Source organism: Lactuca sativa, chromosome 1, assembly GCF_002870075.4.
Source record: "Lactuca sativa cultivar Salinas chromosome 1, Lsat_Salinas_v11, whole genome shotgun sequence".
Classification (NCBI taxonomy): domain Eukaryota; kingdom Viridiplantae; phylum Streptophyta; class Magnoliopsida; order Asterales; family Asteraceae; genus Lactuca; species Lactuca sativa.
In genome coordinates this window covers 118382124-118454212 of record NC_056623.2, presented here as the reverse complement: position 1 = coordinate 118454212, position 72089 = coordinate 118382124, and the positions used below count along the sequence as shown (strand labels likewise).

The 72089-nt window shown below is 34.9% G+C and overlaps 3 protein-coding genes and 2 pseudogenes across 3 annotated transcripts; 3 read left to right on the top strand and 2 right to left on the bottom strand.

The window, feature by feature from the left end:
- Positions 1 to 33987: 33987 nt before the first annotated feature.
- LOC111898241 (flotillin-like protein 4) lies at positions 33988 to 38588 on the bottom strand (annotated as a pseudogene).
- Positions 38589 to 38732: 144 nt separating this feature from the next.
- LOC111898233 (probable receptor-like protein kinase At2g39360) lies at positions 38733 to 39916 on the top strand. The gene is made up of 2 exons (XM_023894165.2): positions 38733 to 39659; positions 39893 to 39916. Exons 1-2 carry the CDS (start codon positions 38733 to 38735, stop codon positions 39914 to 39916), a joined length of 951 nt encoding a protein of 316 aa, XP_023749933.1.
- A 3795-nt stretch (positions 39917 to 43711) lies between these two features.
- On the bottom strand, positions 43712 to 45783 carry LOC111898222 (187-kDa microtubule-associated protein AIR9-like; annotated as a pseudogene).
- Positions 45784 to 46524: 741 nt separating this feature from the next.
- On the top strand, positions 46525 to 47403 carry LOC111898213 (U-box domain-containing protein 12-like). Its single transcript, XM_023894143.1, has one exon. It carries the CDS (start codon positions 46525 to 46527, stop codon positions 47401 to 47403), a length of 879 nt encoding a protein of 292 aa, XP_023749911.1.
- Positions 47404 to 52875: 5472 nt separating this feature from the next.
- Positions 52876 to 58365, top strand: LOC111898126 (probable serine/threonine-protein kinase PBL2). The gene is made up of 2 exons (XM_023894055.3): positions 52876 to 54249; positions 57041 to 58365. The coding sequence occupies exons 1-2, from the start codon at positions 53323 to 53325 to the stop codon at positions 57947 to 57949; spliced, it is 1836 nt and encodes a 611-aa protein (XP_023749823.1). The 5' UTR covers positions 52876 to 53322; the 3' UTR covers positions 57950 to 58365.
- Positions 58366 to 72089: the final 13724 nt, after the last annotated feature.

Here is a 72089-nt window from a genome sequence, read left to right as displayed (position 1 = left end):
AAAAACAACTTCAAACGGCAAAGGATCTAATTTTTGTAAGACTTTAGATTAGGTCATAAAGTGTTGATATATGTTTATGGCAGATTATTTATTTTAGATTAGCAACTTTCCTTTTTGCATATAATAAATAATTATTGTATTATTTTATGATATAATGGTTTTGATTTTTTTGTTATTTTTGTTTTTCATATATTACTACAAAATAATTTGGATCTAATTTATAAATCAATTATTCATCGGTCCATATGGAATCTGATATATAATATACACCATGAAAATTGCTTGGGATTCATGACCACAAAATTTGTTAGGAAGTCATCAAACGAAATTTGCTAGGGATACACCATCACAAAATTTCCTAGGGAATCACCACCACAGAATTTACTAGGGAATGACCACCACAAAATTTACTAGGGTTCACCACCACAGAATTTGCTAGGGAATCAGCACCATGGAATTTATTAGGAAATGACCACCACGGAATTTACTAGGGATTCACCACCACGGAATTTGTTAGGAAATCATCGCAACGGATTTTGCTATGGACTAACTCCAACGAAATTTGTGATGGAATGACTACCACGTATTTTGTGATGGAATCCTACTACGGAATACACGACAGAATACCATCTACCACAGATTTCATTCCGTTTTCACAATTACGACAGAATGATTGTTTCCGTAGAAAACGTTCGCTACGGAGTTTTTTGGGACGAAACTCGATCGTCGCAAATTCAGTCGCTATTTGTCATTTGCAACAGAATTTCAACTATTCGCAACGGAATCCTTCCCTAGCAAAATCGCGTTTTTCTTTTAGTGTGCCTTCAAACCTGACAATTGAATAGGATGACTCTTAAAGAGAGAAGAATGATTTATTAATTTATTACTTTTTTAATAAATTAATTAAATGATTTATTAATGTATTATGAAAAATACTATATTAATTAGAAATAATATTGTTTAATTGATATTTAACCAAAAATTAATTTGGAATTAATTTATGTGTTAAAGGAATTAATTAAAAACGTAGGGACTAAAGGTGACAATGTTGAATAGTTGAGCATTAGGCAATTTTAGAACACCCCAATAGTAGGGGGAACGAATTCTAGATGATCTCTAGGGTTTCCTTGTGCTATAAAGGTGCTTTGGATGCCTTATTGAAGAAGTTAAACGATTAGGGTTATCTTTGATACACCTTCTAACATCCCAAAAATACAGGCCAAAAATTTCATTTTTAAATACGTCCTTATAAAACCAACAGTGTAATAGAACATTTGTAATATCATGTCATGTCTAAACCAAAGTAGAAATAATCAAACATGTTATCATAAAACAATATCAGAGTGTAAACCCAAAGATCTCATGTGCGGAAAACCATAGGGTGATGCGTTGCGATCAAGCCGGCTCCTTTCCTTTAAACACGAAGTACCTGAAACCAAAACTAAAAACTGTAAGCATGAAGCTTAGTGAGTTCCCCCATCATACCACATACCATATAATCACATAACATACATATACTGTCATGCATATCTGGGTGCCCGACCTACCCCTTCGGTCCTCTCGACCGGATACTGACTAGCATATATGGGTGCTGGTCTCCCCTTCGGTCCTCTCGACCGGATGCTGGGGACTATTTCACCCCTACCACTACCACATAACACGTATCACATAATCTATTTAACATGGTTGGGCATGACTGCCCCTTCGGCCCTATCGACCGGTAACCTGGGGACTATCTCCCTTACTATCACTAGCACATAGCATCATATCATACAAACACATAAACATAACACAGGTAGTAGCAACCCTAGATGAATATCACAGAGACAATCATCTAATCATACAATTCCTACTAGTGGGCCGGCATTGTGGCCTTAGACCCACTGCTACTAGAAGGTAACTCACCTCACTTTGCTGAAGTCCCGAAGACCCAATCCCACACTTGTTGAAATCCCGCAGACTCGACCCCAGTTGTTGGCTGACAGATTCCCGAACTGTCAACACGCAATTAGTAATTGGGTCCCAACACATAACCAATTGTACATTCTTTGGATAATTACTACATTACCCCAAGCTTGGCTCATTCAAGCCTAAGGCCCAATCCATAGGCCCAAAAGTCAACTATGAGTCAAAGCCCATCACATGGCCCAATTTTCCAAATTGGGCCCAAGCCTATACATGGTCTTATTTTAAGGCCCAACATTATACAATCATTAAGGCCCATCTATGGCCCAATTTTCCAAATTGGGCCCAACCCCTTACATGGGACTTACCCTAGGCCCATTAAATTATTTTAGTCCATATAATTATTCTCGGATAGCGCATTAATAATCCAATCATCAAGGCCCAAAAGAAAGGCCCAACAATAAACCCAAGTGAAGTTAGGGTTTCACATAAAATGCTGATTAGGGTTAAGTTTCCTACTTAACCCATTAAGGACTTAATCCACTAAGGACTTAATCCATTAAGTCCAATTATCACTTAGATTAATCTTTACCAATGATTATTATTTAATATCTCACATTAATAAATAATTCTCGTGTGTGTGACCCGATTAATTCTTAATGTTAGGGTTTCATTGGCATTAGGGTTTTCCAATCCAATTATTAGCCCATTTATCAATGTGTTGGGCTTTTAGGTCAATTAGGGCTTTATTGGCCTATTAAGCGCACTAGAATATCATTAAGCCCATTAGGGTCTTATTTGGGTCAAGTAGGGTCCATTAAGCTTCATTGGGCCCATTAAGGATTACAAGGCCCACAAGGGTTTCAAGCACCCCAAACCACTCGATCAAAACACACCGCCATCCGACACGGTGGCCGGTGGCGGCAGCCACCACCCTAAGGTGGTGGTTTTCAATTTCTTTCATTATTCCAATTTGCAATTTACACATTACAATGTTAAGCTCAAAATAAACACACTAACAAAATGAACACACACAGGCGGCACATGGCAGTAGCAACTTCTTGCAATAACAGCCACCACCTCATGGTGGTGGCGGCGGTTCTTTCAATTACCAGTCGGGAGACACACCCACACATACATCGACTGAGATACACACGAAACCCCACAACAGCCCTTCGGGGTGGTGAACGGCGGCGACAACGGACCCCAACTAGCTGCAATTAGAGAGAAACGGGAGGAGGTGAAAGGTGATGACGGACGAATGTAACAACAACCTCGTCGTCGGCTGCTCTCCGGTGCACACAACTCCGATAACAGCGTTGTAGCGGCCGACATGACTGAGGCAATGGCCGAAGATGAGGAACCGGCAACACCACATGCCCCGACGTGGTCTTAAGCTTCCTTGGCTTCACCGGAGGCAACAGATGGCGGCGTCGGACTTGTATGATAGGAGAATGGACGAAGAAAGAGGAGAAGGAGCATCTGAGAACACCATCACGCCACTCGGAAGTCACTCTCGGTGGTTTTCTCCATTCGTGCATGGCGTCCGACAGCAAGGTGTGACGACATCTTGATGTCGAGGTAGTAGGCGGCGGTAGCCGGAGCTCTATCTGGTCGAAACACAAGAGAGGAACCGGTGGTGGCGGCTGTCTTCAACTTTTAGGTTTAGGGTTGAAATGGGAGTTTATGATGCATATATACTCGCTTAAGCAAGGGTGACGGGAGTTGTCCCATATTCATATTTTAACTTTGCCCTTTAAACCATTCAAGTCCCTCCCCATAAGATCTTATCAAATGTAATCCGAATTTTACCCTTTCTACCCTAACTTTGGAAATCTTCTTCAAATTAAATCCGATAATTACCATTTAACCCTCCGCATTAAATCCTTTACATCTTAGGTACAAAATTTACCAGACATAAGCCATTATCTTAGTTATGACATATTCAGCCCTTCCACATCATTTCGCTTTAAATTAATTCCAAATAATTACCACGGAGTCCCTACCTTCATAAATATTTATAAACGGGGTCCAGAGCTTACACTTTTAACCCTCAACTTCCAAATTATGACAAATAGCTCCTCGTAACCAACACCCTGCTACAAAGTTATTGATTTTAGGGCTACTATATCTTCATAAATTTATTTATTTATTTAATAAATGAACAGGGTGTTACAACTCTCCCCTACTTAAATTAGATTTCATCCTCAAAATCACTCCTTACCATTCCTTACACACCCAACCACTCCAGTGACATCGTCACCATCCTAGTCATACCTCATCTTTCCGGGATAGTTGTGACCATCTTCACGAAGCCCTAAAATCCGCAATAGAACGTATTCTGCTGTCTTGAGATGGTCTCGAATCATCATCAGACTACTCATACTGAATTATCATCGTTCAGTCCTGCCCGTTTGCCCCTTAATAGGCTACTCAGCTCCTGATAGCTCGAGGTTCCCACTATCAACAGGGTCACATACCTAATTATCTATGTCGATCACTCGTACCTGACCAAGGTTCAAATACTCCTGCTGTGAGTGAATTTTCACTCCTCCAATCATCTAGCTATTTCGTACGTATTTGCAACGTGAAACGCAAATACTAACACTGCCGAAACGCAGAAACTGCCCTAACACTGAACTGCCTGAAGCAGTATGCTGCTACATAGTTGCTTCCCAAAATCTATCGAGACCGGCTTGGTCTCGATTCATTCACCAATGATCTGAAATGCCGGGTTCAGGCCTGGCTGCGGAGCCAAAGGACTCCCCACTTAGTTGCCTTACACGACTTCTGAACAAAATACTTCCCTTGAACTAGTTGCCACTAGTTATCATGCCACAATGGCCCAAACAACTTTCTGATCTAACCGATCAGTTCTATGCGTCGAATCCCGACGTCACCCAATCCAAAACTAAAAGTGATTGCTACCTAACCAATGGTAGTCTTTGATCACAAACGACCTTAAGCAGTCCATTGCTTCCCTGATCTCATATATGTAGTGACGTCCCTACCATTTCATTACTGGCTTAACCAGATCTAACCCATTTGGGTAAGTCCGAAATCCAATCTGTGGATTTCCATATCATCACTCCTGCACCCGAACTGGTGTGTACTATTGCTCCTTTCACGTCTTAACAACACACTCATGCTACCTACCAACCTAGTGAATGCTACGGCTACACCCGCGGACTCACAACACTATATCGCTATCTGACCACTAGTGAATGCTACAGCTACCCCCATAGTCTTATAACACTTTCCAAACTTTCTTACTGCTAGTGAATGCTATGGCAACCCCCGTAGTCTTACAAAACTTTCCATACTTGGTAGAACACGCACTCGACCTAACACACAATTGAACTTGAGTCCTAACCGGAAATCTGACCTGGTTCTCAAAACCTGCTATCACGTGACCCCATTGTATCAATACCGTACCCATGCCCGTGATCAAAGCGTCACAGTAAACCACGAAATCATCTACACCCTCTGGCCGGGTGAGAATTGGTGCCTCGCACAACCGCTGTTTGAGAGTCTCGAAGGCTGCCTGCTGCTCAGGCCCCCAACGAAAGGCCACCGACTTCTTGTTTAGTCGGGTCAAAGGAACCACAATCTCAGAGACGTCCCATGTAAATCTTTGGTAGTAACCTGCTAGACCCAGGAAACTCCGAATCTCAGATGGAGACCTCGGAATCTCCCACTGCATCACAGCTTCTATCTTGGCCGAATCAACTAGAATACCCTTTTGGTTGACAAGGTGCCCAAGAGATTGCCCCCCCCCCCCCCCCCCCCGCAATCAGAACTCACATTTGGAGAATGTTGGGATTAAAACCCTAATTGAGATTTGATGAACAAGATGCGGAAAATAAGAACAAACTCAAATATGAAGATTATGTCGAATGATCACTCGATTTATTGAAAATATGAGGAATGAATTACACTTTAAGCATAGACTAAAGAATCTAACACTACATAAGAAACCTCACAACGTGGCGGCTACATTTTGCCTCTCTCTTTTTTAACCCTAATTATGAATAATACATGACTATTTATAGGGAAAAGACAAGTCTTGGGCTTTTAACCTAGAATTCATCAAAGGGGCCCATTGCCATCATCCATGGAGTACTTTGAAACCCTACAATCTCACCCTCAAAGTATGGAATGGATGACAATGCTTTAACTTCCAAAACAAGCATCTAGCAAATAAAAAGATCTGCAATGAGGAATATATGAAGCAATCCACGAATCTTGATTCTTCAATAGTCTTCAAACACGGGCTCTAGGATATATAAATCAAGCACTGAAGTAATGTCTTTAAACTTCATTTTCGAATGTAATCCCAAAGAATCTTCATGAAAACCAAACCCGCCATAAAAACCCATTTCAGAACAAAGAAACCAAATCACTTCTTGTCTTTGAAGAGCTCCCCTCCATGTCACAATGATCTTCAAATAAGCTAATGATATAAGCCATCAAAAAAATATCATGTAACAACCCAAACTTTAAGATTTGTAACGCCACTTGATCGAGAAAATACAAGAAGTTGGAGATATAACAAGTCCTTAGCAGAGCTCGATAAAGAACTTCCGTTGTAAAGGATACTTCTCGGTAAAAGCTTTAGCAGAGCTCGATGAAGAACTTCCGCTGTAAAAGCTACCTTCATAATTCTACCATAAGCTTTATCAAAAATCTTCAACTTTGAAAAGTCACAAATCCAATTTTGAATGGCCATACCAAAATTCTCCCCCGATTTATTATCAAAAACATGATTATAAAGCCTTCAAATGGTCATGAGAATGATCTTGAATGGATAAAAATTTACTAAGCTCCCCCGCGACAAAAAGATATACACAATGAAGTATAAAATCCGAAAAAGTCGTGAAAATTTGACGTTATCACGAAAAACGACTTTCCGAACCGCCAAGACTTGATGGAATCTTTATTTTTATTTTCACGAAAAAATATGAGCATTGAAAAATCCAAAACTGTTCACCGGCCCTTAAATTTGTAAACTTTTCTAAATATAAGGTAGAAACTGTCACTTGCTGAAAGACAGGGGTTGGAATGGTAATTCTCCATCTTTTTTTCTCTTTAATTTGTACCAATTTCTAAAAGAGTACCAAATCAGCCATGTTGCTTAAATTATAGGGACCAAATGTGTAACTATGAATTGTCTTCCCCATTTTAACGTCTGATTAAACGAACCATTGGAACGGTGAAGAATGTTCGTAAACGAAAGCCAAATATCGATTCCAATCAACCTCGTGTAGACTTTCATTCTGAGCACACCGATACCAAAGCGAATCCAAGTTCGTTGCAAGCATCATGATGCGAATCCGATCCATAACCTCTCGCTTCAAATCAATAAATCACAGACCAAAGCGAATCCATATCCATACCGAATCCAATCACAGGTTCGCTTATTGTTCTCACTCTACATTCGCTTCAAGCCCTTTCATTCCAAGTGCAACACATGAACCCAATCACACTTCCGATTGCGAGTCAACAGCAACTCTGATTCCGAATCAAGCCATTTCACTTCACAATTCCGAATCAAGCTAGTTATGAACAGATGGTCCAATTGATTTAAGTTCCGATCGCGAGACTCGCTTGACAATAAGGTTCCAAATACAAAATCAATTCCGATCAGAAAACTGAGTTCCGATTCCTAACAGTCCACATAACAATACTGAAATACACCTTTGTGTCTGGCTATGTATATGGATGTGCATAAAGAAGTAACGGGGCATCTCTATCCTTTTTTGGGGGAAGAGAGAGGGAAGAAGTTGCAGCGGCACCTCACGAACTTCTTACTGGAGCAGTACTATAGGCATTTTCGAGTGTTTGGATGCACGTCTTTTGTTCATATTACTGCGCAGTTAAGAGAGTTCTATTCTAGTTCTGAACCCATCCAAAAGAAATACCGATACCGATTTCACAGATTCTAACTCGACATAAATTCCGAATATTGTTCAAGTATCGAACACATCCATATCGATTCCATCATCCAGATTTCAAATGGCTTTCATTTTGATTTTTTTTTTCTGGTTTGACTATCCAAATCGAGATACAATCTAGGTCAACCGATCGGCATTTATTCATCATAAAACTTCAAAGATTGCATTCAACAAAAACCCAATCGATTCTCCAAAGATCGATTACTTTTACAAGTCATCAGTAATTTTCAAAGATCAATACAGATTGTAAAATCAAAATGACTGTATGAATAGGAATGAGAAAACCGATAAAAATGTGATCTTGGATTAAAACAACCCAAAAATCGATTCATGAGAAATAACAATAATACAAGCACCGATAGTTAATCTTTGATAGACCAGAAGAGATCAAACGGATGGATGAACTGAGTAATAGTAATCGATACATAAAGCAGATGATGCACACAGGAACTCGAGTATAATATTAGGGACAAATAAAAACTGGATCGACAATAGACATACGGACCATGAACAGTGACGGAATAATTGGGCCAAAACAAAAGAAATTAATCCACGAAGCAACCAATTTATTTTGGACAAAACAATTTGATCAAGATCAGATCAAAGATATGAGCATGAAACAGATTGGATTAAAAGAAAATTACCCCGATGAACAGTAGATGAACAATGACTGCAAACATAAGTCTCCATGAACAGTAGTTTGAACATAAATTTTGATTCCATACTACCAAAACACCAAAAATCTTCAAAATCTTGTGCAGAAAATCATCAAATCAAGAACCGATACTTCAAAAAATCAATAGAACTTCAAAGATCGGCTCTGATACCACTTGTTGGGATTAAAACCCTAATTGAGATTTGATGAACAAGATGCGGAAAATAAGAACAAACACAAATATGAAGATTATGTCGAATGATCACTCGATTTATTGAAAATATGAGGAATGAATTACACTTTAAGCATAGACTAAAGAATCTAACACTACATAAGAAACCTCACAACGTGGCGGCTACATTTTGCCTCTCTCTTTTTTAACCCTAATTATGAATAATACATGACTATTTATAGGGAAAAGACAAGTCTTGGGCTTTTAACCTAGAATTCATCAAAGGGGCCCATTGCCATCATCCATGGAGTGCTTTGAAACCCTACAGAGAACTTTATAAAAAGTCTCTCCCCCACTTAGATTCGACTAAGTCTTCCTTGCACGCAAGAATTAAAGGATTTCCAATTCTTCTCGCTTTCTAATATCCCACTGATGACAACATGTGCCTGCCAATGCTAGCGTTTAATCACCAATTAAACCTTGAGATCTCACATCCTCGAAAATCTCGATGAGTACTCTTGAGATCTGATCCAGTCTGACACCTTGATCCATCTAACATGTTGTCAATCGAAGGTCTCAATCTTCACTCTGGCTGACGAATCCTCGTTCTCATTTCCAATCTTGCAGTACCACTGAACTCTAACTGAATCGGAAAACTGATCTTGTTAATTAAATAAAAAAATATCGATGGCTGCTAATTTCTCGGATTTATTTGCTAATTTTTGGGATGGATAATCAATTTGAGATTTGAAATGTTGCAATAGGGATGAAAGTGATGTAGGCGGGAAAAGTGAATAAGGGCATAGAGCTTCTAGCCCAGCGGTATCTAGTATTGATTTCATTCCTTGAAGTTGAGGGCTCAAACCCATCGTAGGCATAGGTGGATTTAAAAAATAGGTTATATTTGTCGTTAAAAAAAATAGATTTTATGCAATTCTATAGGTTAGTAACTCCTATTTTATTTTTACCAATCAAACCATACAAGTTTGAGACATTAAACTTTGGTCATATATCCGATGTTTTCCGATTACATATGACATTTAATTTAATGACATGAAATTTAAGAGTTTTTTTTAAAGAAATGACATGGCATTTAAAAAAACAATGACATTGAATTTTCTTTATTAATTGCCTCACTTTCAAAAATAATTCCAATAGAAGGTTGGAGGGGAGGTAGCTAGGTTTACTAATTACTAGTACAAAAATTAGCAATGGTCACTCCAGAAAACCGTAGCCAAATGCCTATATCTACATATGGCTACTTTAAACTTTAGTGGTTGTGTTATATGAAAAAGTATAGTTGTAGCATAAAAGTGTGGTTATTGAGTATAGATTTCTGTTGTTACAATTAATCATTACATCCAATATTATGGTTGTAAACCTTTTTCTAGAAATATTTTAGTTATTTTAGTGACGATCTTTCATCGAATGGCCACATGAACTTTTTTTATTATGAAGTTTTGTTAGTAAATTGTCACATAAAAAATTGTTCATTATGACTACTAATCTTTGAAGACATGAAATTTTGTGAAGCATGATCATGTTCACCGAATGACCACATGAATTTATTTTCACTGTGGGGTTTTGATAATAATTGGTCATAAAAAATTATTTATTGTGACTATTTTCTATCATTTAATGACGCACAATTAAGTAAAACATGACCAATAGTATGTTAAATAGATAATTGTTTTTTAATTATGGTTATCCTACAACTTACAAAAACATACGTATTATTTATTTAGGTTGTTGTTACCATTTAGAACTATAAAAACGTGTCGGTGTTAATATTTTATGTATTTTCAACATAGAAAATCAATTAACGATTGTAATTGATTTGTAGACACAAGAGTGTATAACTATGGCCATTATTCACTTTATGACACAACCATTTGTTTTAAGAATGACCTATTTTATGCCGAATATTCAGTTTATGACCACATCAATGTGTTTTCAATATGGCATGTTTATCATTTAGACACTCAAAAATAGATGAGTTTGACTATTGTTTGTATTATAATCACAGAAACGTATTTAATCCATAGTTGTAAATGCTTTATAGTCATATAATGTTTTTAAAAACTATGATTAATGTAGAACCTACAGTCACATGAAGGATATCGATATTAACAATAAAAGGATATTTAAAATAATAATAATAATTTGAACAACGAATTATTATGATTTTGACACACAATTATCTATTGTTACTAATATTAGTTAGTTATTAGTCACATTTATTAATGTTAAAACATTACTACAAAATCATTATACAAGCACAACTAATATTTACTATCCCTATTGTTTAGTATCAGCCACACATACTTTTGATAACCATAACATTTGTTATTTTTTAGACAAAGTAATAATTTTGCATGTGGCTATTAATTACAATTTTGACGTCATGAACCAATAAAATAGTAGGCATTAGTGTTTTATTGACACAGAATTTCATTAAATGTTAGCATTCTTTACACTTTTGTGACATTAACTTTATCTTATCATGTCGATTTTGTAGATTCCGAGACAAGTATTGTTTGAACATGACAATATATAAATTATTATTCATGTGATTATTTAATAAAGTGACATGTTGTATCTTTTTTTGTCACACCTCAGCCGAGGTGAAACATGTCGGGAGTGCAACTAAGTTCATGGATCACAGATAAGCTGAATATATAGCATAAGTACAACGATAAACAAAACACCATTTATATTCCATCATTAAGTTTAAATACAAGGTTCTTACAGATAATAATAGTACAGTAGTTGCCTTAAACATGTAGGTAGCACTACAAGAAAAAAGGCCTTTTACGACGCTCATTGCGCGTCGTAAAGGGCTCAGACAACGCGCAAATGCGCGTCAAGGAAGGCCCTGTCATAAAGAGAGACGACGCGCTTTTGCGACGCTCATTTACGACGCGCAATTACGACGCGCGTTTACGACACGCGTTTACGACACGCAATGCGTATCAAGAAAGGCCCTGTCATAAAGGAAGACGACACGCATTTGCGTGTCGTAACCTTACGACGCGCGCATTTATGACACGCATTGCGTATCAAGGAAGCCCCTGTCAAGAAAGGTCATGTCATAAATGAAGACGACACACATTTTTGCGTATCGTAATTTTAATTTTTTTTTTTTAAAAAAAATTATTTATAGATTTACTGAATTTCAAATTAAATTTGCATATCATATCTCATAATAGAAAATAAAATACCATATACAAAAAATACAATACATTGCACAAAAGTTAATGTCATACAAATAATCATTCCAATAGTAGACAAATGTAACATTTCAACATTTTTTATATAATTAACTAAATTATTAGCCAAATTTCCTAAAATACCAACATACTTTTCTATGAAGCGCATTAACACTATTCTTTTCCATCAAAAACTTCAAAACTTGCATAATTAAATTAATGTGTAATCAGCTACAGAAATTTGTGTGAGCATATGGATAATTCTCTATAAACACCACATAGAGGTATATAAGTGAAGTCAGAAGTCAGAACTGTAAGTAAGGCTAAAGATGCAGCAACTCACATTGGAAAAGTTGACTGATAAGACTCTGGAACCGTTCTTGCATCATTAGTAGAGGAGCAAGGGGGAATGGGAATTAAGGACAAAATGATGTTCCTGTTTCAGGGAAAACACCACCAGTTGGACTGATAAGGTGACAGAAGGTCCGTAAATATGAATTTTTAAAACAAAAAATGATTAGTTTTTAACATTTTTTATAGAAATCCACATGTGTCGATTTTGTCTCCAATCACCATGTAATAATTGCTACTTATATGGTGCATTACGATACACAAATTGATTTCTTTTCTATAGGACTTTACAAATGTTATAGAAAAGTTGTATTCAACTACAAATCATTCTAAAAGTTCGTATCACAAGAATGATTAGAAACAAATGTAAGTGTCATATTGTGAGATATTTTTATCCAATTTTCTTATGTTTTCTGGTTAATAATTTAGTGTGTCAAATCTTTCAGGTATTTATACATATATGCATTAAGAAGACCGAAATAAACATAAAAAAATCTTAATGTTATAATGTATTACCCACCATATACTACACCATGTACCATTGATTGAAATTCACTTGTAAGAAACTACCCTGAAGCAGCAATTTGCAGATACAAACATTTAATAACATAAACAGAATAGAGATTCTTCATTTTTTATTGTTTTAGCCACTTAGGTATTTTCTGTAGTGATCGAACACTTATATGTGTTATGATGGTTAAAAAAACATTATTTTATTTGGTTTACCTTATTTTGGAAAGGTTATATACAGGAAAAAAACAATGTATACTCATTTTTTTTTTGAATTTAGCCACCAAACTATTATGTAGCTATTGATTTTTATAAAGTATACTTTTTTATCAATTTCATTTTACTAAATTTATAAAACATATATTCTTTTACCTTATTTACAAGCTTGTGTACTTGTTCTCTGTACATCTCCTTCCGGTCCACAATATTAGCACAAAGCTCTCCCAACAACATAGAAGCAAAATTACCATGAAACCAGTCAGTTATTCCGTTTGTTACTAAGATAAAAAAAACTAGTGATAATAAAATAAGTAAACAAACAAAATAAGATATAACTACCAAGATGGTACTAGTTATATGAAAATACCAAAACTACCCTTATAAATTTAAAATGTTAATATAAAAAAAATGGACAGTTGGCTTTACTTGTAATAATAATTCATCAATTTTGCCACTCTTCTTCAAGGAAAGCAAAGCCTCCTACTGATCAAAAGCATACCTATTTGCAAAAGGAAGAATTAAAAATAATTATACCATGTAGATATATAAATCAAGAATGAAGGGGAATATGAATATCCTTAGAAGTTTAATTTTACTCATTAAAGTAAAGAAACAGATAGATCATACAGTGGTTTATCCTTAGAAATTCCTTTGACACCATTCTCTGGAACTTGATCCTATAACAAACACATAATGTCATTGAGAAGTGACAAGATATGATAATAGAAAAAATAAATAGATAAAAAGCTGATGCAGATGGGTCGTCCATTGTAAAAGCAACAATACCCTGGGCAACATCTTAGTTTAATTTAACACCATGGACTTAAAAATAAAAATAGGAATTAAATGTACCTTATGTGCTGCTCAACTGACTTGGGTGGCAGCATCACTTATGGCATAAACTGTATTACTAAGAAGACTAGTAGTTCCTTGTGTCATGCCTGTGATGAGTCCTACTAGACTCTTCTATGTATGAGGGAAATCGGTAACAAAAAAAAAGCATACCAGCAGCATATGGAAATGGGGGGCCAACGGACTGAAGATAGTAGAGATCTTCGGATAATTTGAATAAAATCAGATTAATAGCTTGCACTAGTTGTTGTAGGGTGCCAATCACTATTACAAGCCTATCATTGAATCCAATATAGTTGTGATCCTGAGGGGAGATCTTAATGTTAGGTCCATAGTCTTCAATGAAGGACCTGTAAATGTAATAACATATCAAAAATGGAAGTTGTCACAAATTTAAAATTACAAAGTAATAGATCAAATTTGGTCTTACCTAATCATGGATCCACCCTTTCCTATGATTACACCACATGAGTTATTGGGTACAATCCACCCTTTCCTATGATTCCACCCTTTCCGATAATTGAACCAGCTTCAGCATTTGATGCAAGAAACCTCAGATATGTTGTATCTATACCATCTTGAATGAAAAATGAAATCTTACTAAAACATAAAGACTGTGAGACTCAAGTTTCTGTAATGTTTTACTTTAAATTTATTCAAATATAAGCATGTTAGATCTGATTTTCTTTGGTGTGTTTGTACAGGGGGTGAAGGCTTACTGCTGCTTGCACAAGCCTCTGTATGTTGAATCGCTACACCCTGGAAACTCCCTAATTGCTCCTTCAAATGAGATAATTAAAGGCTTTCCTTTTCCTGAAGCAACAAGGGATCTAATTTATGATTTATGATGAATATATATAAATGTTAAATGATTGTGTATAAAATGACACATCTGTAAAAAAAAAAAAAAAAAAAAAAAAAAAAAAAAAAAAAAAAAAAAAAAAACTGGTTTATATGATTATATCATGGTATAATTGTATAAGAGTACCTTTTTTGTTAGGAGTTCATAGTTTATAAGAACACTAGAGCTGATGGATGATTCTCCTGAAGCAAGAAGAGGAAGACAAGCATCAGTTGCAACTATCATATGAGATTTTTGTTCTTCCTTTTCATCTCCAGATTGAATGGCTGCTGAATTTTGATTCCATTTTGTTGTTGCATAACAAAATTTATCTAGAATCAATGCACGTTCTGCTTCAGTAAGGTCACTATACTAACAAGAAAAGATTCAGAAAATGATGATAGAATGTAAATTATTGACCTTGAATGCAAAGATCTTAAGAGAAACAGGTAAATGAAATACCAGAGGTGTAACAGAGATGTAAGAGATGTAAATTATTTCCCTCTCTCTTTTAGCCATATCTTGCTCTCTTTTCCTTTCATATCTTTCCAATTCCCTTTCCTTTTCACGTTTCAGGTCTCTCTCACGTTCTCTGCTTCTTCTACTACTTCTGTCAGGTGAACTTGTTTTAGGTCTATCACTGCTTTTTCTCCTCATTACTCTCTTCTATCATTCATGTATGCTTTTCACTAGTTTCTCTGTCTGCTTCCTTATCTTCATTACTCACAAGGCCAAAAGTCGCATATTCATCAGTTTCTTTCTTTCCTTCACTCTTATCATCTTCCTTTTCGGATTCCTCCACAGAAGGCTCTTTTTTCTCTTCCTCTTTACCACCAGCTTCAGTATTCTTCAAGTTCTCACTGTTTTGTCAAGTGTCAATATATAAAAATAGTTAGGTTTTTTATATAAAATTTGTTAAAATTTTGTTTTTTTTTTCACAAATGGGATCACATAATTGGAGAATCATTTTTGTAGCTGTCACATACTGATTTCCAGGGCCATAAATCTTCTCGACCTTAAGACACCATGTTCAAATCAATGTTGTTCAATTTCATCTTTCCAACTCTACCCTCCATGCCATTATTAGCTTCAATAGGACTGGGATCTTTGTTCTATTTGACAAATATGTGATCTGGAAAGCAGCTGGAGTTCCTCTATCCACCATTGAAGGATTCACATATCAATTCTAATAATTCACAGTGGTTCACAATTCATGTAACTCCCTGTTAGATGAATAAAAGAAAAGTCCACAGAGTTAGATGGGTTGGATTATTTCGATTATGATTACTTAATATTTTCACTGAAACTAATCAATTGACACGAGCAAAAAAAACAATCTGATTACTAATAGGGAATACCGCAACTTAAACCATGAGGAATCGATTTCATTATCCAAGAAGCAAAAATTACAAATCACCCATAGTGCCAAACACCAATAAATGAAGTGGAAGCAAGAAAGAAGAAAAAAGTGGAACTCTACTAACCATTACTATGGTCAAGCGAGTCAGATAAGAAAAAAATGGAACTCGATTAGCTTGGAGAGGAGCGTGAACAAAGACTAGTTATCGTTTTTACCTAATTTCCAAATTTCTCTCATGTTTCCTCGTCTTCTGTTAACCACGTCTACACTTCGTTGCAATTAGCGTCTTCGTGATTCTGAAGGAACGATACAAGATCGATTCTAGCTTTGCCCAAAAACCCTAGCTTTCGTGGCCCTGTGAGCATTCATTGACAAACGAGACCCTTTTGATCATGGTGACCAGAAACCCTTCAATTTCAATAGGAACCGAAACTCAAGTTCCAGAAATAGTTGATTTTGCTGCCCTATGAATGTATGGTGTTCAATTTCTAGTGAGAAATGAAGCAATAAGGATTGATCTATGGAGGATGTGGGTCGTAATTTCAGGAATGAAAAAAAAACCCTAATTTGAGGATGTGGGTCGATTTCTAGTATGTAAAGCTGACGGGGTGCTTATAAAAAGCTTTGAGAAGCATCTGCGTCAGTGTTCTTATCAAAAGCTTTGAGAAGCATCATAATTCGTAACAACGATAGGTGCATTCTTCATGTTTCTTTTCCTTTTTCATCTTTGCCTCAGAGGGAGACTAGGGCTTGAAATTTCTTGATCTTCAGAGAGACATTAGAGCAGAGATCCGATGAGAGGATTAACAAGTAAGGTTGGGAGAAAGGGAGAAGCGGATTGCAGAGGAGGGAGAGGAGAGAATCGATTGTGAAGATGAAAGATAGAAAAAAGGTAGAAAACAACAAGGCGGGTTTTCAAAATTTTGGGGATTTCATTTCCCCCTATCTACTAAACGCGCGTTCATTAAAATTATAATGCGACACTCATAGAGGACGCGCGTCTAAGATATGGTGCCCTCCGTGTTTTTAATTTTTTTTTCTTATAACACTAAATTAAGGGCACGCAATAATGCGTGACCTAAATCCTTAAATTTTTTGAAGAGATGACACTTTTTTAATGTCACTCTCTTTTGCGTAACATAGATCAATGAGTGTCATGGTTTGCGCGTCGTAAAAGGGTCTTTTTCTTGTAGTGTAGATAACAAAAGCTAAATAGTTGGGTCGTGTGTAATCCATGACTAATCTTTTGTCTGAAAGTTTGTCTAATGATCTCCTGAGAATACGTGTATGTTTGAGGGTCCACACAAATGTTGGTGAAAGTTACAAATTTTCAGTAATAATGATACATTTAATATGATCCAAAAGTATTGCTTTTATTTTAAGTAAAACTGGTTTAGAAAATTTTTTATAAAGATAGAAATCTAAAGTATGGTTTCTAGATAACGAAATATATTTAAGTTTTAAGAAATAAAGTTGTACGGATTACATATAAACAGACATACGGATACATGGATGAAGTTATCTCCCAAGGTTGTACTTTGCAACCGCAGATACGGATAACGGATGAGAGACATGTATATTTGATAAGCGTTAGCATAAAAGTGTATGATACTTGTTGAAACAGTTGATAAAACTTAGGGTAGTGTACGCAAACACATATTTGAGCCTAAGATACAAGTTCTATAACTTGTATAAATATACAAACCTATATATTTTTGTGTATATATGAGGTATATTGAAACTACCATGTTGATAACCGTCTATACAATCATAGTACATTTGTAGTCGGAATGTATATGTTATTTTTATTAGTTATATTATTTTAACAACATAACATATATTGATATTGAGGTTTAAAACTAACTTGTTTAGTTATAACATATAAACATTTTGTAACAACGTAAATTTCAAAACAATTTTTCGCATAAATATAAAAACATTTTCATTTAATTTTCATAAAAACATCAATGTTTGAAACTCTAATCAATGTCATACAAAGCATCTCATATATCATAAAAATCCCATGTGTGTGTACTGATCAAGCCGGCGCCTTCCCACGGTCATCACTAGTACCTGAAACAAATAACACCAACACTGTAAGCACAAAGCTTAGTGAGTTCCCCAAAATACCACATATAACACAGATTAGCCACTCGAAGCTATAACTCTGTGGGTCCGTGGACCCTACTTTGTGAACCCTCTGGTTCTAACTCTGTGAACCTTCTGGTTCCAACTCTATAAACATGCACAACATAAATCACATAGAAATAATACAGTACAACACATAACATACATAGCATACAAATACTCTGTCACATGACTCTGATTACCTACTCAAGGTAAAGTATAGTGAGAAGACTCACCTCGCGTATCCCGATACTTGCAAATCCCGGAATCACTCGCGATCGATCCTCCAAGCTATAATCCTCCTATAATAGAATATATCTCTAGTTAACACTTTCTTAACTAAGGTTGACTACCCCTATCAAGTCAATACTGGTCAACTCTGGTCAACGGTCAACGGTCAACTTTGACCGGACTCGGCGAGTGTGCTAGAGCGACTCGGCGAGTCTATATGTGTTTACTGCCTCCCTAGGATCCTCTCTTGACACGTCGAGTACTCCCCTAACTCGACGAGTTCCACCTGGCATGAATCGCGGGGCCACCACGACTCAACTCGCCGAGTCTCAAGAACAACTCGGTGAGTTCCAGCTTGACTCAGTCCCCTTGACAACCCTCTCTGACTCACTGAGTCAACCCCTTAACTCGGCAAGTCCACTCGCTGAGTGGTTAAGGACAATCTTCATGCTACTCGCCGAGTCTGTTCTTCAGACCCGGCGAGTCCATGCCATGCATCAACTCAAACTCGCTCCTGAGGTCAGATCCGCTCCATTAACTCATAGATCCAGTCCTTCCAAGCACATTCATCACGTAAAGTCACAATCTTGGATACCATGCAACGCTTACAAGGCTCCTTTTGGTGAAATGACCTCTAAAATGGTAACCTAAGTCCCCAACTCAAAAGGAAAGGCATAAAGCAGGGCATTTGGGACTCTCTGGACCTACTAAAGTCCAGATCTAGGTACCATTTCCCCAAGGGACCTCTCACACTCCAAATACAAGGCAAACAAGGCATGAAGAAACCCTAGATTTGGCCATATCAACAAAAACACGAGAATAAGCTCTGAATATTACCTCAAATAGCTTCCTCTGCCGAAATAGAAGTAGATCCAAGCTCCCCAACTCTCCTAGCTTGGCCTTCCTCTTCCTTTCTTGCAAACACACACAAAGATGGTGAATAATGGCCTCTTTTCTCACTCACAAGGACTCTCAAATGCTCTGGTGCTCTCAAGGTCGAAGGTAGCCGCAATGAAGAGCCATAAGGTCCTTTAAATAGGGCTCAGGACCGGGAAATTAGGGTTTCATTAAACATCGTGGACTCGCCGAGTCCAGACGCGAACCCGCGTCCAAACCGCGATCCTACTCGGCGAGTTTGAGCTCCAACTCGCGAGTCCCCTCACAAAACACCAAAATATATGAATAAATAATACCTGGGAATCCGGGCTGTTACACATTTAAACAAATAATTCACAAACTAGTAATGTGTTTACACAAAATAATAATATTTCAAGTGTTTTTTGTATGATAGATATTACTTAGTACATGTAGTACCATGCACAGATGAGGGCAAGGGCCAAGCATGAAACATCGGAGGGCAGGATCATTTTAGCAATTAAGTCGTTCTGAAATCCAACAACCCTATGCGGCCCTCCAAACCAGATTTCTTGTACTGTAAGTAGTAGAGTAGGTAATAATTTTTTCTTTGTGATTTATATCGCATAAAAATGACAATGATGTTTGTATAAAAATGGCATTCACACACACACACACACACACACATATATATATATATACACACACACACACACACACACACACTAGTAGCTAGGGATGAAAGTGGGTCCAAACCCGGACCGGATGGACCCGGACCCGGAAAACCCAGAACCGGTTAACGAGATTTTATAGAACCGGAAAACCCGGAAATATCAAAGTGTGTAGGTTGGAACCGGATAAAGTGGGTTTAGACTCGGAAAACCCGAAAAAACCGGAATGTTTTGGTAATTACTTACTACTTAGTGGGTTGAACTTTGAAAATTTTGATATTGATATCCCGACTTTGGGGGGCTATAACTTATTGAATACGAAACCACAATTAACAAAATTAGAGTCTAAAATCATGTACAAACTCTAAAATACACTCTGGAAAAACCCGCATGTCAATTCGAATTTAAACGAATGATATATACTTGTGTTAATATTTTCACATAATACAAAGTACAAAAACAAATAGCTGAAAAGTTGAAAATTTTCAGTTTTGATATCCCGACTTCGGAGGACTGTAAATCATTGAATGTTAAACAAAAAATGACAAAATTATAGTCTAAATTCATGTACAAACTGTAAACTAGAAGTTGGAAAAAACCACATGTCAATCCGACTTCAAACGAATTAGATATGCATGTTTTAAAACTTTCACCGAATACAAAAAAACTAAAAAACTAAAAACTTTCAGCTTTGGTATCTCAACTTTTGAGGACTGTAAGTCAATGAATATAAAACTAAAAATGACAAATTTATAGTCTAGAATCATGTACAAACTCTAAACTACATGTTGGAAAAACCGTATGTCAATTGGAGTTGAAACGAATAAGATATGCATCTTGTAAGCGTTTCACAAAAAGTGGTTTTGGCCCTAAAAGTGGTTCCGGTTCCAAAAACCGGTTCCGGATTTTAGACCCGGTTTACCCGGACCCAATGGACCCAAACCCGGATTACCCGGAACCCGGATAAAGCCAATTTTTAAACCCGGAACCGGACCCGGTTCTATATATTCCGGTTCTAACGGGTCCGGTTCCGGTTCCGGTCCGGTTTTCCGGTTCTAAATCTCATCCTTGTTGGAACTTTGCTCTATAAAATTACAATATGGGACTTATCCCACATTGGTGGAAGAGGAAACCTTTTCTCACCTTATAAGGCTTGTCCCACTCATTTATTCAAATGGACCAAGTAATGGGTTAAGCAAATTGGGTTTGGGTTGTGGTGTTGGACTAGTCTAATTGGGCTAGTAGTAGGCTTGGATTATTAAATATTAATGGTCAAAGATAGGGCCTTGGGCCTTTGGGCTCTTCTTGACTAAATAATATTTTTTAATATATAATCCGAAATTAATTAGTCCTTAACTAATCCTTTTATTAATTCAGTGAAAATAAATTCTGTTAAATAAAGGATTAACTGCAGACAGTTTTTGGCAGTTAATTTCGGTTGGTGGTTTACAACCACCATTAACAGCCTATAAATGAAAGGATCTGGACAGAATTTGAGGGCCAATAAACACACAAACTTTCTCTCAAAAATCGTCTATCTTTCCAAAGGGATCATGGTGAATTTCGACAGATTCAAGATCTGTTCTTGAATTGGATTGTTGTATCCTCAAGACAGACCCATCCCAGGGAAATTTCTGTCTTAGGACACTGCTAAAGCAGACCTCAATCTCTACAATTTCGTGGTTATATTTCTGTGTTATCATCAAACAAGTATGTTTTCTGTAAATTTGATTCTTGTATATTAAATATATCTGAATTTAGTTTATTTTATTTCATTACTTTGTTGATTGTGTACTTCTGTAATAACATTCTAAGACAGAAATCAAAGAGTGAAGAATGGATCAAAATTCCATCATCAAAACACATGTGGAAAAGCCTGAGAAATTCAAAGGCTCAGATTTCCGGAGATGGCAACAGAAGATGTTGTTCTATCTAACAACTCTTCATGTTTCCAATGTTCTCACTGATGACTCCCCCTCTCCTCCTGTTGGTATAACCACTGCAGAAGGAACAACACCACCCAATGAAGCCCAATTGGCAGAACATCAAAGGGCAGTGGAAACTTGGAACATAAATGAATATAATTGCAGAAATTATATTCTGAATGCCCTGGATGATTCTCTCTATGATATCTACTCTACCATGACTACTGCAAGAGAGATATGGGAATCACTGGAAAAGAAATACAAAACAGAAGTGGCATGTTCCAAGAAATTCGTGATTGGAAAATTCATGAATTTCAAGATGGTGGATACCAAATCTGTCCTCAAACAAGTGGAGGAAATTCAAGTCATTGCACATGATCTTGAAGTTGAAGGTATGGGTATAAACTCTAACTTTCTTGTTGGTTCAATCATTGAAAAACTTCCTCCTTCTTGGAAGAATTTCAAACTATATCTTAAACACTTAACTGATGACATGAGTTTTGAGCAACTTGTGTTGAGAATTCGTGTGGAAGAAGATAACAGATTGAATGAGAAGGCAGATGCGAATTCCTTGGAACCAAGTGCAAACTTTGTTGGAGAAACAAGCACTTCAAGGACAAAGCACAACAACAAGAAAGGGAAGCAAGGCTCCAAAAACCCTTCCAAAGATGGCAAAAATCATGGCCCTAACAAGAAGAATTTCAAGAAGAATTCTGGTCCATGTTATGTTTGTGGCAAAATGGGACACAAGGCCAAAGATTGCAGATTCAGGAGGGGTCAAGGAGGAAACAATGGAGGAAATAATGGAGGGAACAATGGAAACAATGGTGGCAATTCTGGTGGAGGAAATTCTGGTCAAGCCAACATGGTTGAATCACCAAATCAATTTGTTGCTGTGATTCAAACCAACATGGTTAGCAATTGTGTGGATTGGTGGATTGATACTGGAGCCACAAGGCACATTTGCAACTCCCGAACCATGTTTTCTACATACCAGAAAGTCTCAGATTCTGAACCAATGTTTATGGGGAATGGCTCTACTGCAAAAGTTGAAGGAAAGGGAAAAGTGAAGCTACAACTGACTTCTGAAAAAGAACTTATTTTAAATGATGTTTTGCATGTTCCTGATATTACTAAGAAGTTGATTTCTGGTCCTCTTCTTAGTAACAAAGGTTTCAAACTTGTATTTGAGTCTGATAAGTTTGTTCTCACCAAGGGTGGGGTGTATGTTGGAAAGGGATACCTTAGTGAGGGTCTCTTCAAATTCAGTGTCTTACCTTTGTACTATGGTGTTGAAACACCAAACAATGATGTAACCAATGTTAATGTTAATGCAATAACGGGCACTACTAGCCCCTCTTCTATGTATATGCATGATCCTTCAATTTTGTGGCATTCTCGTTTGGGACATGTCAATTTTCGCTCTATTCAAAGAATGGCAAAACTTGGCATGTTACCAAAATGTTCATTAGATAAAAATTTAAAATGTGAGGTTTGTGTAGAATCAAAATTTTCACAACATCCTCATAAATCAGTTGAAAAATCTAATGAAATACTTGGCTTAATCCACTCTGATTTATGTGATTTTAGAGCAACACCTACAAGAGGAGGAAAGAATTATTATATATCCTTTATTGATGATTGCAGCAAGTATTGTTATATTTATTTATTAAATACCAAAGATGAAGCCTTGAATTATTTTAAGAATTACAAGGCTGAAGTTGAAAATCAACTTGACAAAAAGATCAAAGTTCTAAGGTCTGATCGAGGAGGAGAATATGAATCCAAAGACTTTGCTGAATTTTGTTCTTTAAATGGTATTATACATCAAACAACTGCTCCATATACTCCCCAACAAAATGGAGTGGCAGAAAGGAAAAATAGAACATTGAAAAACATGATTAATTCAATGTTAATTACTTCTGGAGCACCATATAATCTGTGGGGAGAAGCATGTCTTGCAGCAAATTCAATACTTAATAGAATTCCTCATAAAAAGAGTGATAAATCACCCTATCATCTGTGGAAAGGGAGGTTACCCTCTTACAAAAGGATGAAAGTGTGGGGTTGCCTTGCTAAGGTACAAGTACCTCTTCCCAAGAGGACTAAACTTGGACCAAAAACCATAGATTGCATCTATCTTGGCCCTGCCATGAATAGTGCAGCCTATAGGTTTCTTGTGTTTAAATCACATGTTGATGATATCCATAACCAAACCATCATGGAATCAGCAGAGGCTGAATTCTTTGAAAATATTTTTCCTTTTAAGAATAAAGAGAAAGAGGTTACCTGCTCTAGGAAAAGACCTCTGGATGATGGACTAAATGATACCATTTCAGACAAAAGTTTACAATCAAATGAAGAGAGCTCTTCTAAGGTTCAAGAAGAGAACTTAGAACCTAGAAGAAGCAAACGGGGCAAAATAGCCAAAGATTTTGGACCTGATTACATGACCTATGTAGTGAATAAGGAAACCACAAACCTACAAGGATGCTATGGATTCGTCTGAAGCTCCCTTTTGGAAAGAGGCAATCAAAAGTGAGATTGATTCCATTGTGCAGAATAACACTTGGAAATTGGTAGATTTGCCACCTGGGCAAAAACCAATTGGGCACAAATGGATATTCAAGAAGAAGTTTAGACCTGATGGTACCATTGAGAAGTACAAAGCTCGTTTAGTGGCTAAAGGGTATCGTCAAAAAGAGGGTCAAGACTTCTTTGACACTTATTCACCTGTTACAAGAATTACATCAATTCGCACATTAGTAGCAATTGCAGCCATTCACAATTTGGAAATACACCAAATGGATGTGAAAACTGCTTTCTTGTATGGTGAACTAGATGAAGAAATATATATGAACCAACCTGAAGGGTTTGTGGTTAAGGGTCAAGAAAACAAAGTTTGTAAGTTAGTTAGATCACTTTATGGACTAAAACAGGCTCCAAAGCAATGGCATGAGAAGTTTGACAACACATTACTCTCTAATGGATTTAGAATTAATGAATGTGATAAATGTGTTTATGTCAAACAATACAAGAATGCTTGTGTCATCATATGCTTATATGTGGATGATATGCTTATAATGGGTACTAATTTGGATGTGATCAATCAAACCAAGAAAATGCTACATTCCTCCTTTTCCATGAAGGACTTGGGAGTAGTAGATGTGATCCTTGGTGTAAGAATTCAAAAAAGATCCGATGGTTATACTCTAACTCAGTCCCATTATATTGAAAGTGTACTTAAGAAGTTTGGACACTATGATGACAAGCCGGTAGTCACACCTTTTGATCCTTCAAGTCATCTTAAGAAGAATAAAGGTGATAGTGTAGCTCAGTTAGAATATACTCAAGTTCTTGGTAGCTTAATGTATATTATGAATTGTACTAGACCGGACTTGGCTTATAGTGTAAGTAGATTGAGTCGTTACTCCCATAATCCTGGAAAAGATCATTGGTATGCATTAGTGAGAGTGCTTAGATATTTAAAGCATACAATGAATTATGGACTGCATTACACGAAATATCCTCCTGTTCTTGAAGGGTATTGTGATGCAAATTGGATTTCCAATACTTCAGAGGCAAAATCCACAAGTGGATATGTGTTCACTCTTGGTGGAGCTGCTATCTCTTGGAAATCATCTAAGCAAACTGTGAATACTCGTTCTACAATGGAAGAAGAGTTCGTTGCTTTAGACAAAGCTGCTGAAGAAGCTGAATGGCTTAAGAGCTTCCTAGAGGGTATTCCTCTGTGGCCTCAACCTGTTACTGCCATTGCCATACATTGTGATAGTATGGCTGCTCTTACTAGAGCACAAAGTCATATATATAATGGCAAGTCGAGACACATTAGGCGCAGACATATTACAATAAGAGACTTGCTGAAGAATGGAATCATTTCCATTAGTTACATAAAGTCAAAGGAAAATATAGCTGATCCCTTGACAAAAGGCCTTAGTAGAGAGCAAGTTCTCTTCACATCGAGGGGAATGGGCTTAAAGCCAACACAATGAGTCACCACCTGGCGGAAACCTAACCTAGCAACATTGGAGATCCCATGGTCTAGGTTCAATAGGACAACTAGTTGGGGAAGACTCAAAGAACCACCAACACCAAGGTATGCTCACTCCTATGATATCTATTTTGTGTTTTTCCGTTGATGATATAGGGATGAATTCTTTATTCTTAATAATGCTGATAGCTTCTATAGTGGAATAGTACGGATTGTTCCAGATTAGCATTACCTATGTGAGATGGATGTGAGGTCGCATCTTTGGGAGCTGACATGGCTAAGCTCTCTAAAAGTCTCATGAAGAAAGGATTGTTCACGACCGAAAAGAACACAACGGTAAGAAATGAACCATGCTTAGATATGATATGTGTGATACTTCTTGTTTTTGATTCTACTATAAGAAGTGGTTAGTTCAAGACTCTAGTTCACTACCCACAAAGTAGATCCAAGTAGTACTCACTATGAAAGGTTCAAGTTTTCCAACACCTATTCAGATGCATGTCATATCTTACTTCCCTTATTTGAATATCAAAGTTCACTTATTTTCTATTCAAATGTGGGGTATTCGTGGAGTTTGAATAGAAAATGTGGGGTATTGTTGGAACTTTGCTCTATAAAATTACAATATGGGACTTATCCCACATTGGTGGAAGAGGAAACCTTTTCTCACCTTATAAGGCTTGTCCCACTCATTTATTCAAATGGACCAAGTAATGGGTTAAGCAAATTGGGTTTGGGTTGTGGTGTTGGACTAGTCTAATTGGGCTAGTAGTAGGCTTGGATTATTAAATATTAATGGTCAAAGATAGGGCCTTGGGCCTTGGGGCTCTTGGGCTCTTCTTGACTAAATAATATTTTTTAATATATAATCCGAAATTAATTAGTCCTTAACTAATCCTTTTATTAATTCAGTGAAAATAAATTCTGTTAAATAAAGGATTAACTGCAGACAGTTTTTGGCAGTTAATTTCGGTTGGTGGTTTACAACCACCATTAACAGCCTATAAATGAAAGGATCTGGACAAAATTTGAAGGCCAATAAACACACAAACTTTCTCTCAAAAATCGTCTATCTTTCCAAAGGGATCATGGTGAATTTCGACAGATTCAAGATCTGTTCTTGAATTGGATTGTTGTATCCTCAAGACAGACCCATCCCAGGGAAATTTCTGTCTTAGGACACTGCTAAAGCAGACCTCAATCTCTACAATTTCGTGGTTATATTTCTGTGTTATCATCAAACAAGTATGTTTTCTGTAAATTTGATTCTTGTATATTAAATATATCTGAATTTAGTTTATTTTATTTCATTACTTTGTTGATTGTGTACTTCTGTAATAACATTCTAAGACAGAAATCAAAGAGTGAAGAATGGATCAAAATTCCATCATCAAAACACATGTGGAAAAGCCTGAGAAATTCAAAGGCTCAGATTTCCGGAGATGGCAACAGAAGATGTTGTTCTATCTAACAACTCTTCATGTTTCCAATGTTCTCACTGATGACTCCCCCTCTCCTCCTGTTGGTATAACCACTGCCAATTTTTAAACCCGGAACCGGACCCGGTTCTATATATTCCGGCTCTAACGGGTCCGGTTCCGGTTCCGGTCCGGTTTTCCGGTTCTAAATCTCATCCCTACTAGTAGCATACCTGCACGATGCGGCAACGACGATTTGTTTCATTTCGGCGATTAGTTTCCGAACAAAAGTTAATGTCATTTTGACGGTCGTCAGATTGTTTATTTTCGATTTGTTTTATTCAGGTCAACTACTTCTTAGGATGAATAATTTTTTGTTGGGTATTCATTTATTTTCGCCCGTCTGTTTCATTTCAATATGTCGTAATAACTTAAAGATAGATCTTTTGTCATGTATTTGACGAAGATGTATTTGATATAATTTAGGAAATGTGGCAGAGATTATTTGTTTAATTTCCAAGAATAATTTATTTTAGAAAATAAAATCATTTAGATTAAAACAATTTTCAAAAAGCATATAAAACAATTATTAAAAAACATCCAAAATGGAATATTCGAAAAGCATTCTAAAAAGCATCTAAATTTCGTTTTTTATTTTTTATTTTTAAAACAATTATTCTTTTTAACTTATTAGATTTCATAAAAAGCAATATTCAAAAATTAATAAAACTAAGATTCAAAAATATTGAAACTACATATTTTGAGTCAAATCATCAAGTTGTTTATGTTATTTCAGGACCTATTAGTTTCTCATTAAACAAATTAAATAACTCCCTAAAGCATATTGGTATTTTCCATTAATATTTTAAAATTCATATACCAATTAATCATCCATTTCGAATACTTTTATTATCGGTTATTCAATGATGTTTCAACTTTCAACATTGAAAAAATTAAACTCTTATTTTAAAAAATATTAAGTTCATGTTAAGTAGTTTTTGTAGTAAAAAATAATATAAAAATAACTAAAATTTTGAAAATATTAAAAAGAGATAGTACAATGTGATATGACGTGAGAGAAGGGAGTAGGATGCTGATCTAGAATTATATTGTCTAATGCTTCTAAATCTTTTTATTTGTAATAATCATTTGAAGCCTTTGATATTATTTAGCAACCTATAATATTTATTTTTTATTAATAAACAATATCTCAATTGGTGGGGGTATTGAATTTTAATATAGTAATAGTTAAGTCATTTTTTAGTTTGAAGTTTTTTGAAATAATACTAATTTAACAAAACACTCAACCCGTTTATATAGATATGTAATTTCCCCACGCATGCAATAATATTTTGAAAAATGTGAAAATTTATATTTTTAGACCTTTACGTTACTGATTATCATCAATCAGTGTCCTTATCAAAAAAAATATTGCCTTTAGACCAAGAACCAACCCTGACGTTTGAAAATAAATTCCATATTTTGAACTTTTTTTTAAACTACTAATTTCATGACTATTAATTTAATTCTCTTATATAATTCATAATATATAACATTTGATATAACATGACATAGTTTTAGAGTATAGATATAATAGCATTTTAACCGTGTACATGTAAAATGCAAAACCGTCTTTATGATTCCTTTTAGAATTTTAATGGTTTTTGGATTTAGTTTATTATTTGTCTATAAATAAAAATAATTTTAAAAAAATGTTATTGTATTTGAAAAGTATTAGTTAATTTTATTTAATCAAAAGATATTCGAATCAATAACTTAAATGAGGATGCATGTTAAAGCTTTAAATTTTAACATCTACTAGATGTTAAAAAATGTCAGACCCGTCTAATACACGGGTTGATTTAAAAAAAATTAATATTCAAATGTAAACAAAGAATATTTTTTAATATACAACTTTAAAAAAAAAATGAAAAAAAAGTATTTATTACAATTTAATATCATATATATGATATTTAATACTTTACATATATAGGTATATGATTTTAATTTTAAAAATTGAAACAAATCAAAAGTTGACAAGTAGATAATATTTATTTCAAAAATACCATAAAATGATAAGTGTCAAAACTTATGAAAGATTGATATGTGGCAAAAAAAACATTTATTTATTAAGGAGAATTGTAATATAAATGTAAATTTGTGATTCCATTTTGTTTACAAAACTGTAAAGCATATAATTATGTTATTTTATGTTATTTTGAAAAGTATTAATTTTTTACATCACAACCAAATTTAAAAAATTATAACCATATCTGAATTTTTGTTACCGTTTCAAACTTAAATACGACAAAACTTTAATCTAAAAAACACATCTTCTACTCTAATAAATGAATGTTTTTTTTTTTTTTTGCCACTTGTCACTCTTATATTAATTTGAACACATGTCATTTTTTAATATTTTTGAATAATTTTTTTTCCACTTGTCATTTTCTCATTGTATATCTTTTCTTAATTAACAATCAAATTTACACATCAACTAATAATTGTCTTAGTTAAAAATAGTCAACAAACTACTATATTACTACTTATATATTGTATTTAAATTGTTTCCTTTTAAATTCAAATTTTAAACTTTGAATTTTAAATCAAAAATTTCAAATTTAAATAAATTTTTGTTTAAATCTTGATATATATAATTTTTTGTTTTATTAAACCCGTATAACATACGGGTCTCACAACTAGTCGTAAAAATATACAAATTTGATCACATATATCAAATCAATGATCATCAATAAATGAATCAAATATAACAAGGGACATGCCCCAAACACTAATTCTTATGTAAACAATAAAATTATGTTTAAAAATGTCATTTTATTTAATTTTGTAAATACGTTTAAGTTTGGAACACTGAAAAAATGTTCAAAAAGTAACTCGTAAACATCAATGTGCATTGCATATTTGTTTAAATATAAAAATTTTGTTTGAGTTATTTTAATAAAAAAATCTTGTGCAATTAATTGGTATTATTTTCTTACATCATTTGAAAAATGTAGTTTCATATTAATACTTTTCTGTGAAATACATATTTTGCTAAAATTTGTTAGATTCTAAGACGTTTTATTCATAAATTGGTGCTGAGAAAAATAATGTTTAAGCATAAACAAAACTAAGAGCACACGGTGTGGGTACAAGATTTGCTCGTTGTGGCTGAGGTGGACACCCACAAAGGCGTTGCATCTTGTTGTACACCACCCCGACGTCTAATTGCTTCTTGTCATGGGGCTTCTTGTTGCCGTTATAACCTAAAGCAACGAGTAAAAATGTGAACACTGGCCTCTTTTTAGCCTTTGTCAACAGTCAAAACAAAAAATAAAAAAGATAAATAAAACATATTTATTCTCAAAAAGTTGGTGTTACATCTTGTTCATTTCCCCACATTGTGTTATAACACCATTTATTTATGTGACATGTGAGATGACATAACTTTATGTTGCATCTTGTTGCCCACACCTAATGGTCTAAAAAAGCGTAAAAGATGATTGCATAAACATACATTTAACTTTGTTTTCTAGGCTTCAAAAACATATTAAATTAAATTTTAATACTATTTGTATTTGAATTTTATCTTTTAAATTTTTTTAAATATTAGTTAATATACTTATTTATATATATATATATATATATATATATATATATATATATATATATATATGGTGTATAAATAGTACTGTATGTGAAAAAATATTTTAACATTTTAAATTTAAATAATTTTATATAGTTAACCATGTTAATAAAATTTTATCGATTTTTATATTAGTATTGGAAATTGGAAATTTTAGTTTTATAGGTCACATCACATTATATACTTTCTTTTCAGTTGCGTGGAGTGTATGAAGTTTTTTGGGAACTATCAAGTAATTATTAAGCTTTATGGTTATCTATCATGTTTATTTATAAAGAAGATCATAGTTAACTAATTTTGAGCTCTGACAGCTTGCAAAACCATACACATCGACACTTTGAGTGATTCCTTCACATTGAAACGATACACATATATTTGGACTTTTTTAGGTTAGAGAGAGTAGTAACGCTCTTAACAACTTGTCACATCATCTTTTTTTAATGTCATGTCATTTTTCTCTCTTACCATCTAATTCTTAGCATTTGGTAGGGAGTGGTAACACTCCTAACAGTTCATTTTTTTTTTAAATTTAATTAAATTATATTTTTTTAAACACAAACAATTAATATTAAATAATTTTTATTTTTTAAAAACACATAACTAAAGTAGATGAATATGATAGCTACTCTGCTTCTCAATGGATTGGATATCAACAGATGCCTCCATACCATGTAGGAAATGGGATCTCTGATATGCAAGGAGAAATACCACATGACACTAGTGGAATCGGATGCAGTGTTACATCTGAAGGATTTTTTCTTAGCATGGAAGCCCATCAGGTAGACCCACATATGTGTATATTCATAATGCTTGATTACCATATCATGAATCTTTTCTTATGCAATTCATACAATATTATGTCATATGTCAACAGGTTAGACAATCAAGGCGTCAACATGAAGAAATATTGGAAAACAATTTCAGAAATACACAACATCAAATATGCTATCAGGTCACTTAAAAAACCAAGTTCTCTTCGGTACATAATGTCACACACGGACATCTATCCATCTATTTGTATACTTTTTATGATCATTACATATTTACATTAATCGGTTAAAAAAAAACATATTTACATTAATATCTTATTTAGCTATTTCCTTGTCGTTGATAGAAGCAAGGGACAAAAGAAGGGCTAGAAACTGCTGCTCAACACAAGCCAAACATGTCAGGCATCACCACATCATCCAGTACATATATGAGATAGAAGGCCACTGATGCAGATATATTGCACGTTTGCTTCATATCTTGTTCTCCACATTAGCATATTATATCACTCCTACAAATACAATACCAATTTTGGGTGCTAATTGCATTTAGCATTGCTCTTACCTTCTTGGATTTGTCATATACAAAGCAAATAAAAATAAAAATGTATGTTCAGTCATTGCAAATCACAGAGTATGCTATGAAAAGATTGACTTCAAAGTGTTAACAATCACATAAATAATATTCTTTTACAAATTCAATAAAAACCAAATTTACATTTGATTTAGAAGTGTAACCAATCAGAGGAGCTCAAAATTGTAGGAAGTTTTTCATTGAGGAATTTTATCGAACACTTGGTGTTCATACAAAAATAAAGAGTACATGCAATTTTTATGTTCTACACCGTTGGGGTAAGAAAAAACAAAATATAAGAAATCAAATCCCAAAACCAAAAAAAACAGAATAAGAAATCGGTTAGCATTTGTACATGTGTGTGCCTATCAATGTTCCACAAGGTCCTTTGTATTGATCATGAAAGAAAAACATAAAGAGCACCATATAAAACTATACATAATTACAAATAGATTGCGTAATGAATCATGTGTACCTCAATTCTCAGTTGACAAATTCATACTTGACTGGAGAAATTCTCAATTGACAGATTCTTGAGTCGCTGGTTCATAATTGACATCCGTAGATGCCAATTTCTCCAAATCACTTTATATCATCGAAAAAATTTATAGTTCTTCAAATGAGAACACCTAAAAGGTTGAGAACGCGAGAACAGTTCTGGACCAATCATTTTATATGGGTATATTAGTAACTTTATATAAATATTAATTAATGATTTCCTAAAATCTAGGGATAATGATTTTAATTATCTAACAAAATTAATATTTCCTTTTACTTAATGAAATATATATAAATATTTTTTTTATGATTTTTCCCAAAAATTATTTATGACCGTTTCAAAAAAAATACCTAAAAAAAATTAATATTTCCTTTTATTTTAAATCTGAAAAGAAAATCTTAGAAAAAATATTATTTTCTACTATTTCACGTTTTTGTTTTTAAAAAAATTAATAGAAATCCAATCCCAAATAATTCAATGCATTTTTCATAAATTGAAAATAAAAAATAGTGTAAAAATTATCATTTTTTCATAAAATGAATACATCTAATCATAAATAAATACACTCATTCACATGAATACACAACTATTCATAAATAAATACAATCATTCACACATGAATCCATTGCAATTCACAAAATGAATACACTGTTATTTATAAATTAATACACATTCTATCATAAATGAATACACATGCTATTCATAAATGAATACATCCATTCACACATAACTACAATGTTATTCATAAATGAATACACGTGCTATTCATAAATAAATACAACCATTCACGCACCCCTTCAAGAAATTATTACCAAAAAATTCGAAAATTAGGATTGTCTTTCTTTCTTTGCCTCTGTTCTTCAGAAAATTTTCCAGTTGGTCCTCCCATTGCAACCATTCTACCTCCTAAACATTCAAGCAAAGATTAACACTCAAACAAAATCAACACTCCACGGTAAAATCAATATGTATAATTATAAAATCTTTTTGTGAGATATGGATGATCAAGAAACAAAAACCCACCGATTCACTGTAAAACATCAACAGCCAAATATCCATACCTTCATATGTTTCTATCAAAACAAACAAAGAAAAAGGAATTTTCATTGTTCTTCTTTTCATCTCTATCAATTTCTGTCAAACAACCAAACCCAAACACCCATATAAACCTATTTATTAAACTTAATTGATTTACAATAAAAATAAAAAGAAAAGATAAGAGAATCATTACCTTCTATTTTGCATATAACTCACCGTCGGCGACTTGTTGGCGGGAGTAGAGTCTCGCCTCCGCCATCGCCTTCTAAGCCTCCGCTTGTTTCTCCTTCTCATACAGAATTGCTTTAGCGGCCTTCTGTTTTCTGTAAAGCTCCCAATTCGCCTCTTGTACCTTTGTTTAGATCAAACCAATAGAAATTCAATTTCGTGAAACATAGGTGATTAATCATATTCGATTAATTTGTGTTATGTGTGTTACCTTGGTTTAATACTCAACACTAGCTTTGCTCAAGAACTTAGCCTTGAGTTTCTCCGTCTGAGTCAACGTGTTCATTATTTCAACCTCCTTCTGCAGCTCCGCCTCCCGGAGCACCACCGCCTTTTTCGACTCCACCTCTGTAACCTGTGAATCCTTGGCCCACTTTGCATTCTTCATCATGAGCTCTGCATTTGCTTCAGCCACTTTAGCATCCCTCTGGTTCTCAAGCACCTTCACCTCCATTTTCACCTTTATCTCCTCCTTCTTCCCCCCGTCCTTGCCTTTGTGTCGCTATGATCTTCGTCTCTACGTCTATCTTCACTGCATTCTGAAGCGTCTGGTCTTAGCGAAGCTTGGATCCAATTTCACCCTAAACAACAATCAATCGTGAATCAGAAACTGAGTATCTACCATTCAAAACCTAAGAAACATAAAATTACCTTCATCTTTACTTCAGAAACATCAATCTTAGCTTGATTTGCAGCTTCTTGTTGGATTTTTTGCCCTAAATACGAAAAATACTCTTGTCTAGGTTCGTCAACCATCTGCTTCACATTCGCATTGTAGATCAAAAATCCGAACTGACTAAGTTCCAATTGGACCTTATCAAACACTTCCTTCTTAAAATCCTTCGTCCCTTTGAAAATTTCTTCCATGGTCATTGACGCAGCGAGGACACGGGTCTCCCCTTCGATGATCCCCTTCACGAGCTCAATCACATGGTGCGATTGTTTATCGTGAGAGGCGATGAGTTTGGCGTATTTGCGGCGGCTGGAATGAGAGGATGCCCTAAGGTTGTGACAAATGTAGAAGAAGGGATATAGATGGAGAGATACGAGATAGACGAGAGAGAGAGAGAGAGAGAGAGAGAGAGAGATTGTAGGAATTGCTAAACATAAGTAAACAATCAATTACCATTTTACCCTCATGACAGTTTTAAAGTTACAGTTTAATTCCTGTAATTTTAAGAATATACATAAATGGCCCATTCGATAATAGCCTTAGATTTAGGTTTTTAAATGGTTCAGATGTATTCTCGCATTCTCAACCTTTTAGGTGTTCTCATTTGATCTTACTCCTATATATATATATATATATATATATATATATATATATATATATATATATATATATATATATATATATATATATATAAATTTTATTTTAGTATAAGTTTATAGTTATTACTAACTATATATAATTATAATCATTATAGATATTTTTAAATGAGATTACACACACAATAGTTAATAATTAAATAATTCATTTTTGTAATATGCATGTTTATTTTCTCACAAGGGGTGTTTTTACAAATGTTTTGATGTCCACATTTTATATTTAGAAGTTGTCTATACAAATAATACTTTTTTAAAATTTATCCTAAATATATTTTTATATAAATTAGAAACTCAAGTTAAATTATAATTTTACAATTAAAAATGAAACTATTCATTATAAAGTTTTAATCTAAATTGGTGAAAGTTGACTAATATAATTGAGGGGGATTATCTCAAATGAAAACGGAACATTAAAATCCATAAAAGTGGAACCGAACGAAACATTTGCTCTGAAAAAAATTAAACTGGAACTGAATAAGAAAACAAAAAATACAAATAAACCAAATTGGTCAAGAATATATTCAGGTCGAAAACAAACATTTCGACAACTAGGTAATTCTAACTAATCCCCGAATGAACTATGCGCCGCCCGCCGCATCGTGCAGGTACACCGATAGTATTAATATAATTTGTTCATTAGTGCATATTTTTTGTTTTGTTTTTAATGTGTGCTTTGGATGCAAGTATCAGTTTGTGCTTTTTATATGATTATTTGAATAAAGTTGTCCCCAATTTAACTCTTATAACCATGCTATATGGTATTGTGACTATAGTTGGTTTTTGCAAGGTTGAAAAAGACCCGGTTATTTGAATGTAGCCTGTCCATACATGACCCGGTTTTGTTTGGTTCGACCGCGTCCTAATCTTCATATAAGAGCAAATATTAGGTGTTATGTTCGTCTTATATGTCCCAGTTTTATGAACTACCGGGTTATTTTGTGTTAGATAGGAGCCGGTTTTAAAATCGGGTTCTAGTCATTTTTTTACATAGATCTCGCTGGCTTTAGGACCCGGTTCAAAACTGGGTTATTTAATTAAAATAACCGGGTCCTATAAACTTTTTTATAGTAGTATATAAAGAAAATAGGAATATAGTGTAAGGATAGACATGGAAGAGCTTAATCTTTATGAAGATATGACCTCAAATTGGAAGGTGTGGAGGCACCACATCTGGCTTGATGGGTAGTTTCATCCTAGTATTTTTTTATTTGTCGTTTTCAAGGCCGTCCCAAGTCAATTTGAGATCCGGGGCAAAAACTAAAAATGAGGCCCCTCAAAATTTAATAATCAAAAACAATAATACAATGATACGGAAACAAGTACATGAGCATTTGCTATTAAATTAAATATATATGGTATGAAAATAATACAATGATACAATAAATCACTAGGTTAGTACAAAATAACTAATGACAAAGAAAAACACACATAATCGAAGCATTTTGAAAAACTGTCACTTTGGTATATGAAGAAAAAACAAAAAATATCAGTGTTTGGAAAAAAAAATCATAGTTCGGTGAAAAATAGGTAGGTTAGCATGATTTTTGATAACAAAACTATAAATGATAGTTATTATATATTACAAGATGATGCAAGGTAGAAAATCTCATATATAAATAGAAAAGTTATCCATGATAATGGCTAGAAAAAGACCAAAATTTTAAATGAAATAAATGTTTGGGTGGTTTGTAAAAAAAACAAAGAGTCTAGGATTAATTTCTATAAGTTGGATGATTTTTGAATAACAAAGAAGAATGAAGGGACTATTTCTGTAATTTGGATTCAAAACTCAATAAATTAGGTAAAACGTTAGTTTTTAAAGGTATTAAAAAATGAATAAAAAAAACAGCTTCCAAAAGATTCGAACCTAGGCGCCTTTCATTACTTGGCACGTTACTAACCATCTAGTCAAGGAAATGTTGCATAAATTTTAAACACAATTCATATATATATATAAAGTAAAAGACAGATATAATTTTGGGGCCCCAAACCGTAACGAGGCCCGGAGCCGTCACCCAGCTTGCCCGCCCTATTGGGCCGACCCTAGTCGTTTTGTATGGCTGAAACATATTTCTTGCACATATGCTTGTATCTTCATTTATGGCTTTCATTTGTTTACATCAACTTACTCCTTTTGCGCTTTCTTGTATTATAGGTTTTCAAATCCTTATGCTTTATATTTGAGTCTCAAAAGTTTAGGTCTTGCTCCTAACTACTCCATCCGTTCCAAAATTATAGTCCATCTTTCATTTTTGGTTTGTCCCAAAATAATAGTCCACTTCTAAAAATAAATAACATTTTTATCAAAATACTCCTTCATTATTAGTTAACCAACTAAGCATTTAATGGAACATTAAATGCAAAGTAAGGACAAAACTATCATTTTATTAAATAAAATTAATGTTAATTAATATTTTTTATTAATCTGTGTATTTGTTGTCTGTGGACAATAATATTGGAGTGGAGAAAATATTATTTACTCTCTTAATGTTACTACACCTCTTTACAGTATCAGATCTCATCCTAGCGACACAGTCACTCTATCCCATTTAAAGGCACAATTGTCCACATCTACTTCTCATCATCCCATTTTAATGGGACATTTAGGATTGGTTGCAGCTACTATTGTTGTTTTAATTAAAGAAAATAAAATAAAGTTATTTTCCTTTTAACAAATAATAAATTTAAATAGACAATTATACGTAAATAAATTTCATTTTACTAAATCTCATTATAAATAAAAATTATTTTTGTCTCTTACAATTTTAATTTTTTTAATGAATCATAGTTAGACAATTATATTTTCATTATTTTCATTTCTTGTTTTTATAAGGATAAGTTATTATATAATTTTTTATAATTGAAAAGTCTTTCACTTATTTTTTTTCAATATTTTAATATATAAATAATAACTACAGTTGTCAACTAATTTTATGAAACAAGCTCCTTTAAACTAGGCAGAAAGAAGAATAAGCCATGTGAATTTGGGAACAATATCCATAAAGATCCTAAGCGAAAGTGAAATCAGTTTCTCCAGCTATTTTTAAAATACAACACCCAATAACGTGTTTGATACTTTAATATTAAACTCAGTTATAAGCTTTACCTGTTTCCACCCTCACCCAGCACCTGCTGACATGCACCATCATCTGTAACTCTTCGGATCGGCTTCCGTGATCCTCTCTGCAGTCTCGTTAAACCTTTTTTGAACAAAACCGACAGCAACCACGCTTGCCGCATCTTCTCCAGTCGCCTCCCATTATCTTCCTTTCCTATGACCACCACCAGCTCTCACCATCCCAGTTCTAGCCCAGCTCTCAACCTATCCCTCGGCCCCTCACACTAACATATTCATACATCTTTACCAATATCAAATTAAAGACGATGTCTTCTTCACGGTTAAACCTTGAGAATTATCAAATTCCACTGGAGGAGATCAAAATTGCCACCGAAAACTTCAGTCCGCAAAGATGTATAGGTGGTGGTGGATTTGGTGAAGTCTATAAAGGAAAACTCTGGAAACGTGGGCGAAACCGCACAGTTGCTATCAAGCGACTGGGTAAGGACAGCCACCAAGGAGAGCATGAGTTCCGCAACGAGCTTGAGATGATTCGCAGATTCGACCATGAGAACATAATCTCTTTCATTGGCTACTGTGATGAAGACAGTGAAATGATTATAGTTTATGAGTATGCTGAAAATAGAAGCCTCGATCATCATCTCGGCGACCCAAATAAGATCCGTCACATAACATGGATGCAACGCCTGAATATTTGCATAGGGGCAGCAAAAGGACTCAATTACCTCCACTCCGGTCTTGGTGAGCACAACAGAGTAATACATAGAGACGTCAAGAGTGCTAATATATTGTTAGATAACAATTTTGTGGCAAAAATTTGCGATTTTGGTTTGTCGAAATCGGGTCCTAGAAATCAGCCAGATACCAAACTCTATACAAAGGTTGCGGGTACACAGTTTTACTTAGATCCCACCTACCATGAAAGCCGCATACTCCAAAAAGAATCAGATGTATACTCGTTTGGCGTGGTACTCTTTGAAGTCCTGAGTGGGATGCTGGTTTATAATGGAAGGAGCATTGGAGATCAGCAACAGTTTCTGATGAATTTGGTCCGACGATACCATGATAATGAACCACACAAGCTAATTGATCCTTATATAAGAGATCAAATTGACAGTCGTTCTTTTGATACTTACAAAGAAATAGCATACCAGTGCGTAAGCTATAATTTAAAGGATCGACCCACGATGGATGCTGTCATTAAGAGGATAGAGGAAGCATTAACTATGCAAGTAAGTCTTTTCATCTCATTCTTTTTAAGTAGATCTAGTCTGATCTGTTCCACAAAAAAAGTCTACTTTCATGTGTATGAATGAAAACTATCAAGGATCGTGGAATATGATAAATTACCTTAATCATTTTCTATCATCTGACATCTTCATACAATTAAAACAATTTTCGTTGATTACCTGTTTCTCCCGAACTTTGTAAATTGATTTTTATATCAATGATGTACCTTTAATAGGCATACCTCTGCTTCCGTATATAGTACACAAGCTAACCTGTTGAATGTTGTAGAATAACAACCTGTTTTTTTATGATGCGATTTACTAATAATAGGCTTAATGAAATAATTTAAACTTCATTGATGTTAATACACTAAGGCCATGTGTTATACCTCCACCGCACCTTGTGGGGTGACTGCATGACTAATAGGTCCTGCTGAGCAACAACCGCAACATGGTGAAGTCCTGCCTGCCTTTCAACATTTTTATTTTTGCGAATGCCATCTAAAAGGGGATTAATGCTAAGGGATGTGTTTCATCCACTAATTAACTCTTAATGTTAGAGATATTGATGGCTTAAATCTTAACGGCTCCTCTTCATTGATGTCAATCCCGACATTCATACCGGACGATTGATTATGCGTTGTTTCAATGTTTTGGTATTTTTAGAACAACCATCCGTAAATGTTTCATAAGTTTTGATGCTTTGCCATATTTTTGACAATTTCACAATATTCAAAACATGTAGAAATTTGAAATTCGTCATTTTCTAACTTGGTATAGTGCAACTGCTTCTTGCAAAATTGTTTCACCATTTGCACCACTTAGTCATTGCCGTTTGAAACTCAAAAACACCGCGTTAAACTCTGTCACAACTTTGTTGACCTTTTTCCACTTCGAGTAATTTGGTTCTTTGTAGTCTCCAAGACTCATTTCCTTGAGAAAACGCCTTGTAATTTTCCAGAAAAATGTAGAACAATCTTAGTTCTTTTCGACCACCGGATCTTCAGAAAGATCCACCCACATACGTGTCAATCGACAATAGTCCATTGCCTTGGAGCCGCCTTGCCATTTTTCTTGGGTTGTGATCGAACCCCATCCGCCTCCGAATCCATTTCGTGGATGACTTCGGATTCTCTTTAAGTTTGGAATTGGGTTTCGAAATTGATTGGGGGAGTGGGGAAGATGGTCAAATAGGTTGAAGTCATTTTCCATTCCGGATTGGAGTTAGAATGAAAAGTTCATTTGTGGCGGGTTTTGAAACTGAAGTTGGTTTTGAAATCGAGGATGATTTTTGGAATTGAGGTTGGTTTGGAATTGATATGTGTAGCAACACCACCAAAGTGTAAATTTGGAGGTGAATAAATAGGCCGATAACTTTGGCTTTGGATGAAATTAGGTGAAGGAGGTGAGATTATGTTTATGTTTTGTGTGTTTCTTTTGGTATTTTTTTGAGTTTTTTCTTTGGAAGGAGAATTTTTTCAAAAGAATGAGATTGTTTGAGTGAAAAATCGAAGAATGTAAAGTGAGATGAAATATTGTATTTAGTGGTATTAATATAGGTTAGAAAGATGGTAATTTTTGAAAAAAAGGTGACTTTTAACCCAAAAAATGGGCACAATTGTAAAATACACAAACACCCACTCTCTCTCATCGATAATAATCCAGCGAGTTGCCTAACCGAGTTAGGCACACTAAATGGTCGCCCGGTGTTCGTCGAGCACGTCCAAGTCATCACCGAGGCCATTACATAGAGTCTTAGAAAACTAATAAATGTAAAAGAATCAAAATATTTCATATTACCTAAGACTAACAACGTCAAAACAAATAAATAAATAAATAGTAGCATCACCATTCCACAAACTTTAATCTCTAACTAAATAATATTTTCAATGGTTAACGTAGTTCAATAATTTTTTTTAACTATTTAGCTAATCTATCACTATCTAATTAAAATGTTCTATAAAATTCTGTTTATTTAATTACTCATTTTCTAAAAACCAAATGATATTTTATAACTTTTTTAAAAAAAAAATACCAGCCATTAATATAAAATATGTTTTTATAAAGAAATCATTAATATGAAATACTTAAATTATTATCAGTTTATAACCAATACCTGAAATTAAAGACATTAAAATAGTTATTATATGATGCGACAATTATTTTTATGTCAAAACGAAAGAAATAACTTATTAATATAAAATTCGTTAAGAAAGTCCAGAATATTTCAATGTTTAAATTGGCTGCTAAATTGTACACTAAAACATTTTTTTTTATCAAAAAGTATATTGTAATTATTATTTTAGTCAAAAACTATTACCCAAAATTGCAAGTACTCTCTCATAAACAAAAAGTCCCTCCAAATAAGAAAGCATAAATGCATAATTTATAGATACATAAAAAAATGAAAAGCAATTTACCAAATGATTGAATCATTGGAATTACAAATTCAAACTTCTAAATAGAGTTATCAATTCTAGAGAAACTAGGCCACTACCATGTAAAAGAAGGTTACATAAATTGTATAATATCTTAATTCTTTCATTTAATTACACATAAAGAATGTCTCGTCTATCTTAACAAAATCGTTCATATATTTATTTTTGTAACATTCCAAAAATCAGAGGGTAAAAATTTCTATAATCAAAACACCAATGAAACTATATCCAAATATTTAAAAGCATTTCAAATTAAAACAATTATCAAAGTTAAATCTCAATATCACATGTTGTAGAAAACACGGGTGAATACGTTGCGATCCGCAAAAGAGGCCAAAAACACAACAAAACACAAAATGAGGAGATCTAATCATCTACAATTCAAGGTATGAAGTTGATACCTCCATGTGATTACAAAAAACAGAGTGATTCCGGACCAAAACTTCCTTCTCCAGGCTAAAAATTTCAAGATCTTCTAACTTCTTCACAATGCACAAAATGAATACCAAACTCTTTCTCAATGGTCAAATGTTTGACAATGGAGGCTACAACCTGATTTGGGGTTTTATAACAGTGGAGGCTGATAAGGAGGTTAGAAAAAAGGACTTAAGCCCTTTATATATGGTACAAGACCTTAAAAATTAGGGTTTGCTTTCTAACTGCCAACTCGCCGAGTTGAGGTTCCTCAAATCGTCGTGTTGGTTTATTAAATTCGCGGCTAAAAACCACATCCACTCGCCGAGTTAAGGCATCTCAACTCGTCGAGTTCCAAAGAGAAATTTACACACCCGGTAAACATCTCATATCGAAAGTCAAGCGTTACAATTTTATTCAAATATTATAAATTTACATGAAAATCATATAACTATTTAAAATAATAATTTTTTCACATTAATTGATAAATTATTTTGATTTTAAACTATTAACATTCGCTTAGTAATAAACGTGGTCCCAAGGATTATAATCTCTCTCTCTCCCTGCCTCTCTCTCTCCATATATATATATATATATATATATATATATATATATATAGATTGGTCGATGAAAAAACAAATAAATTATTTGTTCTAATGAGATTGAATACTTAATAAAAAAAAGGTTAATAGTATTAAGTGATAAGTCCCAATTTAAGATTCTCTCATTGGGGGATCTTATATGTAGCATGAGGTAGCAAGGTATACCCCTCAAAATATCCCGTCACATGTAAATTTAGATAAAGTTCATCGAAATCCATCACCATTCCGCCATGAATTCGTTGGAAATCCATCATAAAGTATGTTGAGTGGGAATTTAGAGTAAATTTGTCGGTTTAGTGATAATTTTATGGCCGAAGTTGGATCAAAAATGAGTTTTGTTCTAGCAGTAAAACCCCGAAAAAAATTCTGCAACCCCTAAGTTTTCTTTCTCTTTCTGACACAACCAATAGTTTCTCAAGGATTTTTCTGATTTAAAACAAAATTAGTGGCTAGCGTGATGATTACCACGATTAGTATGGTAGCAAAACAAGTTTGTACTAACTAAACTTGTTGCTATGGTACTTATAGAATTTTTTTTTTGTAGAAACCGCAACCGGGTATGGTACATGATTTGAGGAAATAAATTAGTATTATGTTATATTCATCTGTAATTTTTACGAATAGCTATCTTTAAATGAAAGAATTATCAAAAACTATTGTTGATGTTCTTTTTAAGACCTGGGGAATAGGGGCAGTTTCGGAATATGCTGGTTCACTCGATCTTCCAAATGTATCTGTTACAATGCACTCACATTTGAAGCGGCTACCAATGTCATCAAATCGCAGCTTATACGAACAAGAACACTGTGATTGTAATGGCTCAAAGGATTTATTCTCTTCTGAACAAATGTACCTGTGTTTTTTATAATTTTTTTAACACACAAGTATTTAATATTTGCAAATACAAAACAAAATAAATTTTATAATCTACAAGTATTAAATATAGTTAATATAGTTAATATACCATCGGTATCTGACATGTTTCTTGTACTTTTGCCATACATGTTGTTGAGCATCACTCTTTGGGATAACTTCAATGGCAGTCAATACTTCCCGTCCAACAGCCTTACCAACAAGCGCAAGCATCTCAATTCTTGGAATCTCTGAAATATAACATAATATTTATAAAAAAAAATTGTATTTTAAGAAAAATATATAAAATAAACCCTGAAAAATACAAAATTAGTACCTGGTAGAATTACGTCAGTTGGCTCGGACAACTCAGCTCACAAACAACCGAATCGCTACGAACAGGCGTATACCTTTAAAATGTAGAAAAGAAAGTCTATTTTTTTTATAGATGTATATGCAGAGATATTAATAGTGAATTAAATAAAAGGGGTAGAGAAATTAATTACCCGAATAGTACTCGACAGGTGTAATCTGAATCTGAAACTTGATAAGTTTTTGAGTGGGCACCATCGATTAAAACAATTGTTCCCTCTATAGTTTTTCTATACCAACTAAAGATGCTTTCTCCTTCATAACCACCAAAATACTCTCCTTCACCAGAATAACTGCTTAATAAGCGCCCACATCTTCGAGTGATGGAGTGTATGTTCTGTGAAAAGATTACAATTGATATTAAAACAAGTTAATCCCGGATACCATGTGGAATAAGTAAGCTTACGGTGTTTTCCCGCATGTCGCCACGTCATCACCAGCATTTTCTGATATATCCATGAGAGTCGATGCATCAAGCTTTGACCGAGTTCTATACCAAATGTAATTTCCTTCACCTTCTTGTCCACCAAAATATGTCTTTAAGGGAACCACAACTTGAGCCTCACAACAATCAGGAATTACAAGTTTGACACCCGTAGGATCACCAGGAGCAATAGGACTGGATACAATACTAATTGGGTTTCCTTTAACTCCATATGCTCGTACAGGTGTATAAAAAAGCTCCACACATGTTCCTACTTCCTCTAGAGTCAAATCCAAATGATCTGCTAACAATGTATGCACAACACTTGTTTAGCAAGCTAACTGTGGATGTAAGTGATAAGATATATTAGGGAAAAAAATCACCTTTAGAAAATAGTTTCTCCTTGCTACCATTATCCTTCACTCTAAACCATTCAAAGAAGCAAGCTCCTTTCTCCCTGAAAAGAATCAAATAAACAAACGTTAAAACAACACAACAAGGTAGACGCGTGTCATATATTTGATTTTTTAATGAGCGTATAAATGATGACTTGCCCTTCGCTATAAGATGCAATGAAGGTCAACTGTCCTCCTTCAACCATTGACCCACGAAACTCAAGTGACTTGCAAGTTGGTGGCCCTAAAAGATATTTGCTTCTTTGATTTACGGGAATTCAGTAGTGGAATAGGATTAGGGCTTTATTTCGTAAATTGTTCATCAAAAATTAACAAAAAAAAGGCATAAAATGGAAATATTATTTGAAAAAAAAGTACCTAGATAGAAAGAGAGTGACGATTGACGCGGATCTTTAGGGTTTTTTCAGGATCGAAGATGTTGAGAGCTGATTCGTCGTCAACAGCGGCGTCCTCCTCCCCTCCGTGTTCGGGATCTTTGATAGCTGAGACCTGAGAGCGTGTTAGGGTGAAAATCGAAGGCGGGTAAAGGAGCATCTTTGGTGGTGTCGATGTGATAGCTGAGACCTGAGAGCGTGTTAGGGTGAAAATCGAAGGCGGGGAAAGGGGCATCTTTGGTGGTGTCGATGTGAATAGGTTAGATGGCAGATCTTTAGGGTTTTTGAGGGTCGAAGATGCTAAGACGTCTTGTTAGGGTGAAAATCGAAGGCGGGGAAAGGGTTTATATTGGAAACGCTGGAGATCCGCCATGTTAAGACCTCGACTGCTTGAAGGCTGACGATCAGATTGAGGATCGAAGATGCTGAGTATCATTAATCTGTCTTCATGATCATCTCCGGATCTGTTCATCAGCGCATTCGTATGAAGTTAGAAAAGGGCATGTCGATGTGAATAGGTTAGATAGTTGTTGTTAGGAGATTAGGTAAGGTCATTGTACAGTGTAGTATATGATCCTTGTGTATAGCGTGTAGTATAATACGTATATTGCTTAATGTCATTGTACATGACGTAAGATATGTTGTACCTCTTAATTTTCAAGAGGTGGGCAATATCCTTAATAATATAGTAATATATATATATATATATATATATATATATATATATATATATATATATATATATATATATATAATTTTTGTCTTAGGAAGTTAACTCTTTAAAATCAAGAACCATTATTTCTTTTAAAAGTGTAAAAATTGTAAAATGTGAAAGAGAAGTATAACATAGGTATAAATTTTAAATGATATGTGCTAATGTGGCAATGAAAGATAACATGGTAAAATTTGTGTTAAATGAATCCCCTTTTTCATTTTGCTGGCGTGTGGTTTAATAAATATTTTTGTATTGTCGTAGATGTCCGAGCATTTTGCCGCCAACCTAGCAGATCATTCAATGATAGAAAGTCTCATTCATAAGCTCAATTCCATCGGTCCTTATGACCAGTGGATTGCCACCGGTGAAATCTCACGCCTTACAAAAAGAAGCCCCGAAAACCGTGTTGCCTTCGCCCAAGCTGGGGCAATCCCTTTGCTGATAGACTTCCTCACATCAACGGATTTACAGACGCAGGAAAATGCAATGACTGCTCTTCTTAATCTCTCGATCTATGAATACAACAAAGGCATCATAGTGTCCTCTGGAGCTATCCCGAGGATTGTTCATGTGTTGAGTAAAGGTAGCATGGTAGCACGTGAGAATTCAGCGGCTACTCTTTTCAGCCTCTCTGTAATTGACAGAAAGGAATTGATGATCAGCTCTGCTAAAGCGATTTCACCTCTTGTTTTCCTGTTGAGTGAAGGTACTGAGAGAGCAAAGAGGATGGCAACCAACGCGTTGTTTAATTTATGCATATATGAATCTAACAAAAAGAGGGCAGTGAGGGCGGGTTTAGTCCCGATGTTAATGGAGCTTCTTGAGGAATCACATGGTCTTTTGAAAGATAAGGCCATAGCCATTCTAGCAATACTGTCAATGCACCTTAAAGGGAGGCTGGCTATTGGTAAAGTAGAGGCTGTGCCCATTCTGATCGAAATTTTAAGGAGTGGATCCCCGATGAACAAAGAGAATGCAGTTATAGTTTTGGTGGAACTTTGCTTGGAAGACCAAAAATATTTGGTTGAGGTTCAAGAATTTGGAGCTATGGATAAAATAATACATTTACTGGAGCATGGTACATATAGAGGAAAAGAAAAAGCCACAAAGTTGCTAGAAAAGATAAAAGAGTCGGAATAATTTTTGTGATATGGTCTAAGGACCATTTTTATTTACATAATTCGATTGTAACTATGTAATTTTATTTTATAAGAAAAGTATTCATGTTGCATTTTTAGTCATAAAAAGTTTTACATAGACGTAGCAGGTAAACACACAACATGTTGCATTGATACACCTTTTTAGATAGCAAAAAAAATAATCCTTTTAAAAATAAAATTCATAGATATTGGGATCATAATATTACTATGTGTGAGCCGTTGGACCCAATTGAGGAGCTCTATAACACCCACCGCAAGAAAACTAAATGTATCACATGAAAAGAATATAAATATGTGTTGATTTTCCATGAATGTTTTCTTATGTTTTTCCAGTTTGCATGAGGCATTTTTTAAAGCATCTTGCCCCATAGTGAAAAATCCACTCCCTATGCATAAAAAAAGGGGAATTCTTGTTAGATCCATATACGAATGCTTTCCTAAACATGTGAATCTTTTTTGGTAGAAACCCCAACGCCTAAATATATCGAAAGAAACATCCCTATACAGATCTTGTCGATATTTGAAACCTAGGAATGGCGGTCCAATGTGGCGGAAAGGCGATAGCCACCACCTCATGGCGGTGGTGATAGTTTTGAGTTAGAATTCGACCAAACAAGGTCCTGCTACATCAACCACACAGAAAACAAACATACACACAATAATACATGAAACAGACACCTTACATGGTGGGTAGTGGTGGCAGAAATTGCTAGCAAGGCACTAGCCACCATGGTTGGCTTCCTGTAATTTTAAGAATATACATAAATGGCCAATTCGATAATAGCCTTAGATTTAGTTTTTTAAATGGTTCCGATGTATTCTCGCGTTCTCAACCTTTTAGGTGTTCTCATTTGATCCTACTCCTGTATATATATATATATATATATATATATATATATATATATATATATATATATATATATTATTTTAGTATAAGTTTATAGTTATTACTAACTATATATAATTATAATCATTATAAATACTTTTAAATGAGATTACACACACAATAGTTAATAATTAAATAATTCATTTTTGTAATATGCATGTTTATTTTCTCACAAGAGGTGTTTTTACAAATGTTTTGATGTCCACATTTTATATTTAGAAGTCGTCTATACAAATAATACTTTTTTAAAATTTATCCTAAATATATTTTTATATAAATTAGAAACTCAAGTTAAATTATAATTTTACAATTAAAAATGAAACTATTCATTTTAAAGTTTTAATCTAAATTGGTGAAAGTTGACTAATATAATTGAGGGGGATTATCTCAAATGAAAACGGAACATTTGTGACATCCCCAAAATCACGGCCAGAAAAGACCGATTTTTGTTTATGCTTTATAAAAATCAGAGTACTTCATTTTATAAAAAGGTTGCGGAATTTGTTCCCAGAAAAACATGGTAAATACGTTATTAAAACATTTTCGAAGAAACGTATTTATTTCATTTTAAAATGTTTGGGATGTCATCGTTAATACCGAAACATAAGCATAAACAGAACTTACAATGATTTACACTAGTGATCTACATCTCTTTTAAATCTCTCAATGTAATGTCACTTCACTTCGTCACCTGTGATATACATAAACTGAGTGGGTCAGGTTGGGAAACCTGGTGAGTACATAGAGTTTTCAACCCACAATAATATAATTATTATGTTCAATCAAACAATCATCCCAATTACCCATCCCCATTATCTTCTTTACTCTTTAAGGATTTAACCTAAGAGTCATCTATCCTGCATTCGTTTATTCCGAAGTCCCTTACTTCCAGGGTTATGGGACTGGCACTAAATCCATAGTTGCCAATGTTCGTTCATAAAGCACTAATTCCATAGCTGCTATAGTCTATTCATCGGGTACTAAATCCATAACTACCAGTCTTTATCTAATAGGTACTAAGTCCATAGCTACCAATGTTCAACAGGTACTAAGTCCATAGCTACCAATTCCTACATGTACTAAATCCTTAGCTACCAGCGTCTACCTAATAGGTACTAAGTCCATAGCTACCAATTCCCAATAGGTACTAAATCCATAGCTACCAACGTCTAAAAGGTACTAAGTCCATAGCTATCGGTGTTTGTCCCATAGGCACTAAGTCTATAGCTGCCAATGTATACTCACGTCATCTTCTATCTCTCATCATTCATCTACCCATCTCATACCCAACATTTTCGTATATATAAAATACGTATACAGTTTAAGTCCTTTAAAACATGTATAAAACGTTCAACCAGCATAGACAGCAAGTATTCAGATAATGTGCACACATAGCACGTAGTTATATAAAATACTTCATATCTATGTGTAAGATGAAAGGGACTATGCACTCACAACACGTAATTTATATTAAATATTTCATATATATGTGTAAGATGAAAGTAACTATGCACTCACCTGAAAGGTGGTGAGTCGGCACTTGGACAACACTTCGTTACTCTTAAAACAATTATCCCTTGACGAAACCTAGTATCATTACCACTAGAGTTTAGTCTAACGCTTGACGAGACTAATTTAATAGTCTAGCTATTATTACTATTATATAAGCGTTAAATAACACTCAATATAACTCATAATAATAGCCTAAATAATTATTTTAAGGTCCTAACAATGTTACTATAATTAAATAAAATCTATATTAAATATACTATAGGCGTAGCTCACTTACAGCGGGTTTTTATTAAAAACCGGGCTTCGCTGGAGCAGCGTTTCCGAGCCGAAAGCTTTTCTTCTCGGAGCCGTCGGGCGCTCCGGGGCTTTCTTCTCATGATAGGGAGGTTCCCTAGACTTGGGAGGGGTTTAGGGAGGTTAGAGAGAAGTTAGAGAGAGAAAGAAAGGCTTATGGTGTGAAGAAAATATGAGGAGTTCACCCTTGTATTTATAAGAAGTGTATAGTAAAGTAGTCTCCAAGCTTCGTCCGTAACTTTTGCATACGAGCTCCGTTTTTGTTTATCTTTTTACTGTTGAGTTCCTATTAATGAGATCTTCAACTTTCATTTAGACCTCGTTAGCTAATTCTCATTCTATCTCGGATTTACAAAACTGTATCGAATTCGCCGCGCTCGAAAAGTAGAGACTAAGCTTCGTCCATAACTTTCGCATACGAGTTCCATTTTTGTCTGTTTTTTACCATTGAGTTCCTATTAATGAGATCTTCAACTCTCATTTAGACCTCGTTGGCTAATTCTCATTCTATCTCGGATTTACAAAACTGTATCGAATTCGCCGCGCTCGAAAACTAGGGAATAAGCTTCGTCCATATCTTTCGCATACGAGCTCTATTATCGACGTTCTTTATATCCACGCGTTGGTATTTACGAGTACTACAACTTTCATTTAGATCCCGTCGGCTAAAAATCGACCGATCTAAAATTCAGATTTCGGGCTGTGCACTACTATGCTAAATCTTTAGAAAAATCATAACTTCCTCATACGAAGTCAGATTTGGGCGTTCTTTTTATCGATGTTCTTAGTTTAACATATTCTACGACTTTTGTTTAGATCGCTAAGGCTAAATCTCGCTCTATCGTAAATTCACTATTTACGCTTCCCGGTATCGTACCGGTTCCGTCGCGAAACTTCAACGGGTCATAACTTCTTCGTTATAACTCGGATTTCGGTGTTCTTTATATGTACGAAAACCTTGTAACATACTCTAAAACTTGGTTAAGATTATTTATTTTAAATAATCCTTTGTAGAAAAGTCGTTTTCGACGTCTATTGCCTCTAATTTGACTAGCCCGGATTTGCGGGCGTTACAACATTAAAATCCATAAAAGTGGAACCGAACGAAACATTTGCTCTGAAAAAAATTGAACTTGAATTGAATAAGAAAACAAAAAATACAAATAGACCAAATTGGTCAAGAATAAATTCAGGTCGAAAACAAACATTTCGACAACTAGGTAATTCTAACTAATCCCCGAATGAACTATGCGCCGCCCGCCGCATCGTGCAGGTACACTGATAGTATTAATATAATTTGTTCATCAGTGCATATTTTTTGTTTTGTTTTTAATGTGTGCTTTGGATGCAAGCATCAGTTTGCTTTTTATATGGTTATTTGAATAAAGTTGTCCCCAATTTAATTCTTATAACCATGCTATATGGTATTGTGACTATAGTTGGTTTTTGCAAGGTTGAAAAAGACCCGGTTATTTGAATGTAGCCTGTCCATACATGACCCGGTTTTGTTTGGTTAGACCGCGTCCTAATCTTCATATAAGAGCAAATATTAGGTGTTATGTTTGTCTTATATGTCCCAGTTTTATGAACAACCGGATTATTTTTGTTAGATAGGAGTCGGTTATAAAATCGGGTTCTAGTCATTTTTTCACATAGATCTCGCTGGCTTTAGGACCCGGTTCAAAACTGGGTTATTTAATTAAAATAACCGGGTCCTATAAACTTTTTTGTAGTAGTATAAAAAGAAAATAGGAAGATAGTGTAAGGATAGACATGGAAGAACTTAATCTTTATGAAGATATGACCTCAAATAGGAAGGTGTGGAGGCACCACTTCTGGCTTGATGGGTAGTTTCATCCTAGTATTTTTTTATTTGTCGTTTTGTATGGTTGAAACATATTTCTTGCACATATGCTTGTATCTTGATTTATGGCTTTCATTTGTTTACATCAACTTACTCCTTTTGCGCTTTCTTGTATTATAGGTTTTCAAATCCTTATGCTTTATATTTGAGTCTCAAAAGTTTAGGTTTTGCTCCTAACTACTCCCTTCGTCCCAAAATTATAGTCTATCTTTTATTTTTGGTTTGTCCCAAAATATTAGTCCACTTCTAAAAATAAATTACATTTTTACCAAAATACCCCTTCATTATTAGTTAACCAACTAAGCATTTAATGAAACATTAAATGAAAAGTAATGACAAAACTATCATTTTATTATATAAAGTTAGTGTTAATTAATGTTTTTCTTAATCTGTGTGTTTTTTGTCTGTGGACAATAATATTGGGATGGAGAAAATATTATTTACTCTCTTAATGTTACTACTTTACAGATATCAGATCTCATCCTACCGACACAAATCACTCTATCCCATTTAAAGGCACAATTGTCCACATCTACTTCTCATCATCCCATTTTAATGAGACATTTAGGATCGGTTGCAAGTATTATTGTTGTTTTAATTAAAGAAAATAAAATAAAGTTATTTTCCTTTTAACAAATAATACATTTAAATAGACAATTATACGTAAATAAATTTCATTTTTACTAAATCTCATTATAAATAAAAATTATTTTTGTCTCTTACAATTTTAATTTTTTTAATGAATCATAGTTAGACAATTATATTTTCATTATTTTCATTTCTTGTTTTTATAAGGATAACTTATTATATAATTTTTATAATTGAAAAGTCTTTCACTTATTTTTTTCAATATTTTAATATATAAATAATAACTACAGTTGTCTACTAATTTTACGAAACAAGCTCCTTTAAACTAGGCAGAAAGAAGAATAAGCCATGTGAATTTTGGAATAATATCCATAAAGATCCTAAACGAAAGTGAAATCAATTAATTCTCCAGCTATTTTTAAAATACAACACCCAATAACGTGTTTGATAGTTTAATATTAAACTCCGTTATAAGGTTTACCTGTTTCCACCCTCACCCAGCACTTGCTGACACCATCATCCGTAACTCTTCGGATCGGCTTCCGTGATCCTCTCTGCAGGCTCGTTAAACCTTTTTTGAACAAAAACGACAGCAACCACGCCTGCCGCATCTTCTCCAGTCGCCTCCCATTATCTTCCTTTCCTATGACCACCACCAGCTCTCACCATCCCAGTTCGAGCCCGGCTCTCAACCTATCCCTTGGCCCCTCACACTAACATATTCATACATCTTTACCAATATCAAATTAAAGACGATGTCTTCTTCACGGTTAAACCGTGAGAATTATCAAATTCCACTGGAGGAGATAAAAAGTGCCACCGAAAACTTCAGTCCGCAAAGATGTATAGGTGGTGGTGGATTTGGTGAAGTCTATAAAGGAAAACTCTGGAAACGTGGGCGAAACCGCACAGTTGCTATCAAGCGACTGGGTAAGGACAGCCACCAAGGAGAGCATGAGTTCCGCAACGAGCTTGAGATGATTCGCAGATTCGACCATGAGAACATAATCTCTTTCATTGGCTACTGTGATGAAGACAGTGAAATGATTATAGTTTATGAGTATGCTGAAAATAGAAGCCTCGATCATCATCTCGGCGACCCAAATAAGATCCGTCACATAACATGGATGCAACGCCTGAATATTTGCATAGGGGCAGCAAAAGGACTCAATTACCTCCACTCCGGTCTTGGTGAGCACAACAGAGTAATACATAGAGACGTCAAGAGTGCTAATATATTGTTAGATAACAATTTTGTGGCAAAAATTTGCGATTTTGGTTTGTCGAAATCGGGTCCTAGAAATCAGCCAGATACCAAACTCTATACAAAGGTTGCGGGTACAAAGTTTTACTTAGATCCCACCTACCATGAAAGCCGCATACTCCAAAAAGAATCAGATGTATACTCGTTTGGCGTGGTACTCTTTGAAGTCCTGAGTGGGATGCTGGTTTATAATGGAAGGAGCATTGGAGATCAGCAACAGTTTCTGATGACTTTGGTCCGAGGATACCATGATAATGAACCACACAAGCTAATTGATCCTTATATAAGAGATCAAATTGACAGTCGTTCTTTTGATACTTACAAAGAAATAGCATACCAGTGCATAAGCTATGATTTAATGGAGCGTCCCACGATGGATGATGTCATTAACAGGATTGAGGAAGCATTAACTATCCAAGTAAGTCTTTTCATCTGATTCTTTTTAAGTAAATCTAGTCTAGTTTAATATGTATGAATGAAAACTATCATGGGACATGGATCGTGGAATATGATAAATTATCTTAATCATTTTCTATCGTCTACATCGTCATTCAATTAAAATAATTTGGCTGATTACCTAATTTCTCTAGGAGTTTGTAAATTGAATTTTATATTAATGATGTGCGTTTGACTAACAAATCTCTGCTTTCGTATGTTGTACATTTTTGAAGTATAAAATGTTTATATTTTTTAGGGCATGATATTAGTCATACTAATAAAAAAACTGAAATATTTACTTAATATAATTCTTTAGTAAACTAAAATAATTAATTAATTTTTTTTTCTAGACGACAATATTTTCTCATTCCTTTGATTTGTTGGAACAAATTGGTTCCATTTGTAGCAACAAAAGTTATTGTTAGCGGAACTAGTTGGTACCGAACTACCTGGTACTGACTTAACTTGCTACGGTATTCATACAAGAAGAAAAAATTAACAACCATAATTGATATGATACATGTTTTTAGAAGGAAACAAATTGATATTTGTACCATATTCACCATAATTAAAACCACTATAGCTATCTCTAAATGAAAGAATAATCAAAAAAATATTGTTAATGATATTTTTATCATCGAGTTACTTTTATATTTTTATTTTTAACTAACAAACCTTTTTAATTAGACTTAATATTATACTTATATTTAATTAAATTTAGGAAGTTAACTGTTTAAAAGTAAGAACTAGTATTTATGTTAAAAGTATAAACATTAAATGAAATATGATAATGTGGCAATGAAAAATAAAATGGTAAAATGTGGTATTAAATGAATGGTTTTTGAAATATGGGTCCTACACCATGTGAAAGAAGGTGTGTATTTAAGATCTGGCGAAATTAATATGGCCATTGTGAACCACTTCACAAAAGTGGTTAGTGTAGGTGTGCGTGGTGGCGATTAAATTCAGTCACAAAAGGTCTAATTATAGGTAGAATAGAACCCTAAGAGTACACGGTATCGTAACAACTACACCGCCGGTAATCCGATGTGTGCACATTTACCATTGGTAAACATCGGCCCGCCCTGCCAATTTCACCGGTGGTAAAGTGCCGGCGGTACAAATGTACCCATGATAAATGTTTGAAAAGTCGAACGTTATTTGATAGTTGGGGGTTTGGAGCCGTTGGAACGGACGAATTCATTTATTTATTTTTTTTGTTTTTTTTCCTAAGTCCACACTATAAATACAATTCCAATCTTCCAACACTCTACAAAAATTCAATTCCAATTCGAATTCCAATTCTAATCACTCTGCTCCAACTCCAATTCCAATAATTGAAAATGTCTTCCAACCATCCAAAATCTTCCAAACAAAATTCTCAAAACCAAAATGTTACCAACCATTTCACACTTTTCGGCAATGATCCGTTATCACCACAACCTTACCGGCCACAAATGGATGGTGTTCCTAGTTATTATTCACAATTTCAAATGCCACAACAATTCAATTGCAATCCCAACCATCCCAAGAAGATGGTGTTCCTAGTTTTTATTCTGATTCCGACCATGAGGAACAACAAAAGCAACATCAACAAAAAAAGAAACGGAAGACCGATCCAAGAAGAGGGACACAAAAAGAAGAAACTGAGTTAGCGAAGGCGTCAGTTGATATATCCGAAGATGGTGGCACGAGAAAGGGTCAAAATCGTGAGCAATTTTTGTTACGTATCATGGAGCAGTTTTGTAAAGGAATGGGTCGAGATCCATATTATCGGACGTCGGACCAATGTAACTCGAAATGGAATCAATTTAACAAACTTGTGACACATTGGAATGGAATTTACAAAAATTTTGAAAAACAATGTGCTAGCGGAGAAAATAAAACAAATTTTTTGAAAAAAGCACATGTCGTATTTCAAGATTATATGCTCAAGCCTTTTAAGTTTATGCACGTGTGGGATATTGTGAAACAAAGCGTTAGGTGGAGGGAACTTGCAAGACATGAAAATGTTGCTAATTCGCCCAAAAATAAGCCGCACATCTTCATATTCGAGTTCACATCAAGTTTCGTCGGATGATCACATAGGTGTTAATCTTAATGATGATAACGACTATATCGAAGAAGTATGACCTTCACCTCTTCCAATGGGAAGGGATAAAACAAAAGCTCGAGCGAGAGGAAAAGGGAAGGCAGCATCTTCAAATTCGTCGGTCGGAATGGACCAGTCAGTTAGATCGGAGTAGATGATGACACAAATGGCACAATTCAATACAACTTTGGAGAAGCATATGGTGGAAATGGTCCGACTCACAGAATATTCGTTGTTAATGCAAGACGTGAGTCACCTCGACCCCGAAGATCAAGAAGCGGCAAGAATTATGAAGCATCGATTCGGGAAAAATATAATCTAACAAAACGCAATTGGATGTTTAATGAAGCATCCATGTCTTTTTTTTTTTAATTTTTAGGATGTTTAAATTGTAATTTTTAAGTTTATGTGATTTTAAATTTCAGTATGGTTTTAAAAATATATATATATTTCTATAATGAAATTAAAAAAAAAAAAAAAAAAAAACCAAACTAATAGCCACGACAGCACACTTTGTACGTAAAAAATGTAAAAAGTATAAAAGTCTAAATAATGACAACCCCTGTTGTTAAATTATGACTTTTTGTATAATATATATTATAGTACATGGCATGTATTCTGTGTCATCCTTTTCATTTTGAAAACATGTGGTTTGATTCATATTTTTAACTTTCTGTAGATGGCCGAGCATTCTTCTGTCTCCACTCCTGCATACAATTCGATGACAGAAAGTCTCCTTCATAAGCTTAATTCTGTCAATCCTTACGACCTGTGGATCGCCTCCAGTGAAATCTCCCGCCTTACAAAAACAAATCACGAAAACCGAGTTGCTTTTGCCAAAGCCGAGGCAATCTCTCTACTGACAAACCTCCTCACATCAATGGATTCATGGATTCAGGAAAACGCAGTGACTTCTCTTTTTAATCTCTCAGTTTATGAAAAGAACAAAGCCATCATGGTGTCTTTCGGAGCTGTCCGGGGGATTGTTTATGTGCTCAGCAACGGTAGCATGGTAGCACGGGAGAACGCAGCGGCTACCCTTTTCAGCCTCTCTGTAAATTATAACAAAGATGTAATCATTGGTTCTGCAGGAGCTGTCTCACCTCTTGTGTTACTGTTGAGTGAAGGTAGTGAGAGAGGTAAGAGGATGGCAACAAATGCATTGTTTACGTTATGCATACATGAGGATAACAAAATAAGGGCGCTGAAGGCCGGTGTAGTCCCATTGTTAATGGAGCTTCTTACAGAACCACATGGTGTTTTGAAGGAGAAAGCGATAGCCATTTTAGCTGTACTCTCAATCCACGTGGAAGGGAGGCTGGCTATTGGTAAAGTAGAAGTGGTGCCCATTCTGGTTAAACTTATTGGGTGTGGATCACCGAGGAACAAAGAGAATGCTGCTTTAGTTTTGGTTGAACTTTGTTTGGGAGATCAGAAGTATTTGGCGGAGGCTCAAGAACTTGGAGTTATGGATAAAATGATGTATTTGTTGGAGCATGGTACGGATAGGAGAAAGAGAAAAGCCAAACAGTTGCTACAAAAAATAAAAGACCAACGCCATGGCCATTTCCAATCTGACACGAAGTAGCTGTTGACAGGAAGGCTTTCAGTGTCCGATAAGTGGGCCATTGAATAAAAAGGTAACGGGAAAAGCCGCAGGTTTAATATTCCTTAAGGTGATACACAAAATAGTAGCGTCATCGCGAAGTCGAACAATGGCGACTATGTTGAGGTTTAATATTCATTTTGGACATTCGTGATGACTTGGTGGCAGTGTCCGGTGTGAAAACGGTCGATAGAGCAAATGTGGAGGAACCGGAGCTAAAGTTGTTTACTAAAGGATAGGATAAGATCCGATAGGCATTTGATGGAAGAGTTGAAATGGTTAGCCCGTAGACATGACTAATCCAATGCAACTTATGTTCTTAGGGCATCAACAATGCATTAAACTTATTAGAGTTTAATCGATTCACACATCATCATTTTACTTATTATATAACTCTATATTAATTTTTTTTGTAATGCATTGAAATCAATAGAGTTGAATGAAATATATATTTGATAATTAAAAGGTTTCCTTTTACCCATCGAAGAGTTCAATGACTATTGAACTTCGTATCCATTGAATGCCAACATGGCATCCCACAATGATAGAGTTTGGAGCCGTTGGAACGGACGAATTCATTTATTTATTTATTTTGTTTTTTTTCTTAAGTCCACACTATAAATACAATTCCAATCTTCCAACACTCTACAAAAATTCAATTCCAATTCCAATTCTAATCACTCTGCTCCAACTCTGATTCCAATAATTGAAAATGTCTTCCAACCATCCAAACTCTTCCAAACAAAATTCTCAAAACCAAAATGTTACCAACCATTTCACACTTTTCGGCAACGATCCGTTATCACCACCATCTTACCGGCCACAAATGGATGGTGTTCCTAGTTATTATTCACAATTTCAAATGTCACAACAATTCAATTGCAATCCCAACCATCCCAAGAAGATGGCGTTCCTAGTTTTTATTGTGATTCCGACCATGAGGAACAACAACAGCAACCTCAACAATAAAAGAAAGGGAAGACCGATCCGAGAAGATAGACACAAAAAGAAGAAACTGAGCTTGCGAAGGTGTCAGTTGATATATCCGAAGATGGTGGCACGAGAAAGGGTCAAAATCATGAGCAATTTTTGTTACGTATCATGGAGCAGTTTTGTAAAGGAATGGGTCGAGGTCCAGATTATCGGACGTCGGACCAATGTAGAGTGTTGGAGCAGAGTGATTAGAATTGGAATTGGAATTGAATTTTTGTAGAGTGTTGGAAGATTGGAATTGTATTTATAGTGTGGACTTAAGAAAAAAAAACAAAAAAAAAAATAAATGAATTCGTCCGTTCCAACGGCTCCAAACCCCCAACTGTAATGCATTGAAATCAATTACTTATTATATAATTCTACATTAATTTTTTTTGTAATGCATTGAAATCAATAGAGTTGAATGAAATATATATTTAATAATTAAAATGTTTCCTTTTTCCCATTGAAGAGTTCAATGACTATTGAACTTCGTATCCATTAAATGCCAACATGGCATCCCACAATGATAGAGTTTAAACCATTAAATGCCAATTAAGCATGCCACCTCATTCAACTCTCTCATTAAACTATGTATTGTGGATGCTCTAAGGTGATAAACAAGCCATTATGACGGAGGCATGTTGATTCGATCCCTATTTAATATGTCTGTCTATTTATTTTCAATTGTTTCAAGTTTTTATTTTATTGCTTTTTTTTTGTAGATTTGTAAAAAAAGATGGAAACGTGTGGAAAAATAAAATGGTCATATAGCTCAAAATAAAAAGAAATATTTTATAAATTTTGAAATCTTTATAAACGAATACACGATTACACAGGAGTCCAACAAAAAAAATATCATTTGTATGTAATTATGTATCCATATCCAATTTCAATCTTTTAAACTAGTAAAATAGGGAGAGAAAAAAAAGAGTAGTGATTGCAAAGACCTAAAAGAACAAAATTTTTGGATCATTAACATAGATAAATTAAGAGTTAATTTACATAATAAAGATAAATCTTAGCATATTTATCTCTTTACGTTTTCTTATGTAATCTATGTAATTATCTTTTGTATATTCCCTTTGTAAAAGTGACTATTTATAAAACGCCTCATCATAATTGAGATGATGAGTTTTTCCTTATTTACATGGTATCAGCCTAATACAATCCTAAACTTAATTCGTTATCCATATTCTTCCCAATCACCATGTCTTCCTCGCCCACTTCTTCTTCTACTACTTCTTCTTCATCCATCCCTTTAAACACCATTCTTCATCTGCTCACCATCAAACTCAAATCCACAAACTATCTTTTGTGGAAAAATCAACTTTTTCCTCTTCTTTCTTATCTGAATCTGTTGGGATATATTGATGGTTCTAATGTAGCTCCTCCTGCAACGATTGAAGTTGTTGAGAAACCAACCCCCAGCCCAGCATTCACTTCCTAGAAAGAACTCAAAATTTTAAGGAATCTCTTTGACAACCGGAGAAGGAACAGATACTGTTGCTATCTTTGGTCTGAAATTCAAGGCCATTTGTGACCAACTGGCTGCTATAGGTGAATCTCTAGATGAATCAGACAAAACCACTGCTTTCTTTGTGGTTTTGGTTCTTCTTTTGAAACCTACACAACAGCCCGTAGAGTTATTTTTCCCCAGCCAGTGTTTCGTGATCTTTTCTCTCAGGGAGAGTGTCAAAAACTATTTCTGTAATCACTTCATGGAACTCTTCCACAGGCTGCTTTTCATGCCAATAGCAGTTTTGCTTCTCAATATCGCAATCAGTAGACTACTCCCAATCGTGGAAGGGGCTCCTCTGGTGGCCGTGGTCATTGTAATGGTCAGTCCAATCAAGAACCCCCCCCCCCCCCCCCACATTCTCAAGTGTGCAAAACTAATGGACAGTATGCAACTTGATGTCCTAAACTGGTAATTTTCACTCAACAAATTTTTTCTTCTGATGCTAATGTTGCTCAATCTTTTCAAGCAGAGTGTCATGTCAAGAATTGTATGACTGACTGGTACGTGGATTCTAGTGCCATAGCTCACATGATTAAGTCCTCGAGCAACCTGGATACTACTACCCCATCCAGGAAAATAAGATTTTTTGGCTATGGTATGATTTTACCTATTTCTCATATTGGTTCTTCCTCAATTACTAAAAATATTCACTTACCTAATGTGTTAGTTGTTTCTCATCTAACAAAGAACATGTTATCCATTAGTAAATCAATTGTCGATCATCTTGTTGATGTTTATTTCTCTCAGAACACTTCTATTATTCAGGACGCTCAACCGAAGGCAACTCTAGCACACAGAAGAAATGAGAACTACTTATACATTTTGAATCATGTTCCTCAAGCCCTTATGGCACGTGTCAAATTTGTCAAGTCCACTTCGTTTAAATTATGGCATACCTTTTTAAGGCATGTTAATTCTGATGCAATTTCTTTATTGAATAAATTGGGACATCTTTCTGGTTAAATCTATATTGCCAAAACCTTATGTTTGTTCTGCATGCCAACTTTCTAAATGCCGTAAATTATCTTTTGCATTAAATTCTAAACGTGTAACTAATGTCCTTGATCTTGTGCACTACGACCTATGGGGACTATTTCCAAATATATCTAAAGATGGTCATCGTTTTGTGGATGACTTTTCCAGATTTACCTAGTGTTACCCAGTGAAAGCTAAATCATAATTTCCTAATGTGCTCAATGTCTTCTTACAGCTTGTTCAAACACAATTTTCAACAAAGTTGAAGGAATTTCAAAAGTGATGGTTGCACTAAGTCCTTGAACAATCATGTCAAACAAATATTTGACACCAATTGTACCCACAATTGCATTTCATGATCTACCCCCAGTATGGTTGTCGTAGTCCCCTTCGTGGATGTCCTTCGGGACTTCTGCAGCTTCATGATCTTCTAAACACCTAAGGTATGGTCCTGCCACATATTTTTTTTTATACAACTTACCTTGGATTATAACGAACCTTGAGATCCTTGTTCTGAATGCTCCCTCTCTTTTCTCTTCCTTACGGATCATGCCATTTTAGAGGTATTCCATGATGGGGTGGATCCAGGATCCTGAAGTCGAGGAAGGATCCTGGATGTTGGGATCCTGATGTTGGGCCATTGGGTCGGGATCTTTGATTGTGGAAATCTTGGTAGTCTTCTTAAGGTTATGGGAGTCTTTAAGTTTCTTGGTGGGATCCTCGATTGCCAGGATTAATATGTGGATTATGGGGATCCTAGTTTCCGACGGGATCGTAAATAAAGATCCTAGATTGGCTAGAGCATCTGCTTCAGCATTGTCTTCTCTAGGAACCTGGTTTAGTCTGAATGTTTCGAATTTTGTGGCTAGGTTTTTGAGAATTTGGAGATATAGAGATAACTTTTATCCTTTCACTACATAGGATCCATTGAAATTGTTAGTTAGTAGTAAAGAATCGACGAATACTTGAAGATCCTTGGCTAACTGTAGTCCCATGATCAGCATCATGTATTCTTCTTCGTTGTGTTGCGTTGAATTCACAACTAATTTCCTATGGTAGGATGTCCCCCTATACTGACTTTAGTATGATCCCCAAGCTAGTTCTTCTTTGGTTCGATGCTCCATCTGTGAATAGCATCCAAGTTCCCATCTTTTGCTCTTCTAGAAGTTGTTTTGCTTCTATTTCAACATTAGCTCTTAGATCATCACTAAAGTCAGCCACAAAATATGCTAATGCTTGGGACTTTATGGCGGATCTTGGTTCATACTTTATGTTATACGTGCTTAACATCACATACCATTTTGCCATTCTTCCTGACATTTTTGGTTTTCTCATAACATTCTTAATTGGATAGTTTGTTCTTACAATTATAGGGTGTGTTTCAAAATAATGTCTTAGCTTAGTAGAAGTTGTTACTAATGCAAGTATAAGCTTTTCAACATGAGAGTACCTAGTCTCAGGATCCAGAAGACTTTTACTTACATAGTATATGGGATACTGGTTCCCATCGAGATCCTTAACTAGTACAACACTCACCACATTTGAGGATATTGAGAAGTAAAGAAGGAGCGGTTCCCCATCTAGTGGTTTTACCAATGGAGGCGGTGAGCTTACATATTTTTAAGCTCTTGGAAAGCATCTTCATGTTCCTGGGTCCACTCAAATCTTTTTTTTCTTCTTTAAGATGTCGTAGAAAGGCTTGTATTTTTCTGAGGATCTTGAGATGAAACTGAATATCCATTATCGAGGCTACGACTTTAGATCAAGGATGGCCTTGATTTGTTCCGGGATTGTTTCTGTTCTTCTTTTGGTAACCATGTATCCTAGGAAATTACTGATGGGTTTGATCATTCTAACACTCCTATGGTGTACATGCAACCCAATAAACCTTGGATCTATGTTTTCTCTATTATACATGCAAATATTCAATATTCCAAGGTTTTATTCTAATTAGCATATTATGAAGCAACTATACTTCAAAAGTCTAGTTAGAAGACATACCTTTTAATGTGGCTTGAAGTCTTGAACTTTAAGAGCTTAGCCCCAATAGTGTGGAAGCCTCAAGTGGAATAAAAAATCACCAAAAACACCTTGGAAAACTTGAGAGAATAGTAAGCACACTAGAAATTGGCCCACTCTTGTTTACACACACACTAGTGCCATTTCATGTGCCATGACCTCTTTATATAGTATGGAGGATTAGGATTTCATCCATGTAAACCCTAATACCCATGACCTTTCATTTCCATAGGATCCATGGGTTAAAAACTCCATGGACTATCCACGCAAGCCTAGCCCAACCTAAATGAACTTGGCCCATACTTTATATAAGAGTCCATATTTAATTAGTTCCTTTTGATCACTAAATTAATTATAAATTAATTCTTGATCAATACTAATTAAATAATATGATTCCATATTAATATATTAGAACTTATAATATATTAATATAAATCATAAAAGTATTATTCTCAAAAGACTATCCATATAAATTGTTCCGGTGAAGTGCAGCCCAAATGGACCATGCTACTCTCGGGTCGAATACATACCAATAATAGTTATGGGCTTAGACATCTAATACAACAGTCTCCCACTTGGATAAGTCTAAAACTATTATTGCTTATGACTTCAAAACCCGACTAGCAATCGTAGCTCTTAAAGTTGTTGTCGAACTCTGACCTTATGTGACAACCCATGTTGTTCCGTTACATTTCCCCGTTACCGTTAACGGAATATTCCAGTTTATAAGAGTTCCGTTAATTAGGGGTCGTCAATTTAATAAACATTCCATTTGTTTACATTTAATATGCCGTTAAGTCGTGATAAAAAGAAGTAAAAACACATAACACCCATTTCCATTTATTTGGAAAATGTTAAGTTTTATTGTTACGACCACTAAATCGGGGGCGACCAAAAGCCCCGTTTAACGGCAGTATTGGGTATAATTCCACTAAGCTCCAACTCCCACCCATATATAAAGGGGAGTAAACTCCACTTGGAGCTTTTCCACCCTCTCTCTCTATACTCTCTCTCTAGGCTCGTTTTCGACTCAAAAACCGCGATTTCCGACTCCTAAACGTAAGACTATCAACCGTAACTTGTTCTATGCGTACATTATTGTCTTTTTAACCTAAAAATCACAAGATTGAGACATGAAAAAGGAGTTTACGGCCTAAGTGCCTCCTTAGGCCGTAAACCCCCAAAAGATGGCCAAAATGACTCAAGAATGTCCCTAATGGCTTGGGAATAAATCAAGGGAATTGCCTAGGAGTGTTTAAACATTAAATCACAATGATTTAGGGCATAAAAGAGAGTTTACGGCCCAAGCACATGCTTAGGCCGTAAACCCCTCAGAACCATGTCAAAAAGCCCCAAACACACTCCTAAAACACCCTTAGGCTTCATACATAATTTAGGGACTTAGTATTTGGGGTTTGGATCAATTAAACACATCAAAATAAAGGGGAAAAAGGAGTTTACGGCCCAGGTTTATACCAAGGCCGTAAACACCCCAAAACATGCCCAAAGTGTGGTTTTTGCCCCCCAAATGTCCTTAGACTATTTCTATAAAATGCTAGGAAGGATTTAAGGGCTTAAACTCAAAGAATGGTGGGTGTATGAGAGTTCACGACCAATCCATAGAGCTTACGGCTGTAAACTATCAAGGGTTGGTCATTTGGACCATAAACTCTAAAGGAGACCCCTTTTGGAACCCCAAACACCCCTATAGCCTTGAATAAATTACTAGAAGTGATATAAGGGCTTGAAACTTCACAAAAAATCAAGGGATGAGAGTTTACAGCCTTAAACTCCCTTAGGAGTGGTCCCTAGGCCGTAAACTCCATTATAGTGCCCTTAAAGACCCTAAACCCACTCATGCCTTTTGGAATTGGACCTAGAGTAATTCCATGAACATGTAGAAGCCTTAAAACACACTAGATACCCTCACCATGAGTTTACGGCCGTAAACTCATGGTGAGTAGTCCCTGGGCCGTAAACTAAGTGTTAAGGGTTTACTCTCGGAGAGTAAACTCCATTCCTTAGCCATACACACCTTTAAACGCTACCCGGGGCACCCAAACACTTATCTAAAGTGTTTTCCGCTCCTTTGAGTGCGTATACTTGTTTAATTAGTATTAAATATACTAATTGTATGTGAACATATGCCATCATATGTTAAATAGGTCATTGTGTGTGTTCGAATCCTTGCGTGACACCGAACGCCCAAACGACACTTTCGTCGGACCTACTTACACCAGGTGAGTTCATACCCCTGAATGAACCTTTTAAACGTTTTTACATGTTTTATAGGGGGGATACAAGTTAAACATGCTAGTTATCATATCAATCACATGTGATTGATAACCCGCATGCACAAGATTTTACGACACTGTACACTGTTTTACCGAGTAGGACACTATAATGGTTTTCTAAAAGGTTTTCATTTGTTTCAAAACTCTTACTTATACTATTTAATCTAAATTCATTTTAAACTGGATTATGAAAGATTTCCAAAGGTTTTCAAACATGTTTTTACAAAAGAATACAAATTGTGATTTTCCCCGAGTATAAAGGCTTTTCATCAAAGTTCACTTTCACGACGTATGATTTTACTTGTTAGTTAATGCTGCTTCGCTTTCATGTATTTTAAACTCCTACTCAATAACGCTTTCACTTCATGATGCGTTTATGCCTGTTATTGTCTCTATTTCACTTATACTTGTAGTCGCTTATACCTGGAAGACGCTTTTACTTCACTTATTGTCGTCTCTACTTCGTGATACACTTATACTTGGTACACTTATACTTCACGATTCGATTATCCCACTCTATACACTTATACTTCACGACTCGGATATTTCACTGTACGCTTATACTTCACGACTCGGATATTCCACTGTACGCTTATACTTCACAAGTCGGTTATTCCACACTGTACACTTATACTTCACGATATGATTCCACTTGATACACACTCAAGCGTAGTTAGATGTATGTATGTGCTTGTATAGATGCATATAAATAATGATTGAAGGACTTAGGAAGGCTTGTCTGCCCTATTTCCTTTTCTTCGTTGAGATGTGGTCTGGTGGGATTGGATGTCCATCCGAAGGTCGTTTGATTCATTAGTTATATATTATGTACACAAGCATAGACATACGGGTTTACTTCAGTCAATTCAGTTAAGAGTCTCTACCTCTAGTTTAGCACTTACATTAGAAACCCACTAGTTGGAAGTCTCTACCCACTATTTGGGATGCATCTTCAGGACACGGCCTTCCAGAGTCTCCTGTAGGGAGAGCGGACATTGTGTGTATAGATCTATACGGGATTGACAACCCCGCACCCAGACTGCTAGCTACAGTCCTGGCCTACCAAGCCAACGGGTGACAAATGTAACATCTTAGACGCGTGTAGGGCGTCTGGTACTCTAGTCAGTATGGTTACGAGTATCCCGGGTTACCTTATAATTCTTTGGCCTTAAGGTAACGGTATTTCGCCAGTAATTTACACTGTATACTGGTAATTCATTTTCAAAGTCACACTGTTTTGACCTTACAAGACGTATCTTTCATTTGATACTGTCTGGGGTCTGTATTCACTATATCCACTGTATTCACTGTTTAGACCTTGCTAGACGTATCATTCAGTTGGTGCTGTCTGTGGTTTGTGTTCACTGTAATAGACCTTACTAGTTATACCTTTCAGTTGGTACCACCTGGGGTCTGTGTCTCTTTCTGTTAGACTGAGCCAGGCGTGACGTTCGATACTCTCCTGGAGTCTATGATTCCTTGCCTTAGTTAGCAATCCTCACTGTTGAGGCGTATGTTATTCCCTGATGTCGTTTGCTTTCTTTAATAATCAAATTCAGTATTTTGATAATGATAGCAATTTAGGGAAAACTACTTTTTATCACATAACACTGACCAGTCTTGGTAGAAGGCTGCTCTATTAAAGAAAATATAGGATTTTCTGGAAAGAACTCTAATACACAGTAAACACTTAAACTACTACTTTATAAAGTTATTTGAATAAATGTCACTAAATACTTATGAACTCACCAGCATTTGTAAAAATGCTGATACTCGCTTTTCAAATAACTTGTATTCTCAGGTTAGCATTAGACAGGTACATCTCGGAGCTGTTGATGAAGATAGCTTAGTACCACGCTGTATTTATTCTATTACTTGTATTACTTTGATGTATTGTAATGTAACCATGTAAAATTATTACTATTAATGCAATGTTTTGTTGTACTTTGATTACTATAATGCATGTGTTGTGATACTTGACATGACGTCATCCACCCCAGAACGTTTCCGCCGTTTCGGTTTTGGGGTGTGACACCTTAGTCAATGACTTGTCCATTAGATAAGGGGTCATATATTCCTCCATTCTAGATATCATATGGACTGAGACATGCATTATAATCATTCTCCCTGTCCATTTTTTGTTTCCTGATTTTCGATTTATGACGACTGACTAATTGAACAAATCAAATCAGTCCAGGCTTGGCCAAGCACTTCGGGGTGTCATCAATAAACCATCGAGGGGCCCACATATATCGCTTTTATCCGTTTAAGGGTAAAAGGAATGGATAAAATTCGACTCATATGCTTGTTCTACTACTTGTTGAATCATACACAAAGGCACGTTTTATAACATCGAGTTACCAATACGTTTTCGTACAATCAATGTATAACCAACTCATAGGCAACAACTCATATCTCTAGGTTTGAAGAATAGAAGATATTATCGTCTCATGATCACTCGCTTTAAAATCCATGAAGCGAATCAAATGAGTGTGGGTTTAATCCAATACTCAGGACTTATGAGCACTCATGAGTGTTGTAGTAACTCTTGATATGTCCAACATCTTATACATCTACAAGCCAACTTCATGACAATCTTGATTCATATCTACTTCCAACATATGGCCAACTGTGGATGGTTTGAATAACTTAGTCATTCAGGAAGAACGACCTAGTTATTCTGGAAGTCAAAACATGCAAAGTGAAACACAAGAATAATCGAATCCAATATGGTCTCAGAATTTATGAATATAAATGGAACACCTTTTATTTATCACCATATTAATTAAACATTATTCATTGCATATTGTTTCAAATTATCAAATTTACACTTGAATTAAAACAATAGTTTTCCCATGCTCCAAGCATGTACACTATGTTTTTCTAAACACTAGTCATGCCATACACCAAGTATGCACACTATGTTTTTCTAACCATTAGTTATGCCATACACCAAGTTTGCACACTAAGTTTGTCTATGATCTTTACTTTGTGAAATAGATCGATTGAACATAGTTCCAATGATACTCATTTCACAGTCCCAAATCCTTACCGCAAATGCAAGAATTCCAAATTCCTGCCATTTACCGAAATCTGTTAGATTTTAAACTTATATGTATTGATCTTCTTGTAATGATTATGCACAAAGTCATAAAGACTTGTCAACAGACATTACAGAGTATTCCAATGGAGATCATTCCATGGAAAAGAAGTCTCAAATTCAAAGTACATTTCTTTGAACATCCTTCTTGCATTAAGTTTCCTAATCATACATAGATTTAATGAATAACTTCCACCTGTGGGAATACTTCCATATTCTCATATTGACTATCACTTCTGAACAAGAGTTGCCTCTTTTTTCAGAATATGACAATATGGTCCTCTCCAAATATTTACACCATACTTCCAATTGTCCCTGAGCAACCAATCTTTGGTAAACCTTAGATTGCCCTCGACAATTGCTTTATCAAATTAGTCATATCCAATTCTAGTACTTTTCCCTCTTAATGCTCTAGGCATTTGGAAAAATTTACAACAGATGAATATTATAGCACATGCAATCGATCCTATATCCGAAGGATATGGTACATGATTCATGATGTCTCACATAAAGACATGATACTAGACCAATATTTTGCTATAATATTTCTATTTCTATTTTCCATGTTCTCATAATTCATATTTTGAAAAGGGATACCGCAATCATAATCAAATTTTAGAACGCAAATAATGGACCCATATATAGAATTTCCTTATGTTGAGCCATTCCAACATAAAATTCATATATATATATATATATATATATATATATATATATATATATATATATATATATATATATATATATATATATATATATATATATATATATATATCCTTGACTAAAGATGATTAAAACCTCAATCTAAGCTTTTAGAATTGAAATGAAGTATAATTTCCTCTCCCTGAATTATAGAAAAACAACTTTTTCCCAATTGAAACTTTTGTTTTCTATAATTAACATTTCTAACTTGCAACACTTATCATAATTATCATGCTCCCACTAACATGATGATTATTAGCATAAAACTTATGCTCCCACTAGCTTTGACATGTTCTCAAAAATCAGCTGGACTTCTAGAAATCAATACTTTGTTGACTTTCTTACCAAAGTTCAGACTTTTGATACGAGATGCTTTGATAAAACTTTATCAAAATCATACACCTTTCCTTAGATAGCACACATGTGTGTCTAAACAATTTTAGAACTATGAAAAGGGATATCATAATCATAGTCTTAATTGTTTAGACCTTTGCCATTCCTCACAAGTCCATGTTAGTGTGCCGGTTAACCACACACGCACCACTAACGACTTTGAGAATGCAAATTTCACAATTGCTATCTAATTAAATCTCCTTAGTGAAATCATTTCCTCACCACCATTTTCATGAATCGGAGAGAAACCTTATGACACTTAGATTTTATGGTGTATGTGTTCTTATCCATGTGAATTTGTCAAAACCATAATCTCAAGACAAGGTTAGTGACAAATCCAAACTCATATGGATTGAACTTCTGCAGTCTTAACTTCTTGTCACCTGGCAGCACAAGGGTCTGCCATTGCTTCTAAGTTGTTATGCAACTAATTGAGAACTCTCAGAACTCATATGTCGAGCCAACTTTAACTATAATGGGCACATAAATAGGAATATATCAACACGATAGGTTATAAACCTCAACTCGTGAGCTAGTGTGAAACTATAGGTTTTATTCTTGATTAGATCTTGAAATTCTTTCAGGATCTTTTAGACTCCCACTGTCCTCTTGACATATAAGACTCTCTTGCCAAGACCCATTCCTTGACAAAAAAATATTCAAGAAATAGTGTGGATTCTTATCAATTCAAACACTTCACACAATTGGCCTAAGTTGGTCTCTGTTTTATCCAAAACATCACAACTTTCCAATTTCAAATGTACAGGAGTAGGACACTTTTTACTCTTACATTTGACAAGTGTTAATAAACCTTCTTTAAGATGTGTCACTCAAATTACAATCTTGGAGTATGACCTTAAGACTTGTTTTGGAACGAAGTATGACTCATCTTCTTGATTTAACCACTTCAACAATTCATGACTCCTCTTCTTAGCCATAGGAATGCACTAAGATGTCCTTAGAGGACCAATTATGGTATGGCTTCTTAATCATTAAGATGATCACAAAACACGATACTAAAGTACTCTCCCATCTTTTCAGACTTGAGAAACTTTTATCTTTTTGCCTAATTTGATTCTTCCCATTCGTTCTGCCATACATTGAAACTTGTCCAATGATTCAGAATTATACTTAAACTTGTAAGTATAACCATATTTACTAAGCTTTAGTAAATCATGACGAATAGTCTTATCGATCTTTTTGTGGTGGACCTGACCAGTGCACAACCAAGTGTACCCAATCCCTTTGTCCTTCACTTGACTCACATATACATGTGAACAAGGAATTAGTCTTAATTTTCCAAAGACAAAAATTCTCATTCATCATACTATACAACTTGCATGATTCCATGTTTTGGTCCAATTGAAAACTTGGGTGATCAGAATCTTTCCTTATTTGGTAAATTTAGACATTACCACAAATGAAAGAATCAAATTCATGTTTCCATTATTGATAGAAACATACAAACATCAATTTTCATAAATGCCATTGCAAGGAGATATAAAATAAAATAAAAATAAATTTTATTTATTATAAAATGCTGAAAAAACTTTCTCCTTACAATGCAACTTTAAATGAAAACTATGATATTACATCTCTTCTAGAAATCTATAATAACTCCTAAGTAGTAGCTCAAGAATCCGATCTTCGAACCATGTGATTGAAATCCATCTTTCCGATCAGATTCAATATACTCTTTCTTTAAGTATCCTTCCCTTTGCTTGATCCTGCCATACATTAAAATGTATTAAGAATCTCCAAATAGGAACTTAATTGAGTTAGATAATGGACTTATATGAAGCAGAATCAAAGTTTTTGACTAGACCTTCTCCTAGATCTTTCAGGTAGTTAGGGCAGCTTCGCAACCAATGCCCCTTCCTTTGGAAATAGAACCATATGGATCCTTTGGGAATGGTACACTGGACTATCTTAGACTTGCCTTTCTCTTTACCATTTGGTCAACTGAGTTGACTATTGCCAATCCCTTTCCCTTGGGAAGAGAAGGCTTTCTGGATTTCTAATGTTACCATTGTCAATGTCCATGGAAGTTTGGGAAGTTGATCTTCTAATCAAATTTGCTTTACCAGTCCTCCAAATCATTGTTGATTCAGCAGCACCAAGCAAATAGATAAGATCATTGAGGGT

Coding starts and splice junctions, on each gene's coding strand:
- LOC111898233 (XM_023894165.2), top strand. CDS start 38,733: ATGTCTTCTTCACGGTTAAACCTTGAGAATTATCAAATTCCACTGGAG. Junction 39,660..39,892: donor AGGAAGCATTAACTATGCAA/GTAAGTCTTTTC, acceptor TACCTTTAATAG/GCATACCTCTGCTTCCGTAT.
- LOC111898213 (XM_023894143.1), top strand. CDS start 46,525: ATGTCCGAGCATTTTGCCGCCAACCTAGCAGATCATTCAATGATAGAA.
- LOC111898126 (XM_023894055.3), top strand. CDS start 53,323: ATGTCTTCTTCACGGTTAAACCGTGAGAATTATCAAATTCCACTGGAG. Junction 54,250..57,040: donor AGGAAGCATTAACTATCCAA/GTAAGTCTTTTC, acceptor AACTTTCTGTAG/ATGGCCGAGCATTCTTCTGT.